General features: G+C 37.5%; 2 protein-coding genes across 2 annotated transcripts; one reads left to right on the top strand and one right to left on the bottom strand.

Moving 5' to 3' along the window:
• Positions 1-16,634: 16,634 nt before the first annotated feature.
• On the bottom strand, positions 16,635-18,580 carry LOC127117851 (protein DETOXIFICATION 51). Its single transcript, XM_051047974.1, has one exon. The coding sequence runs from the start codon at positions 18,350-18,352 to the stop codon at positions 16,841-16,843; it is 1,512 nt and encodes a 503-aa protein (XP_050903931.1). The 5' UTR covers positions 18,353-18,580; the 3' UTR covers positions 16,635-16,840.
• Positions 18,581-24,497: 5,917 nt separating this feature from the next.
• Positions 24,498-27,032, top strand: LOC127092905 (uncharacterized). The gene is made up of 3 exons (XM_051031799.1): positions 24,498-26,100; positions 26,179-26,390; positions 26,496-27,032. The coding sequence occupies exons 1-3, from the start codon at positions 24,498-24,500 to the stop codon at positions 27,030-27,032; spliced, it is 2,352 nt and encodes a 783-aa protein (XP_050887756.1).
• Positions 27,033-72,089: the final 45,057 nt, after the last annotated feature.

Here is a 72,089-nt window from a genome sequence, read left to right as displayed (position 1 = left end):
ATGGCTCCGTACCGTATGTCTGCTGTTGAGTTAACTGAATTGAAGAGTCAGTTGGAAGATCTGTTGGATAAGAAATTTATTCGTCCGAGTGTGTCACCGTGGGGTGCACCAGTGTTGTTGGTTAAGAAGAAAGAAGGTACTATGAGATTGTGTGTGGACTACAGGCAACTGAATAAAGTGACGATCAAGAATCGGTATCCTTTGCCGAGGATTGATGATTTGATGGATCAGTTGGTTGGTGCGAGTGTGTTCAGCAAAATAGACTTGAGATCGGGTTATCATCAGATACGTGTGAAAACGGAAGATATTCAGAAGACTGCTTTCAGAACAAGGTATGGACATTATGAGTATTCTGTAATGCCTTTTGGTGTGACTAATGCGCCTAGAGTATTTATGGAGTATATGAATAGGATTTTCCATCCGTACCTAGACCAGTTTGTTGTGGTGTTTATTGATGATATTTTGGTGTATTCGAAATCTGAAGAAGAGCATGTTGAGCATTTGAGATTGGTTTTAGGAGTTCTACGAGAAAAGAAGTTATTTGCTAAACTGTCAAAGTGTGAATTTTGGTTAGAAGAGGTTAGTTTTCTTGGTCATGTGATTTCCAGAGGTGGTGTTGCTGTTGATCCTTCTAAGATAGAAGCGGTATCTAAGTGGGAAGCTCCAAGGTCAGTTTCGGAGATAAGGAGTTTTCTTGGTTTGGCTGGTTATTATAGGAAGTTCATCGAGGGATTTTCTAAGTTGGCGTTACCGTTGACGATGTTGACTAGAAAGGGGCAAGCTTTTGTTTGGGACTCAAAATATGAAGAAGGTTTCCAAGAGTTAAAGAGAAGGTTAACTACTGCTCCTATTCTGATATTACCGAGTCCATCGGAACTATTTGAGGTTTACTGTGATGCTTCATTGATGGGTTTGGGTGGTGTGTTAATGCAGAATAAGCAGGTTATAGCTTATGCTTCGAGACAGCTGAGGGTTCATGAGAGGAACTATCCGACACACGATTTAGAGTTGGCAGCTGTGGTATTTGTTCTGAAGTTATGGAGGCATTACTTGTACGGGTCAAGATTTGAGGTTTTCAGTGACCATAAGAGTTTAAAGTATTTGTTTGATCAGAAAGAGCTGAATATGAGACAGAGGAGATGGTTAGAGTTTCTGAAGGATTACGACTTTGGTTTGAACTACCATCCGGGTAAAGCAAATGTAGTGGCTGATGCACTGAGTCGGAAATCATTGCATATGTCTATGTTAATGGTTAAGGAATTGGATTTAATTGAGCAGTTTAGAGACTTGAGTTTGGTGTGTGAGAGTACTCACAATAGTGTTAAATTGGGAATGTTGAAGTTAACGAGTGGTATTCTGGATGAGATTAGAGAGGGTCAGAAATCCGATGTGCTTTTGGTTGATAAGTTGACTCTAGTGAATCAAGGTCAAGGTGGTGAATTCAGAGTTGATGAGAATGGTGTTTTGAAATTTGGTAATCGGATGTGTATTCCGGATGTTACCGAACTTAAGAAGAGTATTCTTGAGGAAGGACATCGTAGTGGCCTGAGTATTCATCCTGGGGCTACGAAGATGTATCATGATTTGAAAAAGTTATTTTGGTGGCCGGGAATGAAAAGAGAAATTGCGAGTTTTGTTTATTCTTGTTTGACTTGTCAGAAGTCAAAGATTGAGCATCAGAAGCCGTCTGGGCTAATGCAACCGTTGGCTATTCCAGAGTGGAAGTGGGATAGTATCAGTATGGATTTTGTTTCAGGTTTACCGAGGACGATTAAGAATTTTGAAGCTATTTGGGTGATTGTTGACAGATTGACAAAATCGGCTCATTTCATTCCGATCAGAATGGATTATCCGTTAGAGAGATTAACCGAGTTGTATATTGAGAAGATTGTAAGTTTGCATGGTATTCCGTCGAGTATTGTTTCGGACAGAGATCCTAGATTTACATCGAAGTTCTGGGAAGGTTTGCAGAGGGCTTTGGGAACTAAGCTGAGATTGAGTTCTGCATATCATCCGCAAACTGATGGTCAGACTGAGAGGACGATTCAGTCACTAGAGGATCTTTTGAGGGCTTGTGTTTTGGAAAAGGGAGGTGCTTGGGATTGTTATTTACCTTTGATTGAGTTTACCTACAACAATAGTTTTCATTCGAGCATTGGTATGGCACCGTTTGAAGCTTTGTATGGTAGGAGATGTAGGACACCTTTATGTTGGTATGAGTCCGGTGAGAGTGATGTGGTTGGACCGGAGATCGTTCAACAAACTATGGAAAAGATTAAGATGATTCAGGAGAAGATGAGAATTGCTCAGAGTCGTCAGAAGAGTTATCACGACAAGAGGAGGAAGTCACTTGAGTTCCAAGAGGGAGATCATGTGTTTCTTCGTGTTACTCCGATAACTGGGGTTGGTCGAGCTTTGAAGTCGAAGAAGTTGACACCTCGATTTATTGGTCCTTATCAGATTTTGGAGAGGATAGGGGAGGTAGCCTATCGTATCGCTTTACCGCCGTCACTTGCGAATTTGCATGAGGTTTTTCATGTGTCTCAGTTGAGGAGGTACATTCCTGATCCGTGGCATGTAGTCCAAGTAGATGATGTACAGGTGAGAGATAACCTGACTGTTGAAACATCACCTATGAGGATCGAGGATCGAGAGTTGAAGCAGTTGCGGGGTAAAGAGATTGCTTTGGTAAAGGTAGCTTGGGGAGGACCAGCAGGTGGCAATGTGACTTGGGAACTTGAGAGTCAGATGAAGGAGTCTTATCCTGAGTTGTTCGCTTGAGGTATGTTTTCGAGGACGAAAACTCTTTTAGTGGGGAGAGTTGTAACACCCCGATAAAATAAGATAATTATTTAAATTAAGTTAATAATATATTTATTAATTTAATTAAATAATTGGGATATTTTATTGGAATTATTATTATTGGATTATTATTTTATTGGAATAAAAGTTGGAATTTAAAAAAGGTCCCATTTAGTAAAAAGGTTTATTTTTCACGTGAAAAGGAAAAAGGGACAGAAAAGTGGAAAAAGGAAAAGGGCAAAGAGCCAGAGAACGAGGGTTGAAGAGAGGGAGAGCTCGAAGCTAAAGGATTGCCGGATTAACTCAGGTAAGGGGGGTTTATCATCGTTTAATGGGTATTATGGGATAATATGTAATGGGTAGTGATAAACCATTGATTTACCTCTGAATTGAATGATGTATGATGAAAATTGTGAAATATTGGATGAACGAAATTTGGATTATAATTGAAGGAAATCCGTAGGAATTAGATGTAATAACGGTAGGGATTGTGAAATCGAATAGGGTATGAATTGTGTTAGATGATATGAACGAATAATGTGTAAAATTGGACTGTGGAAGGTTGAATTGGATAGATCTCGTAGCAGAGAAAGCCATAGCAGATCTGGAAATTCTGGTTTCTGGTCATACGCGTATGGCACTAGGCAATACGCGTATGAGATGGTCTGGTACGCGTATGGCACTAGGCAATACGCGTATGGATGAGGAAGATGATGTTTTGAACGTAGTTTGGTCTCTGTTGGTACGCGTATGGGGAAGTGGTACGCGTAGCATACGCGTATGAGATGGTGTTACGCGTATGGGATTTGGTCAGGAGATGGGCCATACGCGTATGGGCAGGATTGTGATTTTCCTGAGCTGTTGTTGTGCAGTTTTTAGCTGTTCAGCTGAGTAACGTAATTCAGCTGATGTATGATATATTAGGGATCATTTCCCGTTGTTTTGAGTAGTATAGGTATTAGTAGAGTGTGCTAATACTGCGGTTGTTCTTTGGCATGATCTGATATGCTTATGTGATAAAATACTGATGATGTGTGATGGTATGCATGATCTTGTGAATGTATCAGTTATGTGTGCATTTGTGAATAGACTGTTTTATGGCTTAGAGTGTGAGCATATGTCTATTCTTAAATTGTGGTTGATGATTTAGCATTGCTAGGTGATTAGCATGCATATTGTGGCCTTTATGGTGGTAGCTAATTCCCATGGTGAGGAATTAGTGAGTTAGTATTGTGGATTGTTGTTGATGTTTGCATGCTAGGTGATTAGCGTGCATATCATAGCCCTTGGGGTGGTAGCTAATTCCCATGGTGAGGAATTAGTGAGTGAGTCACTAGGTCTCAAATGAGTGGGACTAGTGGGCTTGGTAGCCGTGCCTGGATTTGGACGGTGAGGTGAACTATATGTTCACAAATAGTCGGTACCGCATGCATGGAGTCTCATTGCATAATATGTGTATGGCGTATAATATGAATGGATGTATTCCAATATTATACGTGTGTTCGTGTTGATATTGAGTATGAGCATGAGTTGTATTTGTATTGAGTATGATATTTGAATTGATGTGCCGTTACCGAATGTGTGATGGGATTAGGGTGATTAATGTGTTAAATTACTTAACATGACATGATATTTTATAATGCTTATTATATCGATTGAAGAACTCACCCTTACAACTATTTTTCAGGTAACGAACAGTGATTGAGTAGAAGCTAGTCCTTGGAGTCTAGTGTAGTTCCTTAGTGGGTCATGCTCTGGTAGATGTAACATCGGGACGGGATGTTTTACCTTATTTTCATTATTGGTTGTTGAATAATTTTGCATGTAATATGTTACATGGTTTGCATGTTGTTGTTAACTTCTATCCGCTGCGAATTATGCAAATGTTTATTTTGATAAATAAATGAGTATGACCAGATATTTTGGAACACGGTGTGAAGTGATTGTGTGACACCCTTGAACTGCATATTTACTTTGATTTATGTTTTGTTATTTTAATTAAATATTGGGGTATTTTAGAAGGGTGTTACAGCTATATCTTTGGAGAAAGTGGCATTGAGCCACAACTGCAAAAACCAGAAAGGGCCATGGACCAACACGTTTTTCTTTCTGGAGTTCTCGGGGTCGAAGAGCCTAATCTGGCAGACAACCTCAGATAGAGACTCATAGAGAGAAGCCAAAATCAGTTGGCCCAAGGCAATGTCACGCTCTTGGTGCAGTTGGGTTGCCAGGAGAGCAAAGTGCCATGCTACCTGCATGGATCTAGAACAGAAGATAAAGCGGGACAGCCAAAGGGTCAAAAAAGCCACATGTTCCTCGTCGGTCACAGGGCCTGCAGAGGTGGCATGATGATCAATAAAATTGTTGTATGTTGGCTTGCAAGAGTCACCAACGTCGAACTTCAAGGAAATTGGCGCTACAGCTTCGCAGTCGAAGACTTCGCCAGTCGGTTTCAAGCCAGTGATGGCAGTAATGTCCAGAAGTGTCGGTGTGATCATGCCACACCTAGTATTGAAGGAGTTGGTCGAACTCTCCCAGAATTGAAGGGCAGCTAATAACATGCCACAAGATTGGGGAGGGCCACAACGGGCAATCCGTAAAAGGGTATAAATGCCTGTCCTTTTCCAGTGGTCGATTTTTTCGGATTCCAATCGGTCCATCCAAGCGCAAAACTTAGGACAATTTCTGGGAGGAGCAGTCCTGAAGTTCCTGTCGACTTAGCGAAGGGAGAAGGGTTGTTGAGCGGAAATCACAGGTTCAGAAATGTGACTGGCGGGGAAAAGGGAAGAGTCGTTTCTAGTAATCTCTGGGTGTCGGTTTTCTGGGAGAGGACCTAAGAACGCTAAGGGTTCATTAGCCAAAGAAAGAGGAATTAATACCTGAGAATGCCAGATTTTCTCTTTTTCTTCTACAAACGGAGGCTCAGGAACATACTCCCTACCATCAATGTTGATGGGATGTGTGAGTTTAGCAGCAGAAGGTTTGTTGGAGCTTGCCATGGAGAGAATAGAAGATTTTTTTGTTGTGGAGAAGAAGAGTTTTCACAGAGCGCAGAAGACAAGTAAATGCTGAAGCAAGAGGGCGAAAAAAGAGAAGAAGAAAGAATGAGGGTTTTATAGAGTTTAAACCCTGAGCAGAGAAGAGTGAGCAGTTGAACTTCCATTTTTGACACGTATGCCCATGTTCCCACGCTTACAGACACGTGGTGGAGAGAAGGCAAGCGAAAAGACAAACACGTTCAGTCATAAAGACGCGAAATGACGTAGATGTGATTTTGTGCGTCTCGAGGGAAAAAGGAAACGTCCGCCATGATTATATGACGTCATCAACGTGGGGCAAACAGAGGTCCCACTAAGTAGAAGTGGAAACAGTAAGGGGTAAATCGACGTTTTCAGAGATGTCATCATCTCACCAACTTCGACAGTCGAAAATGGCATCTCTGGGGGGCATTTTGTTACCACGAAAAATCTCTAAGGCATGCTGAAAGCATAGTCAATGACAGAGTCCTGTGAATTTGGGGGTTATACCCCATCAAAGGATGAAGAGGTGTTGAAGGCAAGCAAGAGTAGGAAAACACAAGTCAAAGGATGAAGCCGACAAGAGAAATTGGCCTGGTCGACAGGCCATTTTGTCGACCAACGTGAAGTTTGGGACTTAAAGAATTATAGCCAAATGTGAAGAAGACAACATCGCCCTAACGTTTGGGCGGGATAAATTTGAAATTTAAAATAACCAGCAGTTACAAAAAGAATAAAAGCGCCAGAATGTGGAGCAGTTAGCAAGACATGGGTGCAACGGTTGTGCAGATCATGTGACATAACATCTGCTAGTTTTTAGGAGTTTTAGCTTATGAGCAGTTCCTCTAGTTTAGTATAAATAGAATGTCCCACAAGGGGCTCAAGGTGTTCACTTTGTACTGAAAATCACTTGTAAGAAAACTTCCCATTCCCTGCGCGAGGAAGCAAGAGTTTTTTGAGAGTGCCATGTACGTGAATCACCACATTTATTTCAATGAAACTTCCTTACTTTTCAATTGTTCCTGTTGAACATTTTATCTTAATTTCATTTACTTTTGAGTTATCATTTTACGTTGTCGTTTACGCTGTCGACACTAATTCTATTACGATAATAGAGTTTACCAAAAGCGTGTTCGTCATATACCTCTTTTGAATGTTATAACGTTGTCGGTCACGAGTCACCTATAGGCTGTAACATTGTCTAAACCGTTCGTGTGGAAAAACCATACGCTTGTTCGACACTTTGTTAGGAACCGTTCCTCACAGTGTCATTCTGTCGAGTTGGACAAGCTTCACTTGCACTAGCACATGTCTTGGGATCAACTGGTCGATCATGCAAGTAACCCTTTGTTTTAAAGCCTAGGGATGACCAGCGGTTGTTTACCAATTTCCACAGTAAATATACCGGCTACTGGGTAAGAATAGCCTTGCTGGGGAAAACTGCAGAAAAATAGGATTTACAACTACCAGTTATTGGGTAGAAGACCAAAGATGAGAATATCCGTCATCGGTTAGGATGAACATATCAAGGATAAACTCAACAGGGAAGAGAATCCGTCATCGGTTAAGATGAACATATCAAGGATAGACTTGCCTGGGACTGTCAAGGAGGATACCCGTCATCGGTTAAGATGAACATATCAAGGATAAACCAACTGAACAAAAAATAGGAATTACATCTATCGAATGCTGGATAGAAGACCATCAAAGAGAGAATCCGTCACCGGTTAGGATGAACATATCAAGGATAGACTCTGTGAGGGGAAAAAATAGGAATTACATCTATCAGTTAATGGATAGAATACCATCGAAGAGAAAATCCATCACCGGTTAGTATGAACATATCAAGGATAGCCTCTGCGAGAAAAAGTAGGGTTTACAACTACCGGCTACTGGGTAGATTACCATCGAAGAGAAAATCCGTCACCGGTTAGGGTGAACATATCAAGGATTAACTCTCTGGGGAACACAATAGGGATTACAACTACCTTTTTACTGGGTAGAACACCATAAATGAGAATATTCGTCATCGGTTAAGATGAACATGTCAAGGATAGACTCAGGAAGGGGAGAGAAAGATATCTGTCATCGGTTAGGGTGAACATGTCAAGGATATACTTCCTGGGGAAATAGAAACAAATGAATCTACTGGGAACTCCACTGTTGGGAAAATAGGGGTACTTTTGCCGTATATTGGGCAAGAAGTAACAAACTGCAAACTAAGACGAATATTACCAGTTACTGGGTAATAAGCTCTTAGGAGACTCAAAGCATCTATCTAGGTAAGAGCTAGAAGGAAACAGTCAAACAAGACTCAACCAAATAAGGATATAACTCAAGGGGAGTGATTCCATCCGGATAATCAATTGGGAAGGAAACTGAAGCAATAATCATCCACGAAGAAACAACTCAGTGGGGAAGAGGAGAAAAGTTAAAGTCTTTCTGCCTAAGGGGCTGACACTCTACAATTAAGGGAGGAAAAGAGAGAAAAATAGAGTCCAAATGCATGGACTTCAGTTGCCAAATCCCAATGCTGAACAAAAATCTTTTCAGCCAGGGGGTGCAGCAGAAAAATGGGAGTGAGAGGATACTGCATTGGGCTTGGAGTGTGACAAGCCCAAACAGAAATAAGCCCACAAATTGGGGACTGGTTTGGAAAAAGCCAACAGAAATTTGAATGTGCATTGTGCCTTCTCCATGGCAGTTCAGACCGTCGGCGTCAGAGCTCCACTACGGACCATTGCGCCGGAAATCGCTTTTGGCGGTGGTGGCTACCGGAAATGGACATCGGAACCACCTCCACCTTCGTCTCCATCTCCTGAACAAGAATCTAAACCCTAAATTCTCTAATTCCTGCCCTAAATTCAATATCTGAGACCGAATCCTCAAGAATCCCTAAGAACTTAGATCTAAAATACTCCTCCATGAACAAGATTCGGAGCTCCTCATGATAGGGGTTTGCAATAATATGGTGTAATGTTCAACACAACAACAAAAATGCAATGAGATGATGAAAAATGGACCTACCTCCGAAGCTGAGATTTGCTCCGACGAGTGTTGATCGGAGAAGATGAAGATTGAAAATCACTTGTACAAATAGGTAAGATCCTGCTTTTACTTCCTTCCGATTAGCTTGTGCTCCAACTCTTCTTCATCACAAATATTGTAGTGTGATGAGGTTGAGCTCACTCTTCTTGAAGCTTCAATGTGAAGCTTCAATGGAGTTTTGGAATTTAGCTTTGAGTGTGAGAGGGATAGGGTTCAGAAATTGCAGAGAATTCAAGGTGATGATTGCAAAAAGTGTAGAGAAAGTAGTGAAGTCTTCAAATGATGATGAAGATAAGAATTTATAGTGATTAAGCTTGGGATTAATAAGGCTTGGAGTTAGTTAAATGAGGTATGAAGTTAGTTGGGATGAACTCAGCGAGTTTAGGCAGTTAACTCACTGAGTTGGAAGTTAGTTAACCGGTTAACTTAATGGAATGTGTTCAAATGGTTTTTTATGACTGGCTAGTGCAGGTGAAAATTTGAATGAAATTAGGCTTTGATGTTGGCTTAGGTGCAATATATAACTATCATGACTTGCAACTATAGGTTAATAGTGGTTATGTTGTGCAAACTGTGAATTTGGCTTTGGTTATGTTTGTGCAGGTTCAAAGGTTTGTGAATTTTGCTGCACTTGTTTTGTTGCAGGTTTACTGTGTTTATAATGTATGTGGTTGAAGCTTGATGAGGTATCGAACTTGTTATTAGAGGTTTCGTCGAGTGCTCACGGTTTTTCTGGTATTTATGCAGGTGTGCATCGGTTGTGAATTGCAAGCCTTGGCTATCTTCAATAAGGGGAGTTCATGCTTCAATCCAAAAGTCCCATTCTCACAGCAGTGCAAAAAATCCTACAAAATAAGCTATGAGTCGACTCAAACAGGAAATGAGTCGACTTAAATAGAGTTTTTCCCATGGTTGAGTCGACCTGGGAGTCGACCTGTTCAGATCCGCGGCGAAATACTTCAAAGGAAAACTGGAAACGAATCGACGCAAGGAGTGAATGAGTCAAATCAATCAGGATTTCCCATAATCGAGTCGACTTGTTGGGACCCGAAGGGGCAAGGTTCAAGAAAAGAAGGGAATGAGTCGAAGCAAGGAGTGAGTGAATCGACTCACTCAAGTTTCCCAGAATTGAGTCGACCTGTGGGTCGACCTGTTCGGACTCGAGGGTTTTGCGCCGAGTCATGAGTCGACTCACAGAGTCAAAACACCTAAAAATGCATTTTTGTAATGTATTACACCTTTTTTTGCACCTTTTTTTTGCATGTAATGAATACTTTAGGGATAAAAATGGAAGAAGTTGGCCAATTGAATGGAAATGACTTGACTTGATACATGAACATGACCATAAACTCAAACCCGGGATCTATAACTGACACATGGAAGTAGGAAACGCGAACCTATGGACCGAGCAATAGTGGCATGACAACGATCAAGTGAATGAATGAGGGTGGATGAAAGTTATGAGACCAAGGACTTGGATTATGACTAATAGACTCAAGCACCAAGGATAGAACCACAATCACGAAGGCGAAATGAATGGAATTGATATGGGAGGCCGAGTGAAACACACACTGAGTGAAAGATCCCATGAGATTAGGGTTTTCGAGGCCTTTGTGCCTTGGTGCAAGTCCAAATCAAGCATTTCTAGTTATTGCGTAAACAAACCAAAGCCCTGCAAGACAAACACTCAAAATCCATGGTAATGAATGGTGCTTATGCATGAGTTATCAATGTATGCAATCGAATCCTAGTCAAATGGTTAGATGGAGATGTGAAGAAAATGGGAGGGAAATTTTTTGGGTACAACACTAGGGAGCCCTTTTTTGTGTATGCATATGTGTTTGGTATAAAAGATGTTTGAGAAAAATAAAGTGTGGGGATGAGAAAAGAATTCATTGATTATATTTTTGTGTTTGACAAGACCTTCAGTCCTGTGCCTACGTACCAACATAAAAATGAGGGATCAAAACCTCATAGTTCGTGGTAAAAATTTCAAAGTTGGTGAATTGCTTTTAACAAAAGTTTAATAAGACAGGAACAAAGGGCCAAAAGTTTGAATAAAGTTGTTAGTTCTTTTTGTCTTTTGGAAATTTTAACTCAATATGATTAAGTTTATTTACAATTTTGATTTTAGAAAGAGTTTGAAAATTCATTGGCATAAGGCTAAAGTTTCTAATCATTAAAATAAAGTCTAAGTTTGAAATCGCAAGCAAAGAAGGTTTTTGAAAAGGGGAAGAGATTTTGAAATTTAAGAAAGTGGGAGGAGATGAAAAGGCTATCCTAAGCACAAATTTAAAAGTTAAGAGTTGAAAAGATCTGACCAATGGGATGCAATCCAACATACAAGAATGCCATATAGAAAACCTACTTTCCCTTTGGACTTTAATCAAGCAATCATCAATAAGCAGTGAACAATATCAGACATCATAAAGCTCAAGGCATCAAATAAAGATAACCACATCCTAGCAAGCAATCCCAAAAGTTAGCAGTCTTCTTTGTCTTCTCATGTATCAGATGAAATATTCCTTGATCAACTCAAAGCAAAGCATCAGACACAGGATGAAAATAACAATTAGCACAAAAGACATAGTAGCAGATGAATTCAAACAAATCTCAAGGCTTTCACTAGATGAAGGCTCAGTTCACAATAGCTTGGTCTCAAAATGTTGGCATTGGCTAAGTCCTTTTTGCATAGGGAAGGTTGCCTAATTCTAAGCCCAAGAGTTCAAATCAAGATCAACAGTCCACCAGATGTTTTTTAGGGTTTTTGTTGTTATTAAGTATTTTAAGGTCCTAAGACCACAAACAACACCAAAAATACACAAACAATATATACAATCACAAGATATGGCTCAAATGAGCAAAGTGAAATGACATAAACATAAACAAGTTATATGAAATGTAAATGGCAATGAATGATAAATGACTGAAATTTATTGTGCATAAAGTAAATGACTTGAAAGTAAAGCATTATTAATAAGAATTATTCAACTGTTAATTAAGAGTTATTCAAGTGTTAGTGATTATTTTTGATTGATTAAGTCATTCTTTGGAGAACACTCAACCATTCATTCACAAATATGAATCTTTAAACCAAGACGTCTTTCATGAGAAGGGCTCTAAGTTGGATAACTCAACAAGTATGCCACTAGCTCCCATGAAAGGAAAAAAGGTCAAGTCTCCATACAATACCATGAAGAATGGGAGACTTACAATCTCACTTACTAGAATGATATGCCATTAGGGTCAAATTCAGCTATATGTTAAGCAATCGTAATTGGACTTATGTAGAAGTCATAACTATCTGAGGTCGGGCAATAGAAATTTAGGTGTTAATGCATGTTAGAGATTTGGTATGAAGAATCAAACTCTTAAAACATACCACACACTAAAAAAAAAGATCAAGAGGGAGGGACATATCTCAGTCATACTTGTATTGGTTCATCTGACACAAGGTCATTGATGAACCAATTAGCCTTAAGACATTAGAGATTTCATTGGTCAAATGAGGGAATGGGAAAGAATAGGGATGAAGATAAAGAGGGAGAGGGAGATAGAAAGTCAAATTGATCATGGGAGGAATTTCATCAAATCAAAACCATTCATTCATTTTGGGAGATGAAATGTACATTTCATCAATCCCCTAAATCCAATATTGTCGATCCAACAAAAGTCAAATCAACCTTGACCAATGCCCAAACAGAAAGTCAAACATCACAAGACCATAAAAATGGCTCAACATTATTTTTAAACAATTAAACAATTAAAAATTCAATTAAAAGTGAACTAAAATATATTTTAATTTGGTCAAAACCTAAAATCCCTTCAAAACACCAAATAAATGGCCAATGGATTTATCCTAGGTCAAACAAGGTCAAAGGACCTTAGACAAAAAAATTCACTATTTTTGAAAAGTCAGAAGTATTTTTAAACAATTAAAAAAATACACAAAATATTTAATTCATTAAAAATATCAAAATTAATCCAAAAATAATTTTAATTCAAAATATGAAAGATAAAAATATTTAAAGATTTTTTGTGAAAGTCCTATATTTTTTGATTAAAAATGAAATTAATATGAATTAAACAAAATAAAAGGATTAAATGGAAATTCAGAAAATAAAAAGAAATTAGAAAAAAAAAAAGGGCCATCAGATCTCCCTCATTAATTGAGGTGGCAGATTTGATGGCCAAACGTGCGCTTCCATCATGTTTTGCAATCAACGCATGTACACGCGTGGTAATCAGGAAAGAGAGTCAGGATTAAAACGTTCCAACACGATCAGATGGCCAGGAGGTGTACCAACACACCATCGGAGTTAGGGCTCCGGTCATCTTCTCCGGTGACCTCCACCAGACTGGTCTAACTTCATCTCAATGGAAAATGAAAAACAAGGACACTATTTCAAAAAGAAAATGCTCAGGATCTCAAATCTGGCCTCAATTTTCTCAAATTCCAAGTATATAAAAAGATACAGGGATTTGAATTTTGAGGATCATGAATTGAGTTGCTTCGATTTGACCTCAAAGCAACTCAATCTTGTTGCCTACATTGGTAGGACTTCAGCCAACCAAAAATCAAAGAGAATAGTGAAGAATTGAGACAAAATCGAAGAGATGAAGTTTCTGAAAAATCACCTTCGAGGGAGCTTGAATCTTGCTTGATCTTGCTTCCAATTGGCATTGGCTTGACTTCAAATGCTTGCAGAAAGTGAAATGGATCAAGGAAGGGCTTGGATTCTTGGAGTTGAAACTCGATTTTCAATTGAAAACCTTCAAGTTTATCCTCTAATGGTGAGGGTTTGGATTGCACGTTCAAAGCTTGGGCAAGGTGTCCCCAATTCTGAGCATGAGGGGTCTTATTTATAGGTTATGCATTTGCTTTCCACACACTTCATTCAAAATGCCAAAAATAGAAATTCACTCTTGCATGGGCATGTGATAGGCCCATGAAATGATATAATCAGGTCCAAATTTCATCATAAGATTCATGAGTGAACCTAAGAAATATTACTATAAATAATACATTTTATAATGAAACTTTCACCTCAACCAATAAAAAAATCGATGTGTAAACCATAGACGCGTCACGTTTTAATTTTTTTTTTAAATACCATATTTTCCTTCAGTTTAGATGAAAATTGAGGGATAAAGTATTTAAAGGACACGCATTTGAATCCCATAAATTATAGTTTAGTATATTTTAACTTTTAATTTTTTTTATGATATATTACCTCGATTTTGCTGTAAACTGGGGCATAAAGTATTTAGAGAACACCTTTTCGAATCCTAGCAACTATATTTTATCACCTTTTAATATTTTTTTAAATTTTTTAATGACTTATTACCTCGGTTAGGCTGAAAACCGAGAGATAAAGTATTTACAGGACACATCTTCGAATCCCAACAACTACATTTTATCACCTTTTAATTTATTTATTTTAAAACTATGACTTATTACCTCGGTTTTTCTGAAAATCGAGGGTAAAGTAGCATATATTTTTTTTTATGATCAATTTGATGAAAAAATTAAGTAGCGAATCTTTGTCGTCAATTTATAAAGTAACAATGGTCAAGACATTGTCAAATCATCAATCCACATGAAACATTAGTGATCAACGTGAAACTCTCACTAGTCAATCAAAATGTGAATGCCACAACTATCCATTTTAGATGCAAAGTATTAAAATTTAAACTTAACATATTGAAAACAATCATAATGAAAGCAAGAGCAGAAAAATATTTCATGGTTAGTTTCCTAACATAATTTTTTCTCTAATAATTCTTGTTAAAAATGTTTAATGTTGGTTAAGAAAAAATGAAAGTAACTTATTAATGTTATTTGTAGTTGTATCAAGTAAAATGTTTAATATTGTTGTTGTTGAAATTTAGTATTTAACTATTCTATTGATTTTGTTTTTTGTTGTTGTTTTTGTTGTTGAGATTTAATATTTAAAGATTTCATGGATTTTGTTGTTGTTGTTGTTGTTTTTGTTGATGAGATTTTATGTTTAAGGATTCTATTGATTTTGTTATTGTTGTTATTGGTGTTGTTGATGATGATAATGAAGAAGATATAGAATTTGTCAACAAATTTGATGCTTTGCAGATTAAAACGAGAAAAAAAACATGTTAAAAATAAAATTTTATAAACATGACTTTACTCCTCGGTTATTGTTAAAAACCGAGGTAAAAAGTAGCGCATTTTTGAAATTTCAAAAAATGCAGTTGTTGGGGATCGAACCTGTGACAAGTTCCACTTTTCTCATCGATTATTCAAAAACTGATGAGTAAAGTGGTAGATTTTTATTTCGCCATTCGTTACCTCGTCTGTGTAACCGATGTTATATCTCCTTCGCATCCGAGATGAAATGAAATTATTTGTAGTAGTGAAGTCACATCTAATGGATGCTAAGAGAATCTAAAAGGAACCATGAAACTTTTGGTATGATGTTTCCATACACCATAAAGAAGAAGAATTATTAAATATAGGCATTTGTTATAGTTAACATAGATATTATTATGTACATACCATACACTATAGCTTAGCATATACCATACTTGTGTATAAATACTGATGTAACTATTATTCATTTTAATAAAAAAACAGTATTCAATTCATTTTAATTCTTTTTTCTCTTCTTGAATACGTGTAACAAATTCTCTCTCTCTCTCTCTCGTTCTTGAACACGAGTTATCATCTTCATCTCCTTCAAGATAAGTTCCCCTTGCTTCCTTGATAAGAATCATGTCTAATAGGCTACTCAAACCTTAAGTAGTGTGGAGATAGGATGGATATAAGGAGTAAATCGAACTATATTTATATTTATTTGTTCAAGGGGGCTGCAATATTTTGGTGTACAAAGAAGCAGCCAATCACAACACTGTCATTCTATGAAGTAGAGTACATAGCTGGAACTTTTGCCCCATGTCAAACAATTTTTTTTAATTCTCTATTGAATGAGCTTGAACGTGAAGTGAAGAAACCCTTGAAAATTATGGTTGATAATAAATCAACTATAAACTTGACTAAGAATCCAACATTACATGGAGAAGAAGTAAATATATTGAAATCAGATTTCACATTATAAGGGAGCAAGTCATGAAGGAGATGCTTGAAGGCATACACTGTCCAACAATTCTGCAGCTAACAGATGGATTCACCAAAGCTTTGCAACTTCTTAGATTTGTGTTCTTAAAGATATCAACTAAGATTAGTATATGTTTAGAATTATGGGAGAGTGTTATTATCATTCTAGATCATAGAAACTAATTTGTTTAGAGTCATTAGCTATAACTAACTATTAGTTAGGAAGATGGTTAGATAAGTTGAGCACGTGATTAAGTAAATTGAGAAAATAGAGAAGTAGTTAAGTAAGTTGTTTAACACACAAGGTACTAATATATAATATTTTGTATGTGTGCAATTTTGGCAACTCAGTTGCTTCTTATTTATTTACATTCTGCATTTCATTATTTTTATGTATTATCATCTCTCTCTTTCTTAGTGTGAAGATTGTTTAAATGAAATTTAAGATTTTTATAAGATTATTTCAGTTAGTATTCAATTTGAGACTTTAATCATAAGAAGAAGAAAAATAAGTTTCTTTCATGAGTAGAAAGAAAAGAAAAAATGGACGGTTACACTGTTGGAGCAGATTCGTTAAATATGTATCTAAATATTTGTACAGATAAATTATTCTTATAACTGGATATATATTGTAGAAAAAACTGTTTCTAAATACTAACTAATGTAAAGTAAACTCCTTAAGAAAAGGCTAATATTAAGTTGAATTAAATTCCTTTAAATATATAAATGTCAAAAAGAACAGAATCACCACATATATTCCATATGCACCTACATAGCTAAAAAAAGGTGAAAAAAATATAATGGTAATTTACATTTATCTTTCAATGTAAAAAAATAACAAACAAAAAAAATCAAAATATTACACCATTAAATTAAATCAACATCAAACACTTTCCAACCCACTGATCAATGGCTCTTTCTGACCGTCCGATTCATTCCCCACTTCATCAAACAACGTCAATAACTGAGCCCGACGGGCCTGTTGTTCCCAATCAGTTGTCCCAACAATATACAACATAAGGCCCGCACAACAAACCTGGGCCGACAAGAGGCCCAACCAAAGCCCACAAAAACCAAAACCAAACCAAAAAGCCAGCCCAACCGCCACCGGCATTCCCACCATATAAAAAGCGCTCAAGTTCACATTCGCCGCCACTTTCGGCCGCGCCGTGCCTCTCACAACACCACAACCAACAGTCTGCGGACAGTTTCCAAGCTCACACAAACCTAAAATCGGCAACGCCGCCGCTGTCAACCGTAGAATCTCTTCATCTCCAGTAAACATCTTCCCCCACCTCCGTCTCATCATCATCGCAAAAACAACCGCGGTAAATCCCATGACCGCCGCAAAAAACACCGCGATCACAGCCGAAACCCTCGCATTCCGCGGACGATTCGCTCCGAGCGCGTTCCCAACACGCGTCGAAACAGCAAGTCCGAGAGACGAAGGAAAAACGTAAATGAACGACGTCGTTTGTATTAAAATCCCCATAGAAGCCACGGTGGCAGTGGGGTCCACAAGAAACCCACACAAAACAATAACAATCTCATACCACCACCATTCCAAACAAACAGAAACACAGCTCGGCGCGGCTAGCTTAATCAACGGCTCCCAGCCGTAAAAACATTCCCAGCTCGGCGCACTCCACGTGGAAACATGGACCCCACTTATCCAAACGTAAACAACCAAAACAATAAGAACTGAAAAGTTGGATGCAGCAGAAGCAATAGCTATTCCAGAAATTCCTCTTTTGAAAAGTAAAAAATTAAAAGGTAAATGTAAAAAAGTTCCAACGAGAGATGCTAAAGTGACAGGGTAGGTGACGGATTGAGCGCGAAGGTAGATTCTGATTGGTTGTAAAAAAGAATTAGTTACAAGATCGGGTAAAAGAAAAAGAAGATAAGTCTGTGACATTTGGGTGATTTTATCATCTTGTTGTAAAAAATGGAAGATTCTAGACATTTCGAACCATAGAAAAGAAATGGGTAAGGAACAGAGTAAGAGAAAGATTATACATCGTTGAAGTGTGAGTGATAGAAGCTTTGGACGGTTAGCACCGAAAGCTTGAGAACAAAGCGGTTCCATTCCTAAAGATAAACCGGATAAAACCGAATAACCGGTTATGTTTGCGAAAGCTATAGCTAATGAACCTGATGCGAGTTCCACGTCACCTAGTTTACCCAGGAACATCATTGATACCATGGAACGCGCGTAGAATATCAGAGCTGTTAGTGCTGTTGGTAGCGCCAAAGCTAGAAGCGATTTTGTTTCGGTGATTATCATTTCTCTGCTTTCCTTTTGGGATTCTCCCATTGTGGAGTTTGATTTTGAATGCTTTTCTGTGTCTGTGAAAATCAATGGATCTTTTATTGTATTGATCTTTGATTCGCACATCTCGTTGTATTTGGTATTTTACTGTTACGAATCGAAGCGATAAGAGTGCTCGCGTTGAATGAATGAAAAATGTAATGTAAGTGTTTTTACTTTCTGTATTGTCTAGTGTGTGTGAAAATGGGAATGGAGAGAAAGAGATACTCTCGTAAAGAGATACTCTCGTAAAGAGCACTCTGTGTGTTAATGGGGATGGAGGAAGTAGTGAGAGAATGGTTGAGATGAGAATGGGTTGTGTTGTGTGTATAAATAGAAGATTTGAATTGAAGCGTGCGTTCTTTTTTGTTTAACTTATGCTTTAAAATATGCGTTTTCCTTTAATTAATATGGATAGTAATAGTACACTTTTCTTAAATTAATTAGTTATGGAGGGAGGGAATAAATCAAAGGTTGACATAAATAAATTATAAAGTTATTTTTATCTTTAAGACAAAAATAGGTAGGTATAAAATAATATTATACTATTATGCACCGATGTTAGTATAAAAAATTTATATATCATTAATTCATCGTTTTTATTATTTTATACGTAATTGAAATAAATCAAACTCTCTCAATTTTAACATAAAGTTATTTTATATGATTAATGCATCTTCTATTTTTTTCAATAAAATACATTTACATTGCAAGATGCTAAATTCTTACTTAAATATAAATGTCAACTACTTTATACAAGTATTGGTTTAATCATTAATCACACTTTTACATATAAATATATAAGTACTAGTTTATGCTTATGCATGAGTGTCATTTATTCTTTTCTTTAATTGTTTAAAGTAGCGTGAATAGTAATGAATCTTTGCCTTATTACTAATCTTGAATTCACATCATTTGACTTTTCTATTAAAAATTGACTAACCTTTATATATACTAGTGATTGCTAAAATTGAATGAGTTTAATAAAGATGCAATGTCATCTAATAAAAATATATTATTCGATATATTTTATAATTAATAAAAAATTAATCTGACTTAATACAATATACGATCATTATTAATTGATAGTATAAAATTAATTTATAAAATATTATCTATTTTCTCATATTAAATAGGAGTATAATAAACGATATAAAAATTTAACAATACATGGTCAGAGTAGGAATTTCGAATACAAATTAAATGATTGTTATATTAATTCTTTATCCTTATAATATATATATATATATATATATATATATATATATATATATATATATATATATATATATGATTTTATGATGATGTTTTGATAGTGTAAAAAAGTTTTACACTGTCATCCAATAACAATATATAATTTTGTCATGTGATATAAGTATTTTAAAATTGAATTTAATTGAAATGTACTGACAGTGTAAAGATATTTTACAATGTCAGTTAATCACAGTCATTGATTTTTTAGAGAAGTTTGACTTTTTCTATAATCACATGTAAAGTAACCCAAACGGATGATTGTGATGTATTGACAATATAAATTTTTTTACACTGACAGTGAATAACAATTAATCTCTTTAAAATTTTCAGTCTGGTTTGACAGAATGTATGATTATATATATATATATATATATATATATATATATATATATATATATATATATATATATATATATATATATATATATATATATATATATATATATATATATATATATATATATATTGTAAATTATCAAACTTTCTTGTTATTTTACCTTTTGAAAATTGTAAGATAAGTGTAAAATAATATTTGAAATTGTTTTTATATATATAAGGTTTTTTTTTTCAAACTTAGTAACTTTCAAATTCTGAATTTTTAGTAAGATGTCATAAAATGTCTGAATAATAGTACTAAAATATCAATTTTCGATGCTACTTGATATTATAAACTTTTATTGAAGATTTAAAATAAAATTTGTATATAATTTATCAATTCAGACTAGAATTCTTGTGTTCTTATTTCATAAGTGCACTCAATTACTTATCAGTTAGAATCTTTCTATAATTAACCAGAAATGTTTTGATTAGTACTAATCAGGTTTTGATTAATCAATTAACCTAAAACCGTTTTGCGTCTTCCATTTTAATTATGGTTATAGTTAATTAAACGTAAAGAAAGAAAAGGAAAATCCGTCACTAGAGAGAACAAGTTCTTACGGGTCAAATACTAATTAATGTTTATGTTTTTAAATGGAGCGTGATTAAGCATGCTTTTATATTCCTCAAGTTTTGTCAAACTATAACATGCATTTAAATCAAAATAAACATTTCTCTAATTTTGTCAACAATCTATACGTCAAGTTAGGTTTCAGTTTAACACAAATTGCATTTTTAATTATAATGTTTTATTCTTATAATGAATGTTTCATTCTTATTTTTTCACCATATTATTTGAATTATTCTCTACGATTAATAAATTAAAATTTTGAATATGCACATTAATTAGCAGAAAACAAGATAGCTAGGCACGTGAGGGTCGCACGTGGGGTTTGAGACAGTAGATTCTGTTCCTTACTGTAGTTGCAGTGATTATTAGGTTCGGTCCAGTACTGTCAGATATATTGGGCTTAAACTAGAGACAGCAAAAAAGGTAAACTACACTATACTAGTACTGTTTAAAAATATCTGAATATTCTACCTATATACCATCTTTTTCTCACATATATACCAAAATACCACACTTTCAAAAATATATACCAAAATACCATCTTTTCACAAATTTTCAACACACAGCCGCCAATCCATTGGACGGTTGAGTGTAAAACATGAAGGGACCGCCCATCCATTGGGCGGTTGAGTTTAAAACGAATTTTTTTTTTCCAAAACTGAAATATGTTAATATTTATTATTATTACATTATTAATTAAATTATTATTGATTTTGTATTAATGATTTTGATTTTTCAGTAATCAACATTATTATTAAAATTAATTATTATTAATAATTTTGGAAAATTAATTATTATTAATAAATTTTGTAGATAAAATAATTGTTTAATTTATAACAAATATGATATATGTTACAATTAATATTGATTTAATATAAATTTCTATTATTAATAAATATTATACATAATAATTTTTTTTAGTAAAATAAAATATTATTAATAAGTTGGGTAGATAAAATGTTTGTTTAAATTAAAATAAATATAATATAATTTATAATTAATTTTGATTTAGTATAACTTTCTATTATTAATAAATATTGTATAAACTTATAAAAACTTATAAGAAATATTAATTTAGTAAAATTATAAGAAATATTAATTTAGTAAAATTATTTCTTATAAATTGAAGTTGTAGGTAATAAATATTTATTTATAAATATATAAATAAGTAAATTGCATATAAATTAGAAAAAAACGATAAAAATAAATATAAGGAATTTTTTATTTATTGATATAATAAACAAGAAAATTACAATGAACCCCACTTAACCATGATTTTGACCGGGACGTGGTAAGCGGTGACCAGTTCCACATGAAGGAGCAAAACCTAATCGAGTAGACCTTCTTTGTGGAACTCGGTTCTCACCCTGATCAACATTCGAAGGCCCCGCCTCATTTGTTGGATTTATGAAGTCCTCGAGAGCGTCGTCAGATATGAAGTCTGTCGCACTTCCATAGCTTAATCTGGTTCCCTCGTAATTCCAGTTTGGTTGGGCATATGGGGGCATTGAGGTTTGCATGATAGGGACGTAGGGTTCTTGTGGTGTTTGGAAGTTGTGCTCTTGTTGGGTAGTTTGTGTGAATGCATATGGATTATGGTGGATGGTGTGTGGTGTATGTGGCTGGGTGTAAGATGTTGAGGGGGTAAAAATTTGGGAGGAGTTATAATGTTGTTGTTGTTGTTGATGGGTGTTGTAGAGGGGTGGGTTAAATGGTTGGTATTGTTGACTGTAGTGTTGTGATGGGGTATAAGGTGGTTGGGTTGGGTTGAAAGGTTGTTGGGTATGGTAGGTGTGTTGTTGGGTGTGAGAGGTGGGTTGTTGGGTGTAGGTGGTTGACGGTCCGGTGTGTTGAAAGTTTGAAGGTGCGGGTTGGTTACGAGGATCAAATAACAATCTATTCTGCGATAGATACAAAGTTGACACAGATCTATACCAATCCATGTAACCCCTACTCGGTTTACACTCATCTGGCATTACAAAGCCTTGCAAGACAGTGTTGCGACGATTTTGCCATTGACGACGCTCTTGCTTGTAATGGTCTTTCCAATTAAGGAATTTCCATTGGTCGGATGCTTTACTCGTGTGATACTCCTCCATGCATTTAGGAGAATTCGGGATGTCTTGTTGAATGCCATATTGGAGTTTCACTCTATCGGAGTGATGCATCTCAACTGTAGTGAAGCATATGATAAACGTTGTTGAACTCCACATGTCACTTTCAGTTGGGTCGTCGTCTTCAAGCCCAAGATAGGGTCTCCATACAAACTGTTACATAAATTGGAATGATTAGTATCAGGAATGTGTTGAAGATAAAAAGTAGTAGTTGAGTTTGTTAAATAGTACATCAGTCGGTTCGAAATGATCGAAGAACGCCCGGTAACCAGGAGCACAATGATGGGGGGTCTTTTCATAATTCATGCCATATGCAGACCACCTAAAAAAATAGTCATTAGAGATGAGGCAAGAAAAAGAAACTTTTAAAAAAATAAAAGCATTTAAACTTACTTGGTTCCATATGGAAATTGGAAAGGGTTGGGATTTATTGGTGCCAGTGTTGGCATTCTGGACCACCCCCAAGCCTGAAGTAGTACTCCACAGCCAGCAAAATTATTCACATTTTTTTTAGCACACCTACACAAATTTCGGTATAGATGTGCCAAAGTTGCAGCCCCCCAACTGTACCTACATACTTTATCTAAGTTCTCTAATAATGGTAGAAATTGAATATGTACAGTATTACCGTTAGTATCTGCAAACAACAAGCTACCAAAAAGCAATAAAATATACATTCTAGTTTTTCTAAGTTTGTCTTCGATGCTGGAATTCTGGTTTAGTTCAAGAGCGTCGTAGTTTTCCTTAAGCCATGTCATCTTAATGCTTTGGCCTTTTCTATCCGAGTCTGTCAACTCTACCCCTAATAGTTCTTGAGCCTTAGAGTAGGCCACATTAGTCTGCCCTACTACCGCCAAGCCATCAACACGTAATCCTAATAACATATGGACATCCTCCAGAGTGATAGTGCATTCACCAGTTGGGAGATGGAACGTGTGTGTTTCGGGTCTCCACCTCTCGCATAAGGCAAGAATAAATTTTCTATCAACACCGTAGGATGTTATGTTAATAACATGACCAAATCCTGCTTGTAATAAGTATGGTCGGATCATGTTGTCGGGTTTGATGTGCACATGCGAACGTGTTCGGAAAGATTTTTCATCCTACAAATAAAATTAGTGAAGTTATAGAAAACGTTACAAACACCATGAAGTAAACTACCGAAACGTTAAGAAAAAATAAAACTTACGTAACAAGCAATGTTAGTTGGTGTCCCTCTATGGTCTTCTCCATATGTGAGCAAAGCCATTTTATCAAAGAAAGTTTAAAAAACAATGATGATGTTACAAAGAAAAATGAAGTTTTGATTGAGAAAGATGGTAAGATATGAATGTGATAGGAAATGTGTGTATTTATAAGATATGAATGTGATAAATAATATTGGTAGAATTAATAATATTGGAAGAAAATAATATTGATAAATTAAATGTTGGAATAAATATTGGAGGATAAGTTAAAAGGATAAAGGGTGAATAGTTAGAAGTGTAAGAGAATATGGTAAGAGTAAGAGAATATGGTAAGAGGAAGAGAATATTGTAAGAGGAAGAGAATATGGTAAGAGGTAGGGAATCCGCATGGGAATAATGCTGAAAGAATAATTTGTACAGGGCCGTCCTTTCATTGGGCGGCTGCCTTTAAGAAGCTACAAGGCTGCCCTTTCAATGGGCGGCTATGTTGTTTAATGGGAACGGATGCCAATTGATTGGGCGGCTCCCTTACAGTTTGAAACGACCATTACTCCATGCGCAACAAGCATTAGTTGACCAAATATTTAATTGTTAGTATAAATTGGCATATGGGTGTAGTAATTTATCATTGCTTCATCACATTGTTGTGTCCATTTTACTAACACAACCTTCTACACATAAGAGAGTTAGCAAAAAATTGTCAATTCATGTCTCGCCATCAACAATACATGGTGAATGCCTATCATGGAGGTGAAATATGTACATCTAATGATGTGGGCATTACGTTCGAAAATGCCGAAATTTGTCGGTTCAAAATCAGTAGAAAGGTTACGTTTGGCTATTTTAAAGAAAGAATAGAAAGTAAGCTTCAAAATGGCTTTGTTGCACAAATTGTTTATCGTAATGTTGTGCAATTTGGAAACAACCTTTTAAAGTTTGTTCCGTTAAAGGTCCGAGACGACGATGACGTTGAAACTATGTTTGTCAATCATGAATTTTCAGGTCTTGATTCTATTGATCTGTACATCAAATTCCAACCCAGTCAACAAACTGAGGAAGTAAACGCTCCAAGCGATGACGAAGACGCCAATGATCCACATGTCAATGATCCACAAATACCATCTATAATACCCATTGAAGATGTCGAAGAAGACGACGTCGAGGATGAAAATGAGGCACAGGCCGATCATTACTTTACCTCTTTGTTTGAAGAAGGTGAATGCGACCATGTTGAACAAGAAGTCGAAAATGCCATTCCAATTAACCAAGTATTTTGTCCGCCTCCGCACATGACAACTTTGGGCGTGAGCTCTGGCCAAACATCACTTGAATGGCCATGCATTCCCCGTATTCCGAAAGAAGGTGACATTGATGTGGGTAACAAATTTAAGAACAAAGTTGATTGTGTGTTTGCCATTAAAAATTACCACATGACACATTGCCTAGACTATAGGGTGAATATCTCGGATAAGAAAAGGTATCAAATAAGTTGTAGTAACGATTTGTGCAAGTTTCGTCTGGTGGCATCATATCGGAAAAGGAGTGATTTATGGGAGATTGGTATCATGACCCCGCCGCATAGTTGTTCATCAACTATCCTTAACCAGGACCATCGGAAGTTGAGCTCGCAGTTGATGTCTCAAAGCTTACTGCCTCTTGTGGACAAAGATCCTTCAACAAAGGTGAGCATTTGTATAAAACATATTGTTTCGATATTCAAATTCACACCATCATATAGGAAAGCATGGATTGCTAGGAATAAAGCAATCGAGCAAGTCTACGGTAATTGGGAGAATTCATACAATGAACTTCCACGTTACTTGTTAGCACTCCAGAAGTTTGTTCCTGGTACGGTGGTAGAAATGCAAGCACTTCCTATATATACAAATGACGACACCATTGTTGCTGGTCAAGTAATGTTCCACCGATTATTTTGGGCATTCCAACCATGCATAAGAGGGTTTGCATATTGTAAACCTCTACTACAAATTGATGGCACCTGGTTATACGGGAAGTACAAGGGGACCCTATTGATGGCAGTGGCACAAGATGGGAATAGTAACATTTTCCCTGTTGCTTTTGCACTTGTTGAAGGTGAGACAGCTGAAGGTTGGGGGTTCTTTCTAAAGAACTTGCGAAGGCATGTTGCTCCTCAGCCTGACTTGTGTTTGATATCGGACAGACATGCCTCGATTGAAAGTGCTTACAATAATCCAGACAACGGTTGGCAAGATCCACCTTCTGTCCATGTATATTGTATCAGACACATTGCACAAAACTTCATGCGGGAAATCAAGGATAGAAACCTCCGTAAAAAGGTTATTAATATGGGTAAGTCAACATTTTCTACTTGTCTGTCTTACTCAATATAATATTATAACATTAACGCTATTTCTTGATAAACTGTAGGTTATGCTTTAAACCGACCCACGTTTAATTATTACCGAGATGAAATTGCCTCCACTAACGTTGTTGCGCTAAGGTGGGTAGACAACATTCCGACACAAAAATGGACGAGGGCATTTGACGAGGGTCGGCGCTGGGGTCATATGACAACAAACCTCGTCGAGTCAATGAACTCAGTTTTTAAAGGCACCCGCAATCTACCCATTACAGCATTGGTGAGTGCCACATATTATAGGATGGCAACGTTGTTCGCTGAAAGGGGTGCATAATGGAGTGCAGTGTTGAACTCTGGCCAACTATTTACAGAAAACTGCATGAAGGTGATGAAGGAAGAAACACTAAAGTCCAACACACATCAGGTGTCAATTTTTGACTACCAGCATCACACTTTTAGTGTAAAAGAGACAATGGACCATGGTGAGGGGAAGCCTATGGGACGTTACAAGGTCAACCTACAAGGTGGTTGGTGTGATTGCGGAAAGTTTCAAGCTTTTCGTGTTCCTTGTTCACATGTTATCGCTGCGTGTTCCAAGATACGCCATGACGCATACGGTCTTCTGTCCACCGTTTACAAGGTTTCAAACCTTTTTGGGGTTTACAGTAATAGTTTCCCAGTGCTGCCATACGATGCATATTGGCCCGTTTTTGAAGGAGATCTACTATGCCATAACCCTAGCATGAGAAGGAACAAGAAAGGTCGCCCAGTAAGCAGGCGTATAAGAACGGAAATGGACACAAATGATACGTTGGAGAGAAAATGCACCTTATGTCGTCTTCATGGTCACAACCGATCTCGATGTCCCAACGCCGGAGCTACTACCGATCTCGAGTTCCACAAAGAAGGTCTACTCGATTAGGTTTTGCTCCTTCATGTGGAACTGGTCACCGCTTACCACGTCCCGGTCAAAATCATGGTTAAGTGGGGTTCATTGTAATTTTCTTGTTTATTATATCAATAAATAAAAAATTCCTTATATTTATTTTTATCGTTTTTTCTAATTTATATGCAATTTACTTATTTATATATTTATAAATAAATATTTATTACCTACAACTTCAATTTATAAGAAATAATTTTACTAAATTAATATTTCTTATAATTTTACTAAATTAATATTTCTTATAAGTTTTTATAAGTTTATACAATATTTATTAATAATAGAAAGTTATACTAAATCAAAATTAATTATAAATTATATTATATTTATTTTAATTTAAACAAACATTTTATCTACCCAACTTATTAATAATATTTTATTTTACTAAAAAAAATTATTATGTATAATATTTATTAATAATAGAAATTTATATTAAATCAATATTAATTGTAACATATATCATATTTGTTATAAATTAAACAATTATTTTATCTACAAAATTTATTAATAATAATTAATTTTCCAAAATTATTAATAATAATTAATTTTAATAATAATGTTGATTACTGAAAAATCAAAATCATTAATACAAAATCAATAATAATTTAATTAATAATGTAATAATAATAAATATTAACATATTTCAGTTTTGGAAAAAAAAAATTCGTTTTAAACTCAACCGCCCAATGGATGGGCGGTCCCTTCATGTTTTACACTCAACCGCCCAATGGATTGGCGGCTGTGTGTTGAAAATTTGTGAAAAGGTGGTATTTTGGTATATATTTTTGAAAGTGTGGTATTTTGGTATATATGTGAGAAAAAGATGGTATATAGGTAGAATATTCAAAATATCTTTATCTCACCAAAATATTATATATTTTAGTTACATTTTCTTTTTATTAGTTTCAACATCTACACTTTCATATTTCGAAAAGATAAAAACAATGTGTATAGCTCCTGGCGGAAAAAAATAACACTGTTAACTTATAGTGAGTGATATCAAAATGTCGTGCATTGGACATGTAAAAGTTTTGCATAGCGAGGATATCAAAACTATTCTTTGATGTGGTTTTTACCTCGATTCAGGTGTTGGAACATTGATTTGGGGTCCATATGATACAACATTTTTATTTTGATTTTTTTTATGAACAACATAATTTATGAGGACACACCACGTATGTATTCGAAATTTTAAAATAGAAGCTATATGGATTATCTCAATTATAAATGTTCAAGTCTTTATTTTTTTAATTAAGGAGAGATTTTCTCACACATATTTTTCTACTTACACTTGTTATTCTCAACATAAGATAGGATTATTAAAACCATTTTGTTAGCATAATAATATGTGGATTTGGGTTATTGGTGATTTGAATTAGTCCCGGTCTCATAAGAGAAAGAGCTGAGCTCAAAAGACAGAGATATTTGTGATAAAGATGACGTCAGATCAATGATGTCATAAATCTTCCATCAAGCAGAAGATTATAAGATTTGGGAAGGAGTTATAGATTAACTCTAAGAAACACATAATCTAAACACAATTGAAGACAAAATCGTTGGATAACATAACAAAACAAATTTTAACATTTGTTAATCTTAACATTTGTTAATCTGCCAATATGAATGATCTTGATTCAGCCAATGGGATGAGAACTTACAGAAATCCTCATGAGATCCCTATAAAAGAAATGATGCACTTCAAAATAAGGTGCACACCTTTGAAAAAAAATATTTCTTCTTTTGTCTTGATCATTCATTGGCTTGGGCGTCAAAGTGTTTTGTAGGTATTGCCTCTAACACACCAATAAATCGAGAAAGAGTTCATCAAACTAAAGTCTCATTAGACGATGTCATCTTAACAAATCCCTAATCACTGTTGAAATCAACATTGTCATTTATGGGAACGTTGTATACGACATTCTCTTTCATTCAAGATAAGATGATGTTTTCCAGCAGTAAGAGCAATTGGAATGATCAAGAAGAGGATTCTCTAATGGCTCCCACATTTGATGGGCACTCAATAGATGGCAATAATTATCCACCATATAGAAAATGGTGGATTATCTCGCCTTGACTGGGAAGATCCATCGTTCGAAGAAATAGTTGCCACCTTCAAAGTCTCGTTACCGACGATTTTCGCACACACTTGACAAGAGTTGTTGCATCCTCTTAAAGGAAGAAAACCACTCAAAAAATCGCATATTAGTGAGAGACCCCCACTTTATTTCTATGATGAAGAATTAGTCAATGGTGTCCAAAATCATCAAATACCCATCATTATCAGTGTAACGATGGTTGGTCGTGATATTGTTACCTTGGATCTTTGACATGAATTTTAATAGTAAGTAAGACATGTAGATGTTTGATTGGCTGCATTTTATGTTAAAACATCTAACTGTACTATGATGTCTTAATTGATGTCATGACATACTTGAGTAGTATGCTGCAGGTTTAGCTAATACAGGATTCACTGAATGTCAAACTAGATGTTATGACATTCATCCCTGACAGCAGATACTGAGGTTTAGAATAATTGGTTGTCTGTTATAACTCAGTATTTATCTCAGTCTGTTTATTCAGGAGAATAACAGACCTGGCATAAGGCCTACTGTCTGAATGTCAAACTGGATGTTATGACATTCATCAGTGACAACATATACTGAATAATAGGCAGGTTGGTTTTTCTGCTTCTGTTCAGTATGTATCTCAGTCTATTTATCAAGGGAATAACAGACCTGGCATAAGGTCATTGTGTAAATGTCAAACTGGATGTTTTGACATTTATTACTGTGAGCTGTTATTGAAGTATAGACTGGTTGGTCTGGTATAGTACAACATTTAGCACAGTCTGTTTTTAGAAAAATAACAGACTTAGCATATGGTATATGTTCTGGTCGTCAAACTGAATGTTGTGACATTCATCCCTGACAGCATATGCTAAGATAATGATAAATGATAAAAATACAAGTATGATATAATCACAAAGTGTTTGGTGATCTCTCCCAAAATAAAACCAATGAAAGATGGGGTAAGGAGGATGCCAAGATAATGATCCCAATGCTTATGCTTATGATGAAATTGTATGAGGGATCTTAGGGTCAAAATTAGGATCTTACAGCTGCCCCTATTTAAGGACATTCTAACTGAGGAGGTGAAGGTTAAAATCTCCGGCTTGACTCAGTAGAATGGGCTTAAATAACAACATAGAGAAACAAATTTTGGCCCCTAAGAGACCTCATGATGCATATGACATGAATGCAAAAGTTAATGCTCTATGGGGAAATATTGCCACAAAGGAAAAAGAAATCAGAGAGACCGAAAGTCCGCAGAAGCATAATGCATTCCATAAGGAAAACTCACCGGGGAGACATAGACTCTGGGGGGGGGGGAGGGAGTTATGCGTAGGCCATACTATGACTTAAAACTACTAGGGGACTCGAGGGATTCCATACCAAATGGAAAGACTCAGCCGGGGAAACAACAACATCTGCAGGGGATACGAATAAATCAAGATAAAACTGAAATACTCGACTCGTGCAGGGAAAAAACGATTTCACTGAGGAAATGCGCACTCAACTTGACTGGGGAAGAAATAAACTTCAACACAGGAGGAGCAGAAACCTATTATCCACTACTTGTTACTGGGTAAGGAGATATTAAAGATCTGACAGAGAGAAACATCCGTCATTGGTTAGGATGAACATATTAAGGATGTCTCGCTGAGGAAATGCTAGGAGGGAGTATTCATTACCAGTTACTGGGCAAGAATAGCCTTGCTGGGGAAAACTGCAGAAAATAGGATTTACAACTACCAGTTACTAGGTAGAAGACCAAGGGTGAGAATATCCGTCATCGATTAGGATGAACGTATCAAGGATAAACTCGACAGGGAAGAAATTTCGTCACCGATTAAGATGAACATATCAAGGATAGACTTTCCTGGGGATGTTAAGGAGGATACCCGTCATCGGTTAGGATGAACATATCAAGGATATACCAACTGAACAAAAAGAGAGATTACATCTATCGAAAACTGGATAGAAGACCGTTGGAGAGAGAATCTGTCACCGGTTAGGATGAACATATCAAGGATTAACTCTGCGAGGGGACAAAGTAGGATTTACAACTACCGGTTACTGGGTAGAAGACCAAATTAAAGAGAAAATCCGTCACTGGTTAAAGTGAACATATCAAGGATAGAATCTGAAAAGGGAAGGAAAGTAGGAATTATATCTATCAGTTACTGGATAGAATACCAAAGAAGAGAAAATCTGTCACCGGTTAAAGTGAACATATCAAGGATTAACTCTTTAAGGAACAAAATAGGGATTACGACTACCTGTTTACTGGGTAGAATACCAAAGATGAGAATATCCGTCACTAATTAAAGTGAACATATCAAGGATAAACTCCATGGGGGAAGAAAAGATATCTGTCACCGGTTAGGATGAACATATCAAGGATAAAATTTTCGAGGAATAGATCCACTGGGGATTTTGCCGAGGAGAAAAAAGGGTACTTTTGCCGGGTATTGGGCAAGAAGTAACAAACTGCAAACTAAGAAGAATATTACCGGTTACTGGGTAATAGACTCTTAGGGGACCAAAATATGTATCTAGGTAGGAGCTAGAAAGAAAACAATCAATCAAGACTCAACCCATTGAGGACATAATTCAAGGGGAGTAATTCCATCCAAAAAATTTGCTGGGAGGAAACTGAAATAACAAACATCCACGAGGAAACAAACTCAGTGGAGAGACGGAGAAAGGTTAAAGTATTTCTGCTTAAGGGGCTGACACTCTATAATTAGGGAGAGGACAAACACCAGATTTGGTATGGGGATAAAGTATCGCCATAACAGAGAATGAGAATCTCAAACAAATCGAATATGAAGATGCAGGATATGCAAATCATGAATTTATATGAATATATATGTATATATGATGATTATGCTGACAAAACGATCATGAAGGATACATAGGTGTCGCAAAGAGATTGAACCACCGATACAATCCTCGGTCAATCCACGAGCCATGGAGACAAACTATTGGAGAACAGAGAAATCAACACCCCCAAAAACTCAATCCTGGCTGGGGAAAGACTGAGGAGATCTGTTGAGGATAGAATATCCAAATCTGTAGGGAATTTTAGGTCAACACCATAAAAATGGGAGACAACCCTATTGGGGAAGCAATCAAAAGCTGCTCAGACACCAAGAGGAAACTCTGACTAGGGAGCAAAGATAGTCGATAGGTTGGGACACCACTACGATCTACTGGGGAGGATCAAAACATCTCTTGATGACAATCCACTTGCTGAGGAAAAACAAACTCCATTGAGGAAGGCCGAAACTCTGTTGGGGATGTACAAATATTCTGGCGACCTCACTGGGGAAAGTAATACGCCACAGAGTATTTGAATCAACCAACTCAGCTGGGGATAGAGAAAGGAGTTCCACCGGGGATCAAACACTCCATCGAGGAACTGAATCTATCAGTTGGGGATAATAACATTCCATTGAGGAAATGAACCAACACTAATGCCTAGGGATACCCGAAGAGTTACTGCTTGAGGAACCTCAGATGCTTCGCACTTAAGAACTTGCTTTATTACTGAAATGCTCTTGATATTCTTTTTACTTGTTTTGGAAAAGTTCTTGCTTTTATATATTTAAAGAAAATTGATTTTGATTTAAAAATTTAATTTCAAAATGATCATAATAAAATTTAAAACTATTGTATGAAGTAAAATAAGAGTAGAAATAATTTGGATAAAGGCTCAACTTTATTTAATAGGATGATAGTCTGTAAATGATAAGACTCCATAGATTTTACAAAGTTGAAAATGGTAATTTACATGGAAAAGGGTTACATTGAATACGAATGATCCTTAATCCTTCTACAAACTCTTGATATCCACTGTACTCTTGACCGCTGCTAGAGATGAACTGATGTCACCTTTTGTGCTTAAACAAGCCTTCAAAACCTTGAAGATCAGCATGATGCAGTTACTTTCCATAATCCCTAATTTTTGCATAAGTTGCCCCAAGGTGGGGTACTCAACTTATCGGGAAATTCTTTTTGTTTTATGTCTCTAATTTTTGCCTGGACCGCCCTTTCGGGTTTTCAATCCACCGAGACGCTCATTTTTGCCTAAGTCTCCCTTTCGGGTTTTCAACTTAGCGAGTTGTTCTTTTTCTTTTTAGGCGAAGTATTTCTTGACTGCATCTGCGTTCACTGGACGAGTGAACTCTTCACCATCCATAGTTGTAAGAATCAGGGCACCGCCTGGAAAAGCTCTCTTAACAACATATGAGCCTTCATAATTGGGAGTCCATTTTCCTCTGGAATCTGGCTTAAACGTCAAAATCTTCTTGAGCACAAGGTCTCCTTCTCTGAACACTCGAGGTTTGACCTTCTTATCAAAAGCTTTCTTCATTCTCTGCTGATATAATTGACCATGACACATGGTAGTCAATCTCTTCTTTTCAATCAAATTCAACTGATTAAACCTGGTCTGACACCATTCAGCTTCAGTCAACTTGGCTTCCATGAGCATACGTAATGAAGGAATCTCAACCTCTATGGGGAGCACTTCTTCCATACCATACACAAGAGAGAAAGGGGTTGCCCCTGTTGAAGTGCGGACGAATGTTCGATACCCATGTAAAGAAAATGAGAGCATCTCATGCCATTCCTTGTACGTGACAATCATCTTCTGAATAATCTTCTTGATATTCTTATTCGCAGCTTCAACAACCCCATTTATCTTGGGTCTGTAGGGAGAAGAATTATGATGTGCAATCTTGAAGTCTTTGCAAAGAGCTTCCACTATACTGTTACTCAATTTCGATCCATTATCAGTAATGATCTTACTTGGCACACCATAACGACATATAATCTGATTCTTGATAAACCTTACAACAACTTGCTTGGTTACATTTACATACAATTCCACTTCAACCCATTTTGTGAAGTAGTCAATTGCCACCAAAATGAAACGATGTCCATTCAAAGCTTTGGGCTCAATCATCCCAATCATATCAATTCCCCACATGGAGAAGGGCCATGGAGAAGATATAACATTCAATAGTGTCGGAGGAACATGAATCTTATCAGCATAAATTTGACACTTGTGACACTTCTTCACAAATTTGCAACAGTCAAATTCCATTGTCAGCCAATAGTAACCTGCTCGCAACATCTTCTTCACCATTGCATGTCCATTGGAATGAGTACCAAAGGAACCTTCACGCACTTCGGTCATCAACAAGTTTGCTTCGTGTATATCCACACATCTGAGCAAAACCATGTTGAAGTTTCTCTTGTACAGTGTATCACCATTCAAGTAGAAATTATCGGCTAATCTTCTCAAAGTCTTCTTATCTTTCAAAGATGCCCCAGGCGGGTAAATTTGACTTTGGAGGAAACACTTGATGTCGTAATACCACAGCTTCTCATCTTTAATCTCTTCAACAACAAACACATGAGCTGGCCTATCAAGACTCATCACAGATAAATTGGGAACTTCATTCCAATATTTCACTACAATCATTGACGCCAATGTTGCAAGAGCGTCTGCCATCCGGTTCTCATCTCGAGGAATATGGTGAAACTCAACCTTTGTAAAGAAAGTTGAAATCCTCCTTGCATAATCTCTATAAGGTATCAAACCGGGTTGATTCGTCTCCCATTCTCCTTTGGTCTGATTCACAACCAAAGCCAAATCACCGAAGACATCCAAATATTTGATTCTGAGATTCATGGCCTCTTCAAGCCCCATAATGCAAGCTTTATATTCTGCCATGTTCTTTATACATTTGAAAGTCAATCTAGCTGTAAATGGTAGATGCGTGCCTTGAGGAGTAATAATCACTGCCCCAATGCCATTTCCATATTGATTAACAGCTCCATCAAATACCATACCCCAACGGGAACCAGGTTCTGGCCTTTCTTCAAGCAATGGTTCATCACAATCTTTCATTTTCAAGTACAAAATCTCTTCATCAGGAAAGTCATACTGCACTGACTGGTAATCTTAAATTGGTTGGTGAGCCAAATAGTCAGCCAAGATACTACATTTAATTGCTTTCTGAGATCGGTATTCGATATCATACTCTAACAACAAGATCTGCCAACGGGCAATCCTCCCAGTTAAAGCAGGCTTCTCAAATATATACTTGAAATAGACAATGCCACACTTGTGGAAGTAAAGGATCCTATTGAGAAAACCAGTTTATCGTTCGACTCTTTGAAGAGCACAGAATCAACAGTTGACAGTGGAGGCCCTACAGGTTAGGGGCAAGTCATTAATGTCAACGAGAAAAATGATCGTTTCAGTTTGGGGTACAAGCCTTCTGCTAAGGAAGGAGCCCTAGTCCCAGCAAAGGACCGCATGCGGAGCATACAAGAAGTTTTCCTAAGCACAAGATTTATCCATGGGGATCAAGTTGGTGCAGTTGAAGATGACACTGAAGTTTGAGAAGCATCAAATCTAATATATCGTTGTGAAATAGCCTTAACAAATTGGGAGGCAGTTGAGATTCCAGAAGTTTTTTCCATGTTAAAGTAATTGTGTTTTCTTTTGTTTTTCAAAATCCTTAGCTCTGCCCAAGGCTAACGGATCATTTGTAGGGCCACTTTAAATTTCAAAATAATTATGAGAAATAAAGAGCATTTCATTCAAATTCTTATTGTTCACATATTTGTTTTTCTTTCCTTAAAATGGCAATCCTTTCAAAAACTACAAAATATTTTTCTTTCTTTTGCATTTTATTTCCACTTTTCTAAAAAAAACCATCATTTAAAAAACATGCAGAATAATCAATAAACCTGTTGAATTCGATGATCCTACTACTTCCTATAACTTTGAATTCCCCATCTACCAAGCGGAAGAGGATAGTGAGGAAGATTGTGACCTCTCCAAAGAAATGGCAAGGCTCCTTGTAACACCCTTCTAAAATACCCCAAATATTTAATTAAAATAACAAATATGTATCTATCAGAGTAAATATGCAATTAAGGGTGTCACACAATATTTCACACTATTCATCAAAGTAACTTGTCATGCTCCTTTATTTATCAAATAAAACAGTTGCATAATACGCAGCGGATAGAGATCAAATCGATCATTCAAAACATGCAACATACTACATGTAAACTGGTTCAACAATCATCAACAACACAATTAAAATGTTCCCTCCCGATGTTACATCTATCAGAGCATGACCCACTAAGGAGACTACACTAGACTCCAAGCATTAGCTTCTACTCAACTCATTGCTCGTTACCTGAAAAATAGTTGTAAGGGTGAGTTCCTCAATCGATATAGTAAGCATTATAAAATATCATGTCATGTTAAGTAATTTAACACATTAATCACCCTAATCATATGACACATTCAGTAACGGCACATCAACCCAATTATCATACTCAATACTACACAATTCATACTCATACTCAATGTCAACACAACCACACGTATAATATTGGAATACATCCATTCATATTATACGCCATACATACATTATGAAATGAGACTCCACACATGCGGTACCGACTATTCTTGAACATATAGTTCAAGCTCACCGATCAAATCTAGATACGGCTACTAAGCTCACTAGTCCCACTCATTTGAGACCTAGTGACTCACTCACTAATTCCTCACCATGGGAATTAGCTACAGCCCCAAAGGCTATGCTATGCACACTAATCATCTAGCATGCAAACATCAACAACAAATCCACAATGATTCACTCACTAATTCCTCACCATGGGAATTAGCTACAGCCCCAAAGGCTATGCTATGCACGCTAATCATCTAGCAATGCAACATCAACAACAATCCACAATGGACATATGCTCACACTCTAGGCCATACAACAGTCCATTCATAAATACATGCATAATATATACATTCACAACATTATGCATATCATCATACATCATCAACACATGTATCAAACACCATATCATGTCAAATAATTAATCACAGTATTAGCACACTCTACTAATACCCTTACTACTCAAAACAACAGGAAATAATCCCTATTACATCATCCGCCAACATATGCCAACCATCAATTAAGTACACAACATTTAAAACACCAATTTTCCACTCTGCAACAGTGTTAACCGGTTAACGCCCTGGGTTAACCGGTTAACGCAGCACAAACACGCTTCCTGCCCAAAACTTAACAGTGTTAACCGGTTAACGCCCTGGGTTAACCGGTTAACGCAGACAGAACAGCAATATCTCAGCAATCACAACAGTGTTAACCGGTTAACACCCTGGGTTAACCGGTTAACGCAGACAAAACAACAATTTTACACAATACAACACAGTGTTAACCGGTTAACACCCTGGGTTAACCGGTTAACGCAAGACAGAAAGCTGTCCCTGTGCTAACACAAGGCAGAATGCAGAATTCTCCGCATTTTCCGCCGTTGGAGGACTTCCGGACCTCCGATTCCAATTCCGTAACAAGCTATACGTCCAGCAAATTACGACTCACACGACTATCGATTCAATTACAGTTTTTAACACAGTTTATCCAACGTAATTTTCAGCATTCACAATCCCAATTAGGGTCAATTCAACGGTTTATCACTACCCATTACATGCTAATCCATAATACCCATTAAACGACGATAAACCCCCCTTACCTGAGTTAATCCGGCGAATCTTTTAGCTTCAAGCTCTTCCTTCTTCAACCTTCTTCCTCTTGTTCTGCCTCTTTGCCCTTTCTCCACTTTCCACTTTTCAGCCGCTTCTCTGTTTTTCACGTAAAAACCCTTTCTTTACCAAATGGACTCTTTTTCTTATTTCCAACTTATATATATTTTCCAATAATTATTATTCCAATAATAATAATAATAATAATCCAATAATTCCAATTATTTAATTAAATTAATAAATATAATATTAACTTAAATTAAATAATTATCTTATTTTTATCGGGGTGTTACAACTCTCCCCCACTAAAAGAGTTTTCGTCCTCGAAAACATACCTCCAGCGAACAACTCCGGATAAGACTCCTTCATCTGACTCTCCAGTTCCCAAGTCACATTGCCACCTGCTGGTCCTCCCCAAGCTACCTTCACCAAGGCAATCTCTCTACCCCGCAACTGCTTCAACTCTCGATCCTCGATCCTCATAGGTGATGTTTCAACAGTCAGGTTATCTCTCACCTGTACATCATCTATTTGGACTACATGCGACGGATCATGAATGTACCTCCTCAACTGAGACACATGAAAAACCTCATGCAAATTCGCAAGCGACGGCGGTAAAGCGATACGATAGGCTACCTCCCCTATCCTCTCCAAAATCTGATAAGGACCAATAAATCGAGGTGTCAACTTCCTCGACTTCAAAGCTCGACCAACCCCAGTTATCGGAGTAACACGAAGAAACACATGATCTCCCTCTTGGAACTCAAGTGACTTCCTCCTCTTGTCATGATAACTCTTCTGACGACTTTGAGCAATTCTCATCTTCTTCTGAATCATCTTAATCTTTTCCGTAGTCTGTTGAACAATCTCCGGTCCAACCACAGCACTCTCACCGGACTCATACCAACATAAAGGTGTCCGACATCTCCTACCATACAAAGCTTCAAACGGTGCCATACCAATGCTCGAATGAAAACTATTGTTGTAGGTAAACTCAATCAAAGGCAAATAACAATCCCAAGCACCTCCCTTTTCCAAAACACACGCCCTCAAAAGATCCTCTAGTGACTGAATCGTCCTCTCAGTCTGACCATCAGTCTGCGGATGATATGCAGAACTCAATCTCAGCTTAGTTCCCACAGCCCTCTGCAAACCTTCCCAGAACTTCGATGTAAATCTAGGATCTCTATCCGAAACAATACTCGACGGAATACCATGCAAACTTACAATCTTCTCAATATACAACTCAGCTAATTTCTCTAACGGATAATCCATTCTGATCGGAATGAAATGAGCCGACTTTGTCAATCTGTCAACAATCACCCAAATAGCTTCACAATTCTTATTTGTCCTCGGCAAACCAGACACAAAATCCATACTGATACTATCCCACTTCCACTCTGGAATAGTCAACGGTTGCATTAGCCCAGACGGCTTCTGATGCTCAATCTTTGACTTCTGACAAGTCAAACAGGAATAAACAAAACTCGCAATTTCTCTTTTCATTCCCGGCCACCAAAATAACTTTTTCAAATCATGATACATCTTCGTAGCTCCAGGATGAATACTCAGGCCACTACGATGTCCTTCCTCCAGAATACTCTTCTTAAGTTCGGTAACATCCGGAACACACACCCGATTACCAAATTTCAAAACACCATTCTCATCAACTCTGAATTCACCACCTTGACCTTGATTCACTAGAGTCAACTTATCAACCAAAAGCACATCGGATTTCTGACCCTCTCTAATCTCATCCAGAATACCACTCGTTAATTTCAACATTCCCAATTTAACACTATTGTGAGTACTCTCACACACCAAACTCAAGTCTCTAAACTGCTCAATTAAATCCAATTCCCTAACCATTAACATAGACATATGCAATGATTTCCGACCCAATGCATCAGCCACTACGTTTGCTTTACCCGGATGGTAATTCAAACCAAAGTCATAATCCTTCAGAAATTCTAACCATCTCCTCTGTCTCATATTCAGCTCTTTCTGATCAAACAAATACTTTAAACTTTTATGGTCACTGAAAACCTCAAATCTTGATCCATACAAGTAATGCCTCCATAACTTCAGAACAAATACCACAGCTGCCAACTCTAAATCGTGTGTCGGATAGTTCCTCTCATGAACCCTCAGTTGTCTCGAAGCATAAGCTATAACCTGCTTATTCTGCATCAACACACCACCCAAACCCAACAATGAAGCATCACAGTAAACCTCAAATGGTTCCGACGGACTCGGTAATATCAGAATAGGAGCAATAGTTAACCTTCTCTTTAACTCTTGGAAACCTTCTTCACATTTTGAGTCCCAAACAAACGCTTGCCCCTTTCTGGTCAACATCGTCAACGGTAACGCCAACTTAGAAAATCCCTCAATGAACTTCCTATAATAACCAGCCAATCCAAGGAAACTTCGAATCTCAGCAACAGACTTCGGAGCTTCCCACTTAGACACCGCTTCTATCTTAGAAGGATCAACAGCAACACCACCTCTTGAAATTACATGACCAAGAAAACTAACCTCTTCTAACCAAAATTCACACTTAGACAGTTTAGCAAATAACTTCTTTTCTCGGAGAACTTCTAAAACCACTTTCAAATGTTCAGCATGCTCTTCTTCAGATTTCGAATACACCAAAATGTCGTCAATAAACACCACAACAAACTTATCTAGGTACGGATGGAAAATCCTATTCATATACTTCATAAATACTCCAGGCGCATTAGTCACACCAAAAGGCATTACAGAATACTCATAATGTCCATACCTTGTTCTGAAAGCAGTCTTCTGAATATCCTCAGTTTTCACACGTATCTGATGATACCCAGATCTCAAATCTATCTTGCTGAACACACTCGCACCAACCAATTGATCCATCAAATCATCAATCCTCGGCAAAGGATACCGATTCTTGATCGTCACTTTATTCAGTTGCCTGTAGTCCACACATAACCTCATAGTACCTTCTTTCTTCTTAACCAATAACACTGGTGCACCCCACGGTGACACACTCGGACGAATAAATTTCTCATCCAACAGATCTTCCAACTGACTCTTCAATTCAGTTAACTCAACAGCAGACATACGGTACGGAGCCATCGATATCGGTCTAGTACCAGGTACCAAATCAATCGAGAACTCAACTTCACGCTCTGGCGGTAATTCATTCACTTCTTCTGGAAACACATCAGGAAAATCACACACCACTGCTAGATCACAAATCGCCAGTTTATCTTTAGCCTCCAAAGTCGCTAACAGCATAAACAACTCTGCCCCATCGGCTACTGCCTCATTCACCTGCCTCGCTGATAGAACCAAACTCTCTCCTTCCTCAATCTCAGGAAAGATCACAGTCTTATCAAAACAGTTGATAGAAACCCGGTTAGACACCAACCAGTTCATACCCAAGATAACGTCAATCTGCACTAGTGGAAGACACACAAGGTCCATCCCAAAGTCTCTACCAAAAATACTCAAAGGACAATTTAAACAAACTGAAGTAGTAGTCACTGAACCCTTCGCAGGAGTATCAATCACCATACTACCATGCATCTCAGATATCTCTAACTTAAGTTTCACAGCACAATCCAAAGATATAAAGGAATGAGTAGCACCTGTGTCGATAATAGCTACAAGAGGAAAGCCATTAATATAACACGTACCTCTGATCAAACGATCATCTGCAGAAGTCTCAGAACCCGATAAGGTAAAGACCTTGCCTCCTGATTGATTCTCTTTCTTCGGCTTAGGACACTGTGGACTGATATGACCCACCTCTCCACAGTTGAAACAAGTTACAGTCTTCAACCGGCACTCTGCAGCCAAATGACCACCTTTGCCACACTTGAAACACTTCATCTCAGCACTGGTACACTCATGGACACGATGTCCAGCCCGACCACATCTATAACACTTAGTAGGGGCGCTAGAGTCTCCCCCACTAGGCCTCTTCATCCCACTCTGCTTCTGAAAACCTTTGCCAGCTGCATACGGTTTTCCACGATCATTCTGATTCTTGCCTTTCCTATCAACCCTTTGCTGATAGCTCTCTGCTCTGGCTTTGGAATCCTGTTCAAAAATCCCTTCAACAGTCAACCAAGTCAGAAAACACTCTGATCTGTTGGTATCCAATAGCCTGCTTGATCTCGGGACGTAACCCGTTTTCAAACTTCACACATTTCGAAAATTCTCCAGCAGCCTCATTATAGGGAGTATAATACTTTGACAGCTCTGTGAACTTAGCAGCATACTCAGTAACAGACCTGTTACCCTGTTTCAATTCCAAGAACTCTATCTCTTTCTTTCCTCTGACATCCTCTGGAAAGTACTTCCTCAGAAATCTCTCTCTGAATACAGCCCAAGTGATCTCAGCATTCCCAGCAGTTTCCAACTCAGTGCGGGTAGCAACCCACCAATCATCTGCTTCTTCTGACAGCATATGCGTACCGAACCTGACCTTCTGGTTATCGGCACACTCAGTCACTCGGAAGATTCTCTCTATCTCCTTCAACCACTTCTGAGCGCCATCTGGATCGTATGCTCCCTTGAACATTGGAGGATTGTTCTTCTGGAACTCACTCAGTTGACGAGCAGCTCCCATTCCCACAACATTCGGGTTCCCTCCAAGTACTCCAGCTAGCATACCCAGAGCCTCAGCAATCACAGCATCATCTCTACCTCTTCCAGCCATCTCTATTCTGAAAACCCAACAAGCTAAACAATAAGTACTGATAGGGTTACACAACACCTATCCCGTACAGGGGAAACAGAATAATTACGACTCGACTCGACCGACTATGCTCTGATACCACTAATGTAACACCCTTCTAAAATACCCCAAATATTTAATTAAAATAACAAATATGTATCTATCAGAGTAAATATGCAATTAAGGGTGTCACACAATATTTCACACTATTCATCAAAGTAACTTGTCATGCTCCTTTATTTATCAAATAAAACAGTTGCATAATACGCAGCGGATAGAGATCAAATCGATCATTCAAAACATGCAACATACTACATGTAAACTGGTTCAACAATCATCAACAACACAATTAAAATGTTCCCTCCCGATGTTACATCTATCAGAGCATGACCCACTAAGGAGACTACACTAGACTCCAAGCATTAGCTTCTACTCAACTCATTGCTCGTTACCTGAAAAATAGTTGTAAGGGTGAGTTCCTCAATCGATATAGTAAGCATTATAAAATATCATGTCATGTTAAGTAATTTAACACATTAATCACCCTAATCATATCACACATTCAGTAACGGCACATCAACCCAATTATCATACTCAATACTACACAATTCATACTCATACTCAATGTCAACACAACCACACGTATAATATTGGAATACATTCATTCATATTATACGCCATACATACATTATGAAATGAGACTCCACACATGCGGTACCGACTATTCTTGAACATATAGTTCAAGCTCACCGATCAAATCTAGATACGGCTACTAAGCTTACTAGTCCCACTCATTTGAGACCTAGTGACTCACTCACTAATTCCTCACCATGGGAATTAGCTACAGCCCCAAAGGCTATGCTATGCACACTAATCATCTAGCATGCAAACATCAACAACAAATCCACAATGATTCACTCACTAATTCCTCACCATGGGAATTAGCTACAGCCCCAAAGGCTATGCTATGCACGCTAATCATCTAGCAATGCAACATCAACAACAATCCACAGTGGACATATGCTCACACTCTAGGCCATACAACAGTCCATTCACAAATACATGCATAATATATACATTCACAAAATTATGCATATCATCATACATCATCAACACATGTATCAAACACCATATCATGTCAAATAATTAATCACAGTATTAGCACACTCTACTAATACCCTTACTACTCAAAACAACAGGAAATAATCCCTATTACATCATCCGCCAACATATGCCAACCATCAATTAAGTACACAACATTTAAAACACCAATTTTCCACTCTGCAACAGTGTTAACCGGTTAACGCCCTGGGTTAACCGGTTAACGCAGCACAAACACGCTTCCTGCCCAAAACTTAACAGTGTTAACCGGTTAACGCCCTGGGTTAACCGGTTAACGCAGACAGAACAGTAATATCTCAGCAATCACAACAGTGTTAACCGGTTAACACCCTGGGTTAACCGGTTAACGCAGACAAAACAGCAATTTTACACAATACAACACAGTGTTAACCGGTTAACACCCTGGGTTAACCGGTTAACGCAAGACAGAAAGTTGTTCCTGCGCTAACACAAGGCAGAATGCAGAATTCTCCGCATTTTCCGCCGTTGGAGGACTTCCGGACCTCCGATTCCAATTCCGTAACAAGCTATACGTCCAGCAAATTACGACTCACACGACTATCGATTCAATTACAGTTTTTAACACAGTTTATCCAACGTAATTTTCAGCATTCACAATCCCAATTAGGGTCAATTCAACGGTTTATCACTACCCATTACATGCTAATCCATAATACCCATTAAACGACGATAAACCCCCCTTACCTGAGTTAATCCGGCGAATCTTTTAGCTTCAAGCTCTTCCTTCTTCAACCTTCTTCCTCTTGTTCTGCCTCTTTGCCCTTTCTCCACTTTCCACTTTTCAGCCGCTTCTCTGTTTTTCACGTAAAAACCCTTTCTTTACCAAATGGACTCTTTTTCTTATTTCCAACTTATATATATTTTCCAATAATTATTATTCCAATAATAATAATAATAATAATCCAATAATTCCAATTATTTAATTAAATTAATAAATATAATATTAACTTAAATTAAATAATTATCTTATTTTTATCGGGGTGTTACACTCCTCGAGCACGAGTCCAAGGCCTTTCAGCCGCATCAAGAACCGGTGGAGACAATCAACCTTGGCACCGAGGAAGAAAAGAAAGTAAAACTTGGGACTACACTTGGGGAAAGCATAAAAGAAAGATTGATCAAGTTGCTACAATAATATGTAGATGTATTTGCTTGGTCGTATCAGGATATGTCAGGTTTAGATACTGATATTATTGTCCACAAGCTGCCACTACAGCCAGATTGCCCGCCGGTGAAGCAGAAGCTCCGAAGATCAAGACCCGATATGGCTTTAAAGATTTGTGACGAGTAGAAACGCCAATTTGATGCTGGTTTTCTAGCAGTTGCGAAGTATTCTGAATGGGTAGCTAATATTGTGCCAGTACCCAAAAAGGATGGCAAGGTCAGGATGTGTGTTGATTACAGGGATCTAAACAAAGATAATCTAAAGGACGATTTCCCCTGCCACATATTGACACTCTGGTAGACAACACTGCTAAGTTTACACTCTTCTCCTTCATGGATGGATTCTCGGGTCATAGTCAAATTAAGATGGCTCCAGAAGATTTGGAAAAGACCACGTTCATCAGACCTTGGGGGATGTTTTGCTACAAGGTAATGTGATTCGGTCTCAAAAATGACGGGGCAACTTACCAAAGAGCAACAATCACTCTTTTCCATGATATGATGCACAAGGAAATTGAGGTTTACGTTGATGATATGATCATAAAATCCCAAAGTGAAGAGGATCATATAGATCACTTGCAGAATCTATTTGAGCGTCTCCAAAAAATTTCGACTACGACTGAATCCTGCTAAATGCGCCTTCGGTGTTTGATCTGGAAAGTTGCTTGGTTTCATTGTTAGTCAATGAGGAATTGAGGTAGATCCAGATAAGGTTAGAGTAATACAAGAAATGACAGCTCCCCGTATTGAGAAAGAAGTTAAAGGATTCCTTGGACGATTGAACTATATCTCTAGGTTTATATCTCATATGACTGCTACGTGTGAGCCCATATTCAAGTTGCTTCGAAAAAATCAAGCAATTGAATGGAATTCGGACTGTCAAAGAGCTTTCGAGAAGATCGAATAATACCTGCAAGAGCCTCATATCCTAATTCCACCTATCCAAGGAAAGCCACTCTTTACGTATTTGATTGTGCTGGAAAAGTCAATGGGATGCGTACTGGGGCAACATGATGAAACCGGCCGAAAAGAACATGCCATCTACTATCTGAGCAAGAAGTTTACCGATTGTGAAACTAGATATTCACTCTTGGAGAAAACTTGTTGTGCTTTAGGATGGGCCGCTCTCCGTCTAAGGAAGTACATGATTTGTCACACTACTTTGTTGATCTTAAAAATGGATCCAATAAAGTATATCTTTGAAAATCCTGCTTTAACTGGAAGACTCGCCCGTTGGCAGATGTTAATGTCTGGGTATGACATCCAATATGTATCCCAGAAAGCCATTAAAGGAAGTGTGTTGTCTGATTATCTGGCACACCAGACTGTTGAAGACTACCAGCCATTGAAATTTGACTTCCCTGATGAAGACATTATGGTAGTAAAAGATTGTGAAATCCCAGGACCTGAACCCGAATCTCAGTGGAAGCTCATGTTCGATGGTTCCTCCAATTACATGGGGCATGGCATAGGAGCTGTTCTATTGAATCTGAATGGTGGATACACTCCTTTCACAGCAAGGTTGGGTTTTTATTGCACAAACAATATAGTAGAATATGAGGCGTGCATCCTAGGCATTAAATCAATGATCGACCTCCGAATCAAAATCCTTGAAGTATCTGGAGACTCAGCCTTGGTGATCTACCAAGTCAAAGGAGAATGGGAAACCCGTGATACCAAGTTGATCCCATATCATGCTTATGTCATGGAGCTGATAAAATACTTTGACGGAATCACTTTCTGTCATATCCCGAGAACTGAGAATCAAATAGCTGATGCTTTGGCTATGTTGGCTTCAACGTACCAAGTTAGATTCCATAATGAAGAGCCTCTCATTCAGATAAAGCAGAAAGTTGAGCCTACCTACTGTCAGTTGGTTGAAGAGGAAGCTGATGGTAAGCCTTGGTTTCACGACATCAAGTGTTTTTTGCAAAACCAAGAATATCCAGCAGAGGCAACAACCCTTGACAATTAAACATTGAGGAAGTTAGCATCCGAATTCTTCTTAAGCAATGGTGTGTTATACAAGAGAAACCACGACATGATTTTACTCAGATGCATGGAAGGACACGAAGCGGACCTAGTGATCAAGGAGATTCATGAAGGATCCTTTGGAACTCATGCCAATGGGCATGCCATGGCCAAGAAGATTTTGAGAGCAGGTTATTACTGGTTGACCATGGAATCCGACTGCTTCAATTATTCTAGAAAATGTCATAAATGCAAAATTTATGCTGACAAGGTACACATGCCTCCGACCCTACTAAATGTTTTGACATCACCTTGGTCGTTCTCAATGTAGGGCATCGACATGATTGGCGCCATCGAGCCTAAAGCTTCCAACGATCACCGTTTCATCCTGGTTGCCATTGACTACTTTACCAAATGGGTATAAGTTGCCTCTTATGGTAATGTGACAAAACAAGTGGTTGCACGGTTTCTCAAGAAAGAGATTGTTTGCCGCTATGGAGTTCCAAGTCGGATCATTACAGATAATGGGACGAATCTGAACAATAAGACCATGAAAGAATTATGCGAAAGCTTTAAGATTGAGCACCATAACTATTCACTATATCGTTCAAAGATGAATGACGCTGTTGAAGCCGCTAATAAAAACATAAAAAAGATCCTGTAGAAAATGGTGAAAACCTATAAGGATTGACACGAAATGCTACCCTTTGCACTGCATGGATACCGAACTTCCATACGCACTTCAACATGGGAAACCCCATTCTCCTTGGTATATAGGATGGAAGCGGTTCTCCCAATCGAAATGGAGATACCTTCAATGAGAATCTTGATGGAAACCAAGATACAAGAGGCTGAATGAATCCAAAACAGATTTGATCAGTTAAACCTCATAGATGAGAAGTGAGTGATCTCTCTGTGCCATGGGTAATTGTACCAAAAACGAATCAAGAGGGCTTTTGACAAGAAAGTACGTGTTCGGGAATTCAGGGAAGGAGACCTCGTGCTCAAGAAGATTTTGCCAGTACATAGGGACTCACGTGAGAAGTGGACTCCCAATTATGAAGGCCCGTTATCATACCCCAAAATTCACCCTACTCCGAAACAACTTTCATCAGATCTATGATCCTATTACACATACATATATTCATTGCTCCATCACCATAATTATATTAATATTCATAACCAAAGGCATATTGCATGGGCTCAAGGCATGAATTTTTTTTAAAAAAAAGGAAATTGATTTACCCAATTAGGTAAATCAATTTCCACTGCGCAAACACCAAAAATAAGCCTTTTTTTTTGCACAAAGGGTATTTGGTTCCCCCCATTTACCCATTTTTTCCACTAAAAATAGATGCACTATTCCCCCTCATTTTTCATGCTTTCTAGCTCCCAAAAATTCTAAAAAAATATCATCCAATCCCTCTTCTCCAAACCTAAATCAAAACCAAAAAACCTTTCTCTCCCAAAAGTCACCACCACCAACCTTTTTTTTCCATTTCACATTTTTTCCTCAAAATTTCTCACTCTCTAACACTCATAACTCAACCCCTTTACTAAGCTTTCACCATAAATATTTTCATCCCAAACCCCTTGCTTTACATTCAAGCTCAACACCATTTCTACCTAGCTTTTTTCATATTTTGTGGGTAATGATTTTAACTTAAACTTTTTAACTTTTTGGTTCTTTTTTTTATTAAAAATGGTTTCTTGTTCTTGGTTTGTCTTTTGAGATGGTTTAGATTCAAGCTTTCAAAAATGATTGACTTTGGTTTACTCACTTTTTTTCCAGATTTTTTACTCTTACTATCTTTTTGTTCACCTTTTTGTGGTTGCTTTGTGTGTGTTATCATTTTCTTTTATTGTGGACTTATTGTTGTATTTGTTTAGTTGATGAGGTCTATTAGATCATGACCATGGTTGTTTAAAGTTGATTAAATCTTCAATGTTTCAAACCTATTAATGGTTGATTAATAGATCATTCATGATACTTTGAGGCATTGATAGATTGCCTCTATTTTAACCATATTTGGGTCATTTGATGCATAGATGAAACCATGTCTTTACATTAACTTGCTAATCCATTGGCTTATTGTTCCTAACTACTAATTACTAACTCCTAACATTTATATTGTTGCACTTTAATTCCTTGCAATTTATTCTATTGTTCATTTTATTTCATTTACTTTATGTTTATGTTCACTAACTACTAACTTCTAACATTCATATTATTGCACTTTTTTTTTGCAATTTATTTTATTGCTCACTTTATTTCAAGTATTTTATGTTTATGTTTATTGTTATCTAACTATATCATTTATATTATGCTAATTTATTTACTACCTTATTATCTTGTTAAATAAAAGAGGAATAAAAACAACAGAAAGAAAACAAATCCCTTTTTTAAAATACTAATAGATGGACTTAAGGTTGCATAACTTTCTTTGTTACAAATCTATTGTTAGTTGATTTTTTTAATCATCTTCAATATTTTGCATCAATGATAAACTATCCCTTAATATGTCATATTTTAAGTCCTTTTGCCTTAGGAAAATAGTCTTAAAAAATATTCATTTTTGTACATGTTACTAACCACTAATTATACTTCATTAGTTTTATTTATCATTAACCTTTATTATTGTAATTTTGGTATTATTGACTTATATTTGTTTTATATCATTTATATCCACTAACCATTATTGTTGTGATATTGTTATTCTTTATCTTGTAATTTACTTTTATGTCATTGCCTTGTAATTTACATTAAAGTACTCATCATCATCATCATTGTACAAATTTATCATGCATATTTATTTACTTGTTATTTATTTTATTGTCATCAAATATTAAAAACAACAAAAACATTATAAAATGATAAGAAAAAAATATTAACTCCACTCTTAATTAACTTGGACTTAGAGGATTTCATTTTTAGGACCCTTGCTTGGAGGCCTTTTCCATATCTTTGTGATACTTTGTAAATGTTGGATTTTATTTGTAACTTACATTCATGTTGTAAGAATGGCATCATGGCACCACCTTAGGGGACATGTTTGTAAGACCATTATCCTTTGTTTAGCTTAGGTCACTTTTGCACACAAAAGGATTTCTCTTGGGCTACCTTACAATGAGACTCTTTAATTTCTTGTTGGTTACTTTGCATTCATGTTGCATAAGTCAAATTTCATAATCAAAATAAAATAAACCCCTGATCCAACGTCAAGTGGCATTTTCATAGCCAAATTTAAAAATACTTAATAATTACGATTATTATTGTGCGCCACGAGCCTTAAGTGGTGGAGAATGAGTGAGGGTGGAGCATTTCTACCCTTACTATGATTATTTTGGACGCAAGACGCTTGGCTTGTTGTCTAGAATAATCACCTCTGCCCATAGACTTTAGTACGATATAATCACAAACACTCATTTCATAAAACCCTTATTCAAGGTAAAAATAATACAACTCATCAAACTCATTTTTATGCCTTAGGGCAGCATCCCGAAAACCCTTTTTTCAAAGGTAAAATCAACCAACATACAAACATTTTCTACTCTGAACTAAGGAGCTCTGATTCCTTATCCCTGAATGAGTGATACATAGGCACAAGAACCTCAATCCTTGGCGAGCACTATAATAACAAAAACACCCCCTTTTTCACACATTCTTTTGAAAATAAAACAATGATAGATAAATCCCATGTATGTAAAACAATCCAAATGGTTCCCATGGAGTACCATGGACATTAGGGGTGCTAATACCTTCCCCTTACGTAACCGACTTTCGAACCCAAATCTCGGTTGCAAGACCCATTCCTTATTCTCTTTTAGCGCTTCCCATGCGTGTCTCCTTTCCGAGGGTTTTATTGACTATTTCCCCTCTCCTCTCCGATAGAGGTAAACTAAATAAAATTCGGTGGCGACTCTTTTGACTTTGCCTCTCTTTGGCATCTCTTTAGTCCCGATTTCATTATCATGAAATCCCAGTAGCGACAACTGGCGACTCTGCTGGGGACACCAAAATTCCCTAAGCAAATCTAGCCTAGTTTGGGTTGTTTATCTTTTACATACATAGAGATTTATCTATTATCTATTTTTTTCTGTATATACTGCTTTTGTTGCTAACCTGTACATATTTTCTTTGTTTGCCTGTTGGTCCAAAACTTTGGTTCTGTGATGAAGAATTTTTGGAAGCAATAATGACTGCAAAGGAAAAAACCTTGTGTGAAGGACTCCCCGCCCGAGTCTGAGAGTTTTGCTTGAGATAGGAGAGGTTGAGTAGTATTGATCCGCGAGGTGCCTTCCTCGTTAGGGTTGTACGAGAACCTCACTTAGTGGTAGATTTTTACTTAAGGGGATTGATGACAGTCGTGCTTTCGGCGTAAGCATCTTTTCTTTTACTAGAGTCAATGACCCTAAGACCCCTTTTAGAACCTTTAAAACTACGGCTAGCCTAGACCGATGGTCGCGTAGTATAGGCCACTGAGGTGCCTTCTTCGTAAGGGTCGATACGAAGATCTCACTTAGAGTAGATGACTTTGATGAGCAGTCGCCTGGAAAGTAAATTGACATAAACGGATGACAGTCAAGGAAGTCCATGACTCTAGGGGCAGTGTCTTACACCCAATTTTCCAAATGCCTTAGATGACACAAAGCGAGAACCTTGGTTTACTAAGCAGTCATTATTAACTTCATGCTTCGTCACAATGGTCCAAAACCATGAACCCATGCCTAAAATCCTATGGAAATAATAAACCAATCATTCATTCATACTTCATTCATCATTAAAATAATAAGCAAAGCTCTTAAAATTTTCGTTTGTTCGAACGCAGAATTACAAGATTATTTTCCGACACAATCATGGATACTTCAACAAGGAAAAACACTTCTACTTTCTGCTTCAAGAGTCCCGACACCAGTTCATTAAAGGTCCTCTGTTCAAAGGTTGTAGCTCTCAAAGACAACAAGTTTAGAGCCAATTTTGAGAACATCGTAGATCTTCTAACCAAGAAGGTTGACTATGGTGTTATCTCTACAATGTCCCAATACTATGACGTACCTTTAAGATGTTGCACTTTCCCCGACTTCCAAATCTCTCCAACCTTGGAAGACCTCGAGAGACTCCTCAATCTACCAACCAAAGAATACAACCCTTTCCCAAAGTTGGAAGAAGGCTTCTGTTTGACCGAGCTCTCACTCACCTTGGGTATCAACACCAACAAGCTAGTGGACAATTGGGGCGTTAAAGGATCCATCAAAGTAACCCAAAAGTTCCTAGAAGCCCATGCTTGGGAAATGATTAAAAAAGGAAGACCCGACTTTTGTAGTGCAACCTTGGAACTTTTGATTCATGGAATTGTCCTCTTCCCAAATGTGGACAAGTTCGTGGATCAGTTAGCAGTTGAAGTCTTTTTAACAAAGAATCTGGTGCCTTTTTTACTTGCCGATTTCTACCATACCTTCCATACAAGGCATGAGAAGAAGGGAGGTACTTTCCTTTGTTGCGCTCCTATGCTACATCTTTGGATGAGGGTCCGCATGCCTCAAAGTGGACCCTTCACCGAATACAAACTGACATGGCCGTAAAGATTCGCATCTCTCTCTGCCAACTTAATTCTATGGTACAAGAGGAATGGGATACAAAGGACGTCATCGCAAGATGTGGAGAGTTCTCTAACGTACCTTTAATAGGAACACAAGGTTGCATCAACTACAACCCTGTTATACTCAAGAGACAACTAGGGTACGCCATGACGAATCCCCCCGAGGAAAGAGATTTCATTCCATTTGTCATCAATACTGTGGATCCACTTGATTCAAACGTGAAAAGAGTGAGAAAATCTTGGACAAGCATAGTCCGTATTTACCATGAATGGGGTAAGAAAAACATCCTAGCCAAGGAACCCTACTATGTGTGGGTAAAAGAGAGGGATAGGATTGTTAAGATGCAGTTTCTTTTTTATCCTTCTTCATTCCCGTTGATGCCCAAGCCCGAGCCTATCCTACAAGAGGACATGGACAAACTTACCAGCCAAATCAAAGAGCTCGAGTTGGAAAACACTCAACTACGAGTCCAACTGAATCGTGCCAAGGAACGTAACCACGTCTTGGAGGATAAGGGTAAGCAAGTCTGTCAAAAATTTGAAGATAGCAAGAAAAGACTCCGATTAGCCGAGAGACAAAGAGTTTGGGTTAGTGGAGCTTTACAAGGAGCTAATTCTGAGCTAGACTTCCGCAACGAAGGGTTGGATCGAGCGTCCCGAATCATCAAGGACCTTGAAAATACTGTCGAGAGGTCTAATGCCATGAAGAAATAAGCGAGGGAAGATTACGAGGCCCAAATTCTCAAACTAAGGACCACTCTAAAAGAGTATAAGGACTTTCTAGCCAAGGAGCAACTAGAGAAAGAAAAGATTCCTTGAAGCTTCATGCGTGAGCAGTTCAACCTTGGACGAGCATGCGAGCAAATCAAGAACTTGAATAGGGGAATCTATGACCAAGCCTATGTAGAATTTCAAAACAACTGCAGACATTGGGAGGAGCGTTGCCATGGATTCGAAGCTGCCATTGCTCAAAGGGACCAAATCATCCATAATCTCCAAGCCCTTTATGAAGAATGGAGGGATAAGTACACCAACATGATGGTATTAACTAACTATGCCCTTCAAGACTTTCTCGACAAGTTGAAGGAGGCGGATTTGATCATGTACCCAAATAATACCCCCAAAGAGGTCTACCACTTCGTCAAGTTCTGCAAAAGAACAATGGTCGAACTCATCACCGACATTGAGGCTCTCCACAAGTCTCAAGGGGTCACTTTTAGGGTGGATATCTAGTTGGTTTATTTGCTTCCATTACTTGTATTTTGCAACTTCTATGTATTGTAGTCTATTTTCCCTTCAAAGGATGAATGAAAGTTGTGATTTTTCTCTATTGTGTTTTCCTTTATTTATGATTGTGAACGTGAATCGTCAAGTAGTTTTTGCAATGAATAAACACGAATAACTAAAAAGAGCTTTGCTTTAACACAAAAAATTCATGCATCATCTGCATCTTTCAAAACACAAAAACGTAAAAAACTCATCCATCCCCCCTTTTTTCTGACCAGAACCACTCTCCAAAGCTGACTTTTCGGTACAATAACGAGGACATGACACACTGTCATGGAGCAACGTCAAGAGAAACAAGTTGTCCTTCAGGAAGAAGTATCCAAGATATGGTCCCAAATGCGGCAGTTGATGGAGACTATTCAAGCAGTCGCAAGAGGCCAAGAGATTATGGCAAAAATGCAAGACGAAATGAACCAACGTGCCAGTACTACCAATCCTCATATCCCTCTAGCGGTCGAGACTCCGACTCCAGTTCCTCAAGTTGATCCTCCAATTAACATTAATGCACCTGACGGTATTCCAAACGACAATCCTCGTCCTCATATTTTAGAGATAGATGACCAACACGATGCATTCTTCAGCCCAAGGGATGCTTCTCAGGATAACGCCTTCGATTTAGCAACCAACGAGGTGGAGAGGAAGGTGAAGGCTATCGAGGAAAAGCTCAAGGCAATGGGGAACATTGATGTTTTGGGCCTTGATGCGGCAGAAATGTGCTTGGTACCTGGGGTCATCATTCCGCCCAAGTTCAAAGTTCTGGACTTTGAAAAATATAAGGGAAATAGCAATCCTAGGACGCACATTAGGGCATACTGCCGAAAGATGGCTGCCTATTCCAGAGATGATCAAATTTTAATGCATTTTTCTAGGATTCCCTCAGCGGGGCATCTTTGGATTGGTACATGCAACTTGAGGGAAACCATATTCACACATGGAGGGATATGGCTGAGGCATTCCTCAAGCACTATCAGTACAACACTGATATGGTACCTAATCGCACGCAGTTGCAAAATCTGACTCAGAGGTCTGAGGAGTCCTTCAAAGAGTATGCCCAGCGGTGGAGGGAATTAGCTGCTAGGGTAAAACCCCCATTGCTAGAAAGAGAATTGGTAGACATGTTTATGGGAAACCTTTAAGGTCCATACCTTGATAGAATGGTAGGGAGCACCTCTTCGGGTTTTCTGACCTAGTCTTAGCTGGTGAAAGAATAGAAAATATGATTAAAATGGGAAAGATCCAGAATTCTTCCAGTACTTCTAGTGCATCGAAGAAGCCTTTTGTTCCCTAAAGTAAAAAACGAGAAGGCGAGACCAATGCCGCCTCCATCATTCAAACAAGAAATCCCACTTATCCACAAGTAGCCGCCAGAGCTCCCGTCCAACCAAGTCAACAAAAACCATTTGAAATTCCTGTTCAAACTCAACAACAACAGCAGCATCAACAACAACCGCAACGTCAGCAACCACAATATCAACAACAACAACAACAAAGGATGTGGAGGCCCGAGAGAAGATTTGACACAATTCCCATGCCTTATAGCCACATTTTATCATATTTATTGAGGCGATCACCTGTACAACTAAGGGAGTTAGGACCCCCACCAGCGGTTCTTCCTCCCAGTTATGATGCAAATGGCCGCTGTAAATTTTATTCTGGCGCTCCTGGGCATTCGATCGAGAATTGTAAAGCATTAAAGTATAAGGTTCAAGATCTTATTGATTCTAAGGCAATCACGCTCGCCCTCAAGAGGCTGAATGTAAATAATAACCCGATGCCCCCTTACAATAATGCATCCGTGAATATGATGGAAGCTGACAATGGAAGGAGATTGATGTCCTGTGTGGACGAGTTAAAAACACCACTCACCGAGATCAAGAATGCTTTAATAAAGGATAATTCCTTTCCCATCTGTAGTAATGACTGTGAACACTGTCTGATTAACCTGCAACAATGTAGAACGTTGAAGTTTGTCATACAACAATTAATGGACCAAGGGATCTTGGTGGTAGACTGCCCATCCATAAAGGAAGATGTGTCTACCCTCGAGATACCATACGACGAAGTCCCTCCTCTGCGAATTCCATATGACTTCTCTCAGTTAAATCTGTTGACAAATCTTGTTACTCCAATCATAATAATAGTTCCCACACCATTCCCATATGTTGACACCAAGGCAATCCCATGGATGTATGACACCTCAGTCTACATTCATGGTCATAAGATTCAAGAAGAACCGTTAAAGTCTAGTGATCCAATGATCAATATCACCGACACTAGCGGAATCATGAGAAGTGGAAGGATATTTGCGCCGACACCCACTCCAATTGGAACTATCAATCCTTCAACTTCATACAAAGGCAAACAAATTGATGGCTCTCAACAAAGACAAGACCCTGCACCATCCAATGAAGTAGACGAGTTCTTACGCATTATCAAGAAGAGCGATTATTGAGTAGTTGCTCAACTTAACCAGACACCCTCGAAGATCTCAATGTTATCTTTATTAATATGCTCGAAGGCCCATAAGGATGCTTTGGTAAAATTTCTAAGGACAGCTCACATACCGCAAGAGATATCTGTTTGTCAGTTTAAAGGAGTAGTTAACAATATTGCTACTAGCTTAAGCTTGTGTTTCAGTGATGAAGAGCTTCCCACCGAGGGGAGGAATCATAACAAGGCTCTCCACATTTCTATAGAGTGTGTGGACACAATCCTATCAAGAGTTTTGGTAGACACTGGGTCTTCCCCCAATGTGATGCCTAAGAGCTCCTTTGCTAAACTAACTGTTGAAGGACTCGTAATGAAGCCGAGTGAGCTTATAGTAAGAGCATTTGATGGGACTAGAAGGACTGTAATCGGTGAGGTGAATTTGCCTATGAAGATTGGTCCCCATACTTTCCTTATCACTTTCTTCATAATGGATATCTATCCAGCCTACAATTGTCTGCTTGGGAGGCTTTGGATCCATTCAGCTAGTGCAGTCACTTCAATGCTCCACCAAAAATTGAAATTTTTAGCTGATGATAAACTAGTTGTTGTCGAGGGTGAGGAGGACATTATGGTAAGTCACCTTGCATCTTTCCGATACGTTGAAGGAGAAGGGTAGATGAGGGAAATCCCATTCCAATCATTTGAAGTTATCAATGTTGAAATGGTTTTCCCAGCAAGGGATGAATCAAAAGATGCCGAATCTCCAATGGCATCTCTTAAAGACGCCCTGACAATCATAAAGGATGGACACCCCCAAGGATGGGGAAGATTGCCTGAACTTCCTAACAACAAGGACCGCACCGGTTTAGGATACAACTCCCAGAATTTGAAGAAGCCCGCGCCGATAGCTACAAGGGGATCAGTGCTCCCGCTATCCAAAAACTTCTCAAGTGCTGGTTACCTTGATGACAACCGTATCTGTGCCGTGGAAGAAGAAGAAGATGATGGGTTGATCTTCACAAAGACTGATTGAAATGGTGCCACCAAATGGACCGAGATTGAAATACCTAAAGTGACCCTGATTGAAATGTAATTCCCAATGTTATTTTCCTTCCTTTTTATCAAAAGAACCCATGTCAATCCCAAGGCATGGGAGAATCATTTGTAGGGCCTCATCAAATTTCCTTATTAATCATTAATGAAAAAGGTTCATGTTCGCAATCAATTTTGAGATCCTTGCCTTTCATTTATTTATTTCACCTTTTTTAAATGGCATTCTTCTTTCTTTTTTTTAATTTAAATAAAAGCGTGGACCTTAAATCATGCAGATCATCCTCGACAACCACCAATGACAATTTTGCTACGGTCTCATACGACTTTGACAACCCGATTAATCAAGTCGATGAAGAGTGTGAGGAAGAGGCCAAACTCCCAGAAGAATTGGCAAGACTGCTCAAGCAAGAGGAAAAAATCATCCAGCCGCACGAAGAATCAGTGGAAGTGATTTACCTTGGGACAAATGAGGAAGCGAAAGAAGTCCGAGTCGGCTCCGCTCTACAAGATAAGGTGAAGGAAAAATTGATTGAGCTCTTGAAGGAATACAAAGATGTGTTTGCATGGTCATACCAAGATATGCCCGGCCTCAATACTGACATTGTGGTCCACCATCTACCCCTTAAAGAAGAATTCCCTCCAGTAAAGCAAAATCTACGAAGGACCCGTCCCGACATGGCTATGAAAATCAAGGAGGAGGTACAAAAGCAGCTCAATGCCGACTTCCTAGCAGTCTCCATTTATCCTCAATGGATAGCTAACATTATGCTTGTACCTAAGAAGGATGGCAAAGTAAGAATATGCATAGATTATAGAGATCTAAATAGAGCAAGTCCCAAAGATGACTTCCCACTGCCACACATTGACGTGCTAGTAGATAATACTGCTCATTTATCTGTTTTCTATTTTATGGATGGTTTCTACGGTTATAACCAGATCCGTATGTCTCAAGAAGATATGGAGAAAACCACTTTCATAACACTACGGGGCACCTTCTTCTACAAGGTGATTCCTTTTGGATTGAAGAACTTCGGTGCCACATACCAACGAGCCATGGTCACTCTCTTTCATGATATGATCCATAAAGAGATTGAGGTCTACGTCGAAGACATGATAGCCAAGTCTCAAACCGAAGAAGAACACCTTGTCAATCTAGAAAAGCTGTTTGAGAGGTTAAGGAAGTTCAAATTGAGGCTTAATCCCAACAAATGCACATTTGGGGTAAGATCCGGCAAATTGTTAGGTTTTATCGTCATTCAACGTGGCATCGAAGTAGATCTTGAGAAAGTAAAGGCCATACAAGCTATGCTTGCACCAAAAACTGAGAAGGAAGTCCGAGGAGTCCTAGGAAGTCCATTGCTAGGTTTATATCTCACCTCACTGCCACTTGTGATCCAACCTTCAAACTTCTTCGAAAGGATCAAGCCATCATTTGGAACGATGATTGCCAAGACGCATTTGAGAAAATAAAGGAATATTTGAAAGAACCTCCTGTGTTGATGCCTCCTGTACCTGGTACACCATTAATCATGTATCTTACCGTTCTCGAAGGATCAATGGGTTGTATCCTCGGCCAACATGACAAGACTGGTAGAAAAGAGCATGCAATATACTACTTGAGCAAGAAGTTCACTGATTGCGAAAGTAGGTATTCGATGCTTGAAAAGACTTGTTGCGCACTAGCATTGGCTGCCAAACGTTTAAGACAATACATACTCACTCATACGACATTGTTGATCTCTAAGATGGATCATGTCAAATACATCTTTGAGAAGCTGACTCTAACCGGTAGAGTAGCCCGATGGAAAATGGCTTTAACCGAGTATGATATCCAACATGTCACTCAAAAGGCCATCAAAGGGAGTGTATTGTCTGATTATCTTGCACAACAACCCTTGGAGGACTATCAGTCTATGCGTTTTGAATTCCCTGACGAAGATATCATGTTGATTAGGGATTGCAACATCCCCGGTCCCGAGGAAGGACCCGAGCCTGGATCTCGATGGACCATGGTTTTTGATGGAGCTTCTAATTCTCATGGAAATGGAGTTGGGGCAGTAATCACTTCTCCAACTAATTTCCACCTCCCCTTCACCGCCCGATTATGTTTTGAATGTACAAACAATATGGCCGAATACGAGGCTTGTATCTTTGGTATTGAAGCTGCTATCGATCTTAGAATCAAAATCCTGGAAGTCAAAAGAGATTGGGATACTAGAGATCATAAGCTCGTTCCTTACAAAGAGCATGTCTTAAAACTAGTCCCCTACTTCGATGAAATTACATTCCACCACATCCCTCGAGAAGAGAATCAGCTAGCTGACACTTTGGCAACTTTGGCGTCCATGTTAGATTTAATTGGAAGAACGAAGCGCCGTCCTTTCACCTGAACTACTTGGATGAACCTGCTTACTGTCTGGCAGCAGAAGACGAAGCTGACGGTCATCCTTGGTTCCATGACATCATGAAATTCTTAGAGAACCAAGAGTATCCTGCGGACGCGTCCATCACCGACAAGAAGTATCTTTGAAAACTATCATCCAAATTCTTCTTAAGTGGAGGGGTATTATACAAGAGAAATTATGATTCGGTTTTGCTTAGATGTGTGAACAAGCAAGAAGAAAACCAGATTATATTGGAAATTCATGAAGGATCCTTTGGGACACATGCCAGTGGGAGCACTATGGTAAAGAAAATTTTAAGGGTCAGATACTATTGGATGGCTATGGAGATTGTCTGTCATCGCCACGTCCAAACCTGCCACAAGTGCCAAATCTACACCGATAAGATCCATGTGTCGCCAACGCCTCTCAATGTCCTAACATAACCTTGGCCTTTCTCCATGTGGGGCATTGATGTGATCGGACGTATAGAGCCAACTACCTCGAACAAACACCGCTTCATCCTTGTAGCCATTAACTATTTCACAAAATGGATAGAAGCAGCCTCGTACGCTAACGTTACTAGACAAGTGGTGACTCGATTCCTCAGGAAAGAAATCATATGCCGTTATGGGGTCCCCAACAAGATCATTACTGATAACGGATCTAACCTCAATAATAAAATGATGAAAGAGCTATGCCAAAATTTAAAGATCGACCACCACAACTCATCGCCTTATTGGCCTAAGATGAATGGCGTTGTTGAGGCAACTAACAAAAACATCAAGAAGATCGTGCAAAAGATGGTGGGAACCTACAAATATTGGCACGAAAAGCTCCCATTCGCATTACACGGCTATCGTACTTCCATACGCACTTCCACTAGGGCAACTCCCTTCTCCCTTGTGTACGACATGGGTGCAGTCTTACCGGTCGAAGTAGAGATTACTTCCTTAAGGATTTTAACAGATGTTAAGCTTGATGAGTCTGAGTGGGTACAAGCTCGATTTGACCAACTAAACCTCATTGATGAGAAGCGCTTAGCAGCCATCTGCCATGACCAACTATATCAAAAGCGCATCAAGAGGGCACATGACAAAAAGGTTTTCCCCCGCAGCCTAAAGGTCAAAGACCTTGTATTGAAGAATATTCTTCCAATCCATACTGACCCAAGGGGAAAATGGATGCCAAACTACGAAGGTCCGTATGTTGTAAGAAAGGTATTCTCCGGAGGAGCCTTGATCCTTGCAACTATGGATGGTGAAGATCTTCTATCCCTGGTGAATGCGGATGCAGTCAAAAAATAGTTTGGTTAAAATATATATATATATATAATAAAGAGGAGAAAACCCGATATGTTGAAAACTCGAAAGGGCAACTTATGCAAAAATGGGTATCCCGGTAGACTGAAAACCCGAAAGGACGGTCTAGGCAAAAATTAGGGATTTAATAAGAGCAAGAGGCTGCATCCCGCAAGGAATCCTTCTTCATTCCTTGGCGAGTCAATTATGTGGGTCCCCAGCAAGTCAATCCTATCACCCTCCTTCAAAAGAGCAAGATCAAAGGGCGACCAAAGGCATAGAGGCTATATCAGAGTTGGAATTTGGTGGAAACCCGAGATGTTTCATTGCCATTACAATTATCGTTTTCTTTTTGCAATCACCTTTGTTAGGAATTGCTTCCTTTGTACAAAATCCCCATTTTTTTGGGGGGACCACTTATCGATAAAATCAGATCCCTCACATGTGTTCCATATTTTTTACTTTTCTTGCTTTGTCTGCGAAATATGAGTTTTTGCCTAAATTACATTACATTGGAAATTTTCGATTAAAAGACCCTTTTCAAAAAAAAAAACTATAAGGGAGACAACATCGAATTACATTTCTTTCCGAAATTTGCTAAAGGTAACCAAAACGCATTTGGAATTTCCAACCCGGGGTGCCACACAGTCTCTTGGACTTGGCCAATCATTCTCCCTATAGTAGGAATTCTCAAACATTACATTCAGCGCTTGCTCAGACCTCGAGCTCTAATTTCTCAAATATCGGAAAGTCAGTACACTTCCCTCAATCACCTTTGTTAAGCCCAATCACCATTGGCATTCCCCAAATACACTCCTCCGCAAAGCCTAAACATACTTGGCATAACTTGCAAACCATGCATTTCATATATTCCTCATAAAAGCCCAAACATGCATTGGCATACATAACATCATATCATAAGCCTCTCCTTAACTTACTTAAATTAACTCGTTAGAGTTTGGAATTTTCCAACTGTTGTTAGGAATTTTCCCTAATAAAATCAATATTCATCCTCAAAACATTTCCCAAGCACAACCACGCGTTCCAGCAGTTGCTGGGAATCATCACTAAGCTGTTTCGTTTCATTGTCAAGTCTCCCCAAAGGAGTCAGGCATTCTAGCCATTGCTGAGAAACATCACTGTATTTCTTCTCTCCCTAGAAAGTCATCAACACATTTTTCCCGCAGAGTCAGGTATTCTTAGTCGTTGTTAAGAATCGTCACTGAATTCTCATTTTTCAGACTAGAGGCCTTTTTGGGCTCATTCCCCAAGCCGAGTCAGACATTCATAGCCGAGAATCATCCTTGAATTCATTTTCTCCAGTAGATGTCAGGTATTCCAGCCATTCATAGGAATCTTCACTTGAGATCTGTATTCTCTTCAGTAAAGTCAGGTATTCTAGCCGTTGCTAAGAATCATCACTAAACTGTTTGATCTTTCCAGCGGATTTCAGGTATTCTAGTCGTCGCTAAGGATCATCATTGTACCGTCATGAAGTTGTATCTCTAGTCGAGTCGAGTATTCTAGCCGTTGCTAAAGGATCACCATTGAACAACCCCTTTTTTCCCCTTAAGAGTCGGGTATTCCAGTTTTCGTTAGGAATCTTCACCGTACCTTATCTTTTCTCCCCAATCGATTTAAATGGTACAACCGTCGCCAGGCATCATCACTTGAAATCAGTTATCATCCCCACTAAGTCGGGTATCCTAGCCATTACTAAGAATCATCACTGAATTCGTTTGTTTGACCCTTAATACATGTTAGGTGTTCCAGTCGTTGCTAAGAAACACCATGTTATTTTTCCCTGACCGTTGCTAGGAACAGTCACCATTGTTCTCATTCCCTAGTGAAGTTTCATTCCCTTAATTTCTTTTCTTGGGATTTTTACATCAAAGTTTTCTCATTAAGAAGATACTTAGGGTGCATACATCACATTGCATGCATAATCATCACAACCACACATAATCCCCAACAAATTCTAACATTCTCTGACAGGAAAATTTCTGGTTACTCCCATTAGTATTTAATTCTCTCTTACCTTAAACACATTGGAATTCGTCGCTATCCATATATTCAGGTCCGAGAAAATTAAATAGGGGCCGCTGTCATACCCCAAAATTCACCATACCCCGAAACAACTTTCATCAGATCTATGATCCTATTACACATAAATTTATTCATTGCTCCATCACCATAATTATATTAACATTCATAACCAAAGGCATATTGCATGGGCTCAAATCATGAATTTAAAAAAATTAATAAAAAAATAAGGAAATCGATTTACCCAATTAGGTAATTCGATTTCCACTGTGCAGACACAAAAAATAAGCCTTATTTTTGCACAAAGGGTATTTGGTTCCCCCCATTTACCCACTTGCTTTCCCTATAAATATATGCACTATTCCCCCTCATTTTTCATGCTTTCTAGCACCCAAAAATTCTAAAAAAGTATCATCCAACCCCTCTTCTCTAAACCTAAATCAAAACCAAAAAAGCTTTCTCTCCCAAAAGTCACCACCACCAACCTTTTTTTTCTTCTTCCATTTCACATTTTTTCCTCAAAATTTCTCACTCTCTAACACTCATAACTAAACCCCTTTACTAAGGTTTTACCACAAATATTTTCATCCCAAACCCCTTGCTTCACATTCAAGCTCAACACCATTTCTACCTAGCTTTTTTCATATTTTGTGGGTAATGATTTTAACTTAAACTTTTAAACTTTTTGGTTCTTTTTTTTTGATTAAAAATGGTTGCTTGTTCTTGGTTGGTATTTTGAGGTGGTTTAGATTCAAGCTTGCAAAAATGATTGACTTTGGTTTACTCACTTTTTTTTGAGATTTTTTACTCTTACTATCTTTTTGTTCACCTTTTTGTGGTTGCTTTGTGTGTGTTATCATTTTCTTTTATTGTGGACTTATTGTTGTATTTGTTTGGTTGATGATGTCAATTAGATCATGACCATGGTTGTTTATAGTTGATTTAATCTTCAAGGTTTCAAACCTATTAATGGTTGATTAATAGATCATTCATGATACTTTGATGCATTGATAGATCGTCTCTATTTTAACCATATTTGGGTCATTTGATGCATAGATGAAACCATGTCTTTACATTAACTTGCTAATCCATTTGCTTATTGTTACTAACTACTAATTACTAACTCCTAACATTTATATTATTGCACTTTAATTTCTTGCAATTTATTTTATTTACTTTATGTTTATATTCACTAACTACTAACTTCTGACATTTATATTTTGCACTTTATTTTATTTTATTTTTGCAATTTATTTTCTTGTTCACTTTATTTCAAGTATTTTATGTTTATGTTTATTGTTATATAACTATATCATTTATATGATGCTAAAGAAAGAGAACAAATCACTTTTTTTAAATATTAATAGATGGACTTAAGATTGCATAAATTTCTTTGTTATAAATCTATTGTTAGTTGATTTTTTTTAATCATCTTCAATATTTTGCATCAATGATAAGCTATCCCTTAATGTGTTATATTTTAAGTCTTTTTGGCTTAGGAAAATAGTCTTAAAAAATATTCATTTTTGTACATGTTACTAACCACTAATTATACTTCATTAGTTTTGTTTATCATTAACCAATGTTATTGTGATTTTGATATTATTGACTTATATTTGATTTATATCATTTATATCCACTAACCATTATTATTGTGATATTGTTATTCTTTATCTTGTAATTTATTTTTATGTCATTGCCTTGTAATTTACATTAAAGTACTCATCATCGTCATCATTGTACAAATTTATCATGCATATTTATTTACTTATTATTTATTTTATTATCATCAAACATTAAAAATAACAAAAACATGATAAAATGATAAGACAAAAATATTCACTCCACTCTTAATTAACTTGGACTTAGAGGATTTTATTTTTAGGACCCTTGCTTGGAGGCCTTTTCCTTATCTTTGTGATACTTTGTAAATGTTAGATTTTATTTGTAACTTACATTCATGTTGTAAGAATGGCATCATGGCACCATCTTAGGGGGACATGTTTGTAAGACCATTATCCTTTGTTTAACTTAGGTCACTTTTGCACACAAAAGGATTTCTCTTGGACTACCTTACAATGAGACTCTTTAATTTCTTGTTGGTTACTTTGCATTCATGTTGCATAAGCCAAATTTCATAATCAAAATAAAATAAACCCTTGATTCAACGTCAAGTGGCATTTTCATAGCCAAATTTAAAAATACTTAATAATTACGATTATTATTGTGCGCCACGAGCCTTAAGTGGTGGAGAATGAGTGAGGATGGAGCATTTCTACCCTTACTATGATTATTTTGGACGCAAGACGCTTGACTTGTTGTCTAGAATAATCACCTCTACCCATAGACTTTAGTACGATATAATCACAAACACTCATTTCATAAAACCCTTATTCAAGGTAAAAATAATACAACTCATCAAACTCATTTTTGTGCCTTAGGGCATCATCCTGAAAACCCTTTTTTCAAAGGTAAAATCAACCAACACACAAACATTTTCTACTCTGAACTACAGAGCTCTGATTCCTCATCCTCGAATGAGTGATACATAGGCACAAGAACCCCAATCCTTGGCGAGTACTATAATAGCAAAAACACCCCCTTTTTTCACACATTCTTTTGAAAATAAAAAAATGATAGATAAATCCCATGTATGTTAAACAACCCAAATGGTTCCCATGGAGTACCATGGACATAAGGGGCGCTAATACCTTCCCCTTACATAACCGACTTCCGAACCCAAATCTCGGTTGTGAGACCGATTCCTTATTCTTTTTTAGCGCTTATTGTAACACCCTTCTATTTAATCGGGGTGTTACACTTCCCGTGCGCGTCTCTTTTCCGAGGGTTTTATTGACTATTTCCACTCTCCTTTCCAATAGAGGTAAACTAAATAAAAATTGGTGGCGACTCTTCTGACGTTGCCTCTCTTTGGCATCTCTTTAGTCCCGGTTTCTTTATCGTGAAGTCCCGGTAGCGACACCCATATGTTGTGAAAAAAGCCTTCTCTGGAGGTGCCTTGGTTCTTACAAATATGGATTATGAAGAGCTCTCACACCCCGTGAACTCTGATGCAGTAAAAAAATACATGCCTAATAAAAAATCCGCTAAGTCGAAAACCTGAAAGGGAGATTTAGGAAACAAAAAAAAGGTATCCCGGTGGATCGAGAACCCGAAAGGGCGATCCAGGAAAAAGTTAGGGATAAAATAAAAAATGATAGCTCGCTAAGTTGAAAACTCGAAAGGGAAACTTAGGCAAAAAAAGCATCTTAGTGGATTGAAAACCCGAAAGGGCGATCCAGGAAAAAGTTAGGGGCAAAAGGCATAAACAACATCAGATGTTACTGATCGATACAGAAAAATCAGATATGGAAGATTGGTCCAGTTACTCCTTTTAGAAGCAAGGTTTTGAGGAATCCTGTTTACTAAGAGTGTTGGTCACTGGATTCAATGCAAACCTTTCATCATTGTCATTTTCAAAATTGTAACGTTCCATGGAGCTACACCCTTTGCATGCTACCATTCTTCATAAAATACAAGTTTTATCTATCAATTATTGTTATTTGTTTCTTCTATGTTTTTCTTTGTTATGCAAAGTGTCATTTATTTGTTAATAATGAAATTTTGAAACTTGAAAAGAATTAAAAACATATTGAAAATAAACAAAATTGCTTTGATATATGTGAAAATCAAGAGAAAATCATTTGTTTTCCTGAAAGTCTCAAGGCTGTAGAAGCACTCCTAGATCACCAACAATAATCTCCATGGAGCAAAACCTATTAACCCTCTGAAAGGATCCCAATGGCTAGTTGTATTTGTCTCTTGATAGAATCTCCTTTGAATTCTCCTATTACATGTGTTTGGTTGAGTTATTGGTGTTGAGGAATTAGGACCTCTATAAATAGTCCCTACCAACTCCTGGTCTGCCTAACGTTAGCATTGCATATCATGATCATTCATATAGCATGCATAAAAGCAAAAGTTAAATCATGCATAGTTTAAAGAGTACTTTGCATTAATCTGCATTGTCCTTTGGTCTCGTCGTTGTTTGTTATCCCTTGACCCAAAGTCCAGTTGTCGTTGGCGCTCCGTCTAATGAACGACCATAATGAGAATCCTGAAGAGTTCAGTTGTCGCTGGTGTTATCTCCAATCCGATTTTCATTGGCATGTCAAGTTCAGTTGTCACTGATATCTTATCAGAAATCCAATTGTTATTTGGTACCCTTAAAATCTAGTTGTCACTAGTATCGTTTCAAGAGTTCAATTGTCATTGGCATCTCCAAAATTCAGTTGTTACTGGCATTATCATCAAAAATCCAGTGGTTACTAGTATCTTTTCAAAATCCCATGGTCATTGGAGTTTATTTAGAGTCCGGTAGTAACTGGCATTTTGGTCTTAAAAACCAATTGTTGTTGGCTTTCTCTAAAAGTCCAGTTATAGCTGGCACTCCATTTGAAAATCCAATTGTAATTGGTACCTGAAGTTTGGTTGTTGCTAACATCATTTAAAGTTCAGTTGAAGTTGTCACCAATCCGTTAGAAGCAGGTTGGAATCCATTGCTTATGGTCCAAGTCCAATTATTGGCATATACAGAGAGTTTGATTATGCGGTTTTTCCTGATGGTTCCTAGAAAGTCATGAGTGACTCTTCATTTCAAGGAATTCCCAAAAGCTTTGATGTTATTCTTGTTGAAAAACTCCAATGATGTTTGGTTTTGATTGATTTCTTTGTAAAGAAACATCGTACCCTTTTTGCATGGATGATCTTCTCGTAAGAAGACTCTTAATCTAGTTTGTATGGATGATTTTCTAGTAAGAAAACTCAAATGTGCTGTATGGATAATCTTCTCATAAGAAGACTCCCATTTATTCTTGTCTTGGTTAAATCTTATGTTAGAAACCTCCAAAGTCTTTAATCGGATATATTTCTTGTGAGAAATCTCCAGAACTATCTGAACGTATTGATAAATTGTACTTGGAATGTTCCTCCAGTGTCTTTTCCCCAACAACTTGTCATCCTCATTGAGTCTTCACCCATTGCCTTTGACACTTCCTATGAATCATCGCTACCATATTTCTATCATTCCTCACAGGTCTTCTATTCATCCATAAAAAAAACATGCTAGGGTTCATTTAATCTCACATCATATTCCCAATGAACCAAAAACAAAAGATAGGGTTCTCCAGCTCATAGCATATCAAGTCATTGCATTTAGGGGAAAAATTCAGGTCTTCTATATTTAAATACCTTTCACCTTAAATACCATGAGGATTATCATCACTCATGCCATCTGGTAAATATATTTAAATATGGGCAACTGTCACACCCTAAATTTTGCCCCACCTAAGATCATTCATTTATATTTCAATCATCTGCATTCATTCGATTACATCCATTCATTTGCATAAATTTATCTGTATGATTCACTAGCATCTCATCTGTATCATGCGTCATGAGCATTTCATAAGATCTCATTTCCATGCACATGTCAGAATTAATTAATCAAGGATTAGTTCATTTTGATTGTGTTTTCTTTGTTAAGACCAATGCATACATTCTTATTAGGCATACATCTTTCATTCGCACAATTTAGAATAGTTGTAAGTCTCATGCCATTTGAATTTACCATCCATGATCTTTTGTTATCACAATTCCTTTTAACAAGTAAAGTCTTAATGTTTGACTTTTGTTTGGAATATGGATTTAAATAAATAAATGTATATTTTTTAGTTTGAGTCATGTTGTTATTTTTGACAAAAATCATAAAAATTTGCAAGTTGATATTTTACTTTCACTTTGATTTTTAATGCATCTTTATGTTAACATATTTTCTTCTCACTCATATGATTCAAATTAAGGGCACACATTCTTTTTAACTTTTGCCATCCACTTAGTCTCACATTCATTCATGTTGCTATATTACTTAATTGATGGTATTTATAATATGTACATTAGTTCACTTGATTTTGAATCATTGTATTTCCTTGTATTCAAGAAAGTTTTGTCTAAACTTTAATTTGAAATCCAGCATAACACATTTTTTTCCTTTACATTCATTTTGCATTGTCTAAGATTTGAAGAAAATTCTACTAAGCTCTAAATTGATGTACATTTGAATTTACACATTAAAAATAAACCAAAAAACACATTTAAGTATAGATCATGAACTTACAAGTCATCAAAATTTTCCATCAAACTTCAATTCAATTCTTTCCCAAAACCACCACCATTCTTCTAGTCTTGTGTATTCATCTCCAAGCCATTTCCACCATAGTGAATCTTCAAAAACAAAACAATTCAGTTACAATTGATGCCTAAAACAATAAGAAAAAGAAAATAGAATCAAAAAGAGAGAAAGTAGGACAAACTTGTTGCAAATAGAGCATAACCAAGGAATGTACAAAGAAAAGGGATGGGAAATTACTGCTGCAATAAAGTACTAAGAAATGCAACAAACTTTGGTCACAACAAGACAAAAATACAGAACAATACAACATTGCACATTCACTAAAGTGAGAAAACATGAACCAAACTCCATTGATTTCTCTGCACTTTGCCACTTTCATCAACAACATCAGTTCAAAAAAACCCAATTCTCCCCATATAAAATGATCAGTAAGCAAGAACAAGAGGAGCAACAACATTAAAAATCAGACACAAAAACCCTAGCCACTAAACATATAACACAGTAAAAAACAATAACCATCATCACATATCAAGAACACAAATTTAAGTGCAAGAAATAAGAAGGTGAAGGAACTAAACCTTAAATCATTGCTGCCACGCTTGAAGATTCTCACCACCGTGCCAGATTTTCATTTTCCATTCTGGTATATCTCTTCACTCTCTTTAGAATTTCATTTCGAACACCTTAGATTTTATAATATTAGATTTCGAGAGAGAGCAATCGGAGTCGCCGGTTCTTGAACGGACGGAGTCACGGTTGAGAGAAACGGCCGACCGCAGTTGGTGGAAGCGGTCGTCGTCATGAGATTCGTGAATGGACGGAGTCACGGTTGAGAGAAACAACCGGCCGCGGTTGGTGGAAGCGACCTCCATCGTGAGATTCTTGAACGGACGAAGTCACGTTTGGTGGAAGCGGCCGCCGTCGCCGGTTTCTTGAACAGACGGAGTCACGTTTGGTGGAAGCGGCCGCCGTCGTGAGGTTTGTGAACCGCCGTCGTTGTGAGGGTCTTAAACCGCAGGATTTGTGTTTGGATGAGGCGGCGATTGAGGTTCTTGAGCATCCACCGCCGCATCTTCATTAGGCCGGAATCATGGTGAGAAGTCGATTGGAATTTGGGAAGAAATTTGATTTCGAGATGAGAAGGAAGGAGTTTTCTCGTTGGTCACTCGATTTCTCCAAGACTCTGTTGAGCGGCCGTGTTTTTTTGTTCTAAGGTTTCTTGTCTTTTTGCTGTCAATATTAAATAAACCGGGTCGGATCCGACCTGGTCGCCCTGGACCTACCCCCGTTTTTTTAAAGGCCCTTTTTCTTTTAATTTTAAAACTCCGTTGAAGTTCAAGTCTTATATTACTGGATGAAATTAGTTTCCAACTAAGCACTCCTGGCCTGGTGGTTGAGCTTCTCTTGTCTCCCATTAGGTCCCAAGTTCAATCCTTGGCTTTGTTTTTTTTTTATGTGGTTTCATTAATTTTATTTTCTTAATGTAGTCATTATTTATTTTATTTAGATTAGTCTTTTTTCTCGTATCCACTATTTAATTCAAAAAAACATTGTTGCTTTATTCTATTTTCTTTTATTTTTATTTTTTAAAATACGTCAAAAAGAAACTTATTTATTTATTCATATATTTATTTATAATTGACTTATTTTCGGGTCCTTGTATATCAAGTCTTTGTGAGGGTATCCATTCAACTTCCTTTGATTTAAAACTTTCATAATTCAATCATTTAAATCTCAAACCTTTACATTAACCTTTTCTTTTAAATATTTTCTCATTAAAATCTGAAGAAAAAGATTACCTGGATGAAATATCCAGTCGTAGTTCCGAATATAAGACTTAAGTTGTAGAGCTTGTAAGCCATATGTATTCGTCTTCTCTTCAAAAAGCTCTAATATTCAAATCATTTTCATAAGCGAATCTGAAGAAAAAGATTACTTGAATGAAATATCCAGTTGTAATCCCGAATATTAGGCCAAAGTTTTAAGAGCTTGTAAGCCATGTGTATTCGTCTTCTCTTCAAAATGCTCCAATATTCAAATCATTTTCATAAGTGAATATGAAGAAAAAGATTACCTGGATGAAATATCTAGTCGTAATCCTGAATATTAGGCCCAAGTTGTAAGAGCTTGTAAGCCCTATGTATTTGTCTTATCTTCAAAACGCTCCAATATTCAATTCATTTTCATAAGCGAATCTGAAGAAAAAGATTACCTGGGTGAAATATCCAGTCGTAATCCCGAATATTAGGCCCAAGTTGTAAGAGGTTGTAAGTCCTACGTATTCGTCTTCTCTTCAAAACACTTGTAATTATTTAAACTTCTTTTTTCAATAAAATTGAAAGAAAAAGATTACATGGGTGAAAGGTCCAAACATAGTCCCGAGTATTAGACCCAAGTTATAAGAGCTTGCAAGTCATAAATACTCGTCTTTCAAGCCCAAAAATACATCCAACCAATCAAACTCTTTTTCGCCTTCGTGCGATTGATCCGAAAAACCTTTCCATAAACAAAAGATATCTTGTCTTAAGATGATGTAAAGCAATGCTTCATCCATAATTGTTGAGTTGAGATAAGTGACATTTTTCCGAATCTTGATTTGTAAATCCATTCGATGTATGGTATACGTCCGCTCCTCATCTATTTTGGATAAAACAATGTTTTCGTCGATTAATACAATATAGCTTTCGCTAAAATTGACCAACAAACAAATATTTTGCTACCCAGAACCACGTGTGCCTTGAGTTCTCTATTGAGATACGAAGGAGCAAGATTGTGAAATCTTGTCAGTCCTGTAGCGGGGTATTCGTTACCTTCAGATTTATTGACTAAATCAAAAGTAAATCATTCAATTCGAGTCGCCACCACACTTCTATTTATCCAAGGAAAGGTTAGAAAGCGAACAAAAACTGAGAAGTTTTACCAAATCAAAAACTAATAAAAATGTCAGAGATCGGGGTAAGGGGGTTGGTTATGCAATGGGAAGGTTTTAAGCACCCAAAACATCCTAGGTACTCCTAGAGAGCCCTTTTCACAATTGTTGTAAGGTAGGTTGGTATTTGTGAAAAAATTATTT

This window comes from Lathyrus oleraceus, chromosome 1 (assembly GCF_024323335.1).
Source record: "Lathyrus oleraceus cultivar Zhongwan6 chromosome 1, CAAS_Psat_ZW6_1.0, whole genome shotgun sequence".
Classification (NCBI taxonomy): Eukaryota; Viridiplantae; Streptophyta; class Magnoliopsida; order Fabales; family Fabaceae; genus Lathyrus; species Lathyrus oleraceus.
This window is presented reverse-complemented; position numbering and strand designations above follow the sequence as displayed.

Excerpts from the sequence above, each read along its gene's own strand:
- LOC127117851 (XM_051047974.1), bottom strand. The coding sequence starts at position 18,352 with ATGTGCGAATCAAAGATCAATACAATAAAAGATCCATTGATTTTCACA.
- LOC127092905 (XM_051031799.1), top strand. The coding sequence starts at position 24,498 with ATGGTGAATGCCTATCATGGAGGTGAAATATGTACATCTAATGATGTG. Across the intron at positions 26,101-26,178 it reads TAAAAAGGTTATTAATATGG|GTTATGCTTTAAACCGACCC; the intron begins GTAAGTCAACAT and ends GATAAACTGTAG. Across the intron at positions 26,391-26,495 it reads ATCTACCCATTACAGCATTG|GTGATGAAGGAAGAAACACT; the intron begins GTGAGTGCCACA and ends AACTGCATGAAG.